Below are 72,089 nucleotides of genomic sequence, written 5' to 3'. Positions count from 1 at the left end.
AAATTCCTGATTGCTCTGTCAAGCAGTTTGCCATCTCCTGCACTCTGCCCTTTGTTCAGCACTGCATTAAAGTAGCAGCAGGGGCTAAGCTGAAGAATGTACAGCAGTTCTGTTAGGAAACTAAATGTAACTTTAACAGCAAAAAATAAAATGTGCACAAAATTTGTCACAGCACTTTTTGCCCAAAATATTATTAATCCACTTAGAAGATAAAATACTCACACATACACTTTTGATGATCTAAAACCTCTGTTAATCAATTCTAAGAGCATAGTGTGCTTGTTGTTACAGTACAGAGCTTATTATTTTGCTGTTTTAATGAATAACGCAGTGTCAAGATCTCATTAGCAAATTTCTCATTATTTTATCTGCACTTTTTCTGTCAGTATAAACAATGGGTTGAATACCAGTCACAGCGTTGCTAAGATTTTATCAGTGTTTTGGAAACAGAACATTGCTCTGTGTTACTATGACAGTGAAACAGGTTTTTATGTTTGATTTCTGTGTGATGCTCCTAATGATAGTTTATGCTTCACATCATGTGAAATGTGCATCCAAATGTGCATTGGAAACTGGAATGTAATTTTATTTTTTTATTAATAGGTAATATACAAATAACTTGTGACTCAGCCATGCCCACAGTTTGATTAATAACAGTGGGAGTATATGGAGTGAAGCAGAAGTGATGAAAATGCAGGCAAGATGTTGCTATGAAGTGTTTAGCTAGCAGGTTACCTTTGGTACTCCATCCCAGATGATCTGTAGGTTACTTTTGCTGATAGCAGCTGCTACAGTCACACAGCAACTGGACATGACAAGCTTATTTTTCTGTGTTCACGTTTACATTTTCTACAGCTACTAACTGTGGTTTTGTGGTAACAAAAGTTGCATCTACAAAAATAGCAGCACCGCTTTACTCAGAAGGTATCTATAAGGGGTGATCTTTCCACAGGAAGGAGGAAGGAACCAGATGTGCTGGCCACAAGGAAAACTGAAAGGCGAAGTGTTTTGTTCTGTGTTTTCTGAGCAGGCCCACAGACCGAAGGGATGCCTGACAAGGGCAGGTTGCCATGTTGTGAGCAGGAGAGAGAGGACAGTGGAGGTGTCAGGGCCTGCAGAGGACTGACCCTGCTCCCCTCCTCCTCCAAGCTCCTTGGTATAAAGGACCTGCAGAGAAATATCACCATCCTGATCCTGCTGGTTCCCAGGTCCCCAGGGATGGCTGCGGGGCCTGGCGAGAGAGGTGTTGCTGAGCACCAGCCACGTGCAGGCCCTTGCTGAGCTGGGTGGGAAAAAACAGTGTTTTGGTGGTAAGGACACTTCAAAAAATGTTGGGTTGCTTGAAAAAAAAAGAAAAGCACCAAAACCTTTGAAATTTTGAAAGCCACACCACATATGGAGATGACAAACGTTAGTCCTCCTACATACTGAGTGCAGGCACTATGTATATAAGCCTTTCTGCAGCTCCTTCCTGGTTTGTGTTGCTCCAGCATAAGACATATTAAGGTTCATATCCAGAAACAGGGAAAGGCCTAAAACAAATCCTTAATTACTTAATACTCTTTACCACCTATTCCAAAGTCCAAAGTCTTTTGATTTGTCTTCACTATGTTTTGAACTATGGTCTAGTGTCTAGGGTAGCCTTTGGCACTCAGGATTAAAAATTCAGCACCTGTTTCTAATGTTACCTGTTTTCCTGTGCAAGTCTTATACATTTGATAGTGAGGGGCACCTCCTGTGATGACAGCTTCATGGCAGATGGATCCCACCACCTGAGTCCACCTGTGGAAAGAAGCACATCTGATTGTGGTGCCAGGAGGGAACAGCAGCAGGAGAAAAAGCTGCCAGTCCCAGCCAAGCTGTCTTCTGCAGTCTCTGGTGTGAGGCTAAGAGCTGCTGCTGATCATGCTGCCTTCTCCAGGTCAGTTGCTCCAGGGAAGCAGCTTCAGACCCCCAGGCCAGCAGTGCCCACTCAGGAGTCCCACACTGTGGGAGTTTTCATCTGGTAGCACACAGTGGGGCCGGAAGGGCTGCAGATCCCGTGATAAGTCAATGAACAACAAAAATTGCTGCTGAAAAGCATTCAGAGCACAAAGACAATATACAAACTCGTTTGCACCTCTTCTTTGCTGCTTAGAGCTGCTGAGCACAAGCAGCAGGCCCTGAGCTTCAGGCTGGGGCAGCGAGCAGGCAGCAGCGCTGCCACCACCTCTGCACCCTCCCCTGCCACCAACGGGTGCTGCCAATATCTCCCCCGAGTGAGACACTTCAGTCTTCTGCCTTATCTGCTCAGACTCTGCCCTACAGAGCAGAAGGGGTGGTTTCTCAGCAGCTTGCAAAACCAAGAGATGCATGCAAGGACTTTGGCTGAAGCATCTGTTTTCCCATGAGGGGTAGCAGAGCAGCCGCAGGGCTCAGCAAGTGTGGGGTGACCCCTTCATACCACCCTCAGCGAGTGTGGGGTGACCATTCATACCACCCTCAAACTCAGGCAGCAGGTCCTTCCCCTCTGCCCCCCAGCTTCATTTGTGCGTGGTTTTGTTGGAGCAAGGATTCAGAAAGCCTTAAGGTGGTGGCAGCACCAGACAGCCCTGGCGTCTGGTGCCTGCAGAGGTGGTCGGCAGGGTCAGGAGGACCAAGAACTGGGTCGGTGGGTGAGCAGAGAGAGGAGAGGGCGGAGAGAGGCCGGGGCTGTCAGAAGGAAAGGTAAAGCCTTCACACCAAACACGCCAGGAGGAATTTTGCACCACACGTGCTTAGGTGAGGTGGGCTGGGACCTGTGGTTTCTATACAAGGCAGAGATGGTTCAGCAGCCTGAAGAGTGCCCATGGCAGGCAGGGGAAGGTGCTGCTGCCTGGCGTGCTCTGCAGTGTGTGTGGACTGGGGCTTCTGTCCCATTTCCCTCAAGACGGCTGGGCTTGACTGAAGTCAGGCTGAAAACCTTGGGTCTCTGGAGAGCATGAACACAAATGTCAGAAAGCAGTAAAAAGCAGCGAAAAAGCGAGGAGTTTCAATTAAAAGCTTCATTGGAAACTGCACGAGTTCAGATTTGTTATTATTCTTCACCAAAAGGGTTGTCAGGCACTGGAACCGGCTGCTGAGGGAAGTGGTGGAGTCACCATCCCGGGATGTATTTAAAAGCCATGTGGTGCTTAGGGACATGGTTTACTGGTGGAGTTGGCAGTGCTGGGTTAACAGTTGGACTTTATCATCTTAAGGGTCTTTTCCAACAAAATCAGTTCTATGATTCTGTAAGAAGTACAGCTTTGAAGATGGAGACTCTGATACCTCTTTTCCAGAGGTTTCACACAGGCAGTTGTCTGTTCCTCCTGGCTGCAGAGAGAGATCATGGCACAGTTCCCTGCAGGAATGGGGTCCAGAATAACCACCTGCTGCTGCAATTCTCTGAGCTGCTCTGTAAAGCCCTGCAGGTGTGCTGGATTTTGGATTAATACCACTGCTAAATATTTTCAGGGATCCGTGCACCCTGACTGCCCTCACCTGTCACACCACTGCAAACTGTTGCATGTACAAGCAGGATGGATTTAGACTCTTCCCTAACAGGGCAAGAAGCAACAGTCACAAGCTGCAGCAATGGGAATTGTGAGCAGATATAAAGAGGAATCACTGCTCCAGGTGAATAGCTCAGTGAAGGGGTCCAGAGGGGATGTGGAGTTTCCACCCTGATTGTGCAAGGTCCTGAGCAACATGGCCTAGTTCTGAGGTTGGTCTTCACTGAGCCATGAGATTGGACCAGGGATCCTGAGAGGTCTCTTCCAGTCTGTTCTTTAACAGGATTTCCAGATAGATTTAAAACGTGGATGTGGATGGCAGGTAAAATGTTCATGTATGTCCTTTTTATAATTGTCATGGTTGTTGACTGGGATTCCTGGTCACAGACACAATCTGAATTTTTCTTTAACTCTTGGTCTACAGCAGGTATGCCTTTGTGAAGCAATGGAGAAGATTCCCTCAGTTTGGGCAAAGAAAAAGCAAAACTGAAGAAGTCTGATTCTATTAACAAAAAAAACAAACAAACACAAAATCCCTACAACAGAATTTCAGGACATCTGACCTGCTCAGATGATGCAGACCTGTGATAGGCCAAAAACCCAACTGGAGAAGTTGCTGAAGGGTAACAGCACTGAAAAAACCCACTAGTTACCAGGGGAGTAACCTCTGAATGAGGGTGCTGTGGCTTCCCGTGCTGAGAAAGATGGACCAGCTACAGGTGGCCTTGGTTGCACCTCAGGGTGGGAGGGAGGGCTGGAAATGTGAGCTCCTGTAGCCCAAATCCTTTGGGCTACAACTCCAAAACACAACCCTTGAACAACTCAAAGATGAGCTAGGAATGAGCGCCTGCAAGCAACACAGATGTGCAAATACACAGACTACCTGAATGTAAAATAGGGAGCAAGGCAACTAGAGTCTTACAAAGACTCCCACGATCAATGGAAACGAGGATTAAAACGAGGATTAAAACATCTCAGTCGGTTAGCACCTGTTATAAACCCTTGGGTGCTTTTTGAATTATAGTGCCACAGGGTTTTTCAGAACAACTAGGGATACTTGTCTGCTCCAGCAATTACAACAGCCCAAGCTGCACAGGCTGCAGTAGAAACCAACCCCAAACACTCACTGTCAGTTGATGCAGAAGCAAAAATGAGGGGGAAATAGAGGAGTTGGTGGCTTGTCTGTCCTCTAATATGAGTTGCCCTGCTGTGTGGCTGTTAGAAGATTCTTTTGAGGACTGGTGCTTAGGAAGTTGTGGCCTGAAGTTACAGAGCTTGCTTAGCTTACTCTGAGGAAGGATTTTATGCTTTCAGGAAGGCTGCCTGTTGGCTTGTGCCCTGGGAGACTCCCCATGGGAGTCTTTGAGTCATGACATTCAAGTTGCTGGAGTGCCCCTTGAACTTAGGACAGACCTTAGCTGTGTGTTTTACCACTCCCACCCAACATCATGCAAGCTGGTCAATGAACACATTTTTTCTCAGCTATAGAACCCCTGTACTCATGCATTTCCAGACATCTGCATTTGCTCACAGATCAAAAGAGTAAGTACATGTATTCTTATAAAAACTCAATTGATATATCCTTAATGCACCTAGTGAAGAAAAAGGTAGGACTGAAGGCTGTTGGAATGGCCAGATGAAAAGGCTTTTCAGACAAGCTGCAGACTGCTCCTTTCCTTTGTCTTGCAAGGGACAAGAAAGACAAGTTCCACCAGGCCCTTCACTGAACCCTTGACTGCAGATCAGGAAAGGTTTAGGATTATGGTCAGGTACTCTCAAAGTCCAGGCAACTCCAATAAATGCTAAAAAATAAGGGGCAAATCTCTCCCTCAGCAGAAATGTTAAATACAGACTGCTGGTGTCTCCCCATCTCAAGCAGCTTTGAATTTGCTCAAATGTAACCCTAGAAAATTAACATCAGCATATGTGCTGCAGTTTCTGTGGGTTGCTGTTGTCTGGAGGTAGAAAACCAAGACAAAGTATGTGTGCTCTGAAAAGGGACCCACCAACCCAGGCGACCTGGCCTACAGTCCCTTTTTATGCATAACAGACCATCCTTTATTTTGATGGAAAAGGGTTGTCCTACATTGAAGAGGGCCTCTTGCTGTGTAGTCTAATAAATGGCACAGGATGAGCTTGGTGTGGTACCTACCTAGATGGTACTTGCAAAGCTCACAGATGTGCAGCTTCACAGAAAAGGTCAGCAGGAATAGCCACCACCATCAGAAAGGACCCCAGGCCTCCTGGTGGTCTCAAGTCTCCTCCTCTCATGTCTTAATACTCCCCAAAAGGAGCCCCAAGAACAAACTTTCCATGACTTCCTCTACTGACCTGTTTTCTATGGCTTTTTCACACAAAGCCACTTGCAAAAGGTTTTCTGACTTCTTATTTTTGAAAGGAACTTTGGTGCAATGCTCACCCTGAGCTCAGGGGTGATGCCATCAAAAGAGGGTGCTGGGCAGTGTTCAAGGCCAATGGGGCCACACTCCAAAGCAGAATTTATCCCACTTAATGGCAGCGCACAGTCTCTGCTGCCCATTATTAGGGATTTGGGTTAGTTCTAGTACTTTCTGCTTCTAATTTGTTAATCTTCTAGGCTACAATGATTCTGTGCAGTCCAAAAGACTCACCTTCTTTCTCTCTTCTTAGAATCATAATAGAATCTTAATATGGAATGGTTTGAGTTGGAAGGGACCTTAAAGTCCGTCTAGTTTCAACCCCCCTGCATGAACAGGGACACCTCCCACTAGGCCAGGTTGCTCTAAGCCCCATCCAACCTGGCCTGGAACACATCCAGGGAGGCGGCATCCACAACTTCCCTGGGCAACCTGTTCCAATGTCTCACCACCCTCACACTGAAGAATTTCTTCCAAAGCCCAACCTAAATTTCCCCTCTTCCAGTTTTAATCCATAACCCCTTGTCCTTTCATTACAAGCCCTTGTAAAAAGTTCCTCCCCAGCTTTTCTGTAGGTCCCAAAGTTGCTTCTTCTGAAGCAACAAACCACAAACTCCATGTTTGCAAAGTCCATCTTTCACAGTTGTCATAAGGAACGGTCACATTTCTGTTGTAATAGCATCTTTTCCAAGTCTTTTGTGTTTCTGTGGAAACATGCTGCTGTTGTTTTTCATAAAAAATGAGTCATGTGGCTGAAGCAGGCCATGATGACTGCAGCCATCAATGCCTTCTTTAAGGCTGCAAATGCCCAGTTCCATCTCATGGATCTGGAAACTGTTTCTTCTGCTTTTGGTTGCTGGGAATGTCTTCATCAGCAGTGTTGCACAAGCTTTGCTTATTTTCTTGCAGAGTGCAGCGCTCTGGTTTAATTTCCAAATGGTCACTTACAGTTACACTTTATCACCTGTACAGGTAGCAATTCCTCCTCAGATGTTTTATCCACAGCAGGACACTAGCTGAACAGGCAGACTGTAACCTCCTCATCTTGGTTTCCAAAGCAGCAATGATATTACAAAAGCTAGAAGTGTTTCATTAAATCACAGTATTTTTTCCTGCTTATATACATGGTCCTTTCTTGCCTCTTTGAGATCCATTTCTACCTGCCAATTCACAATTTCACCTTACAACACTGGAAAATAATTTGCCTGCTTTTCTGCATTTCTTCCAACCACAAATGGCAACATTGAGATCTGTATTACTCTTTAGATACTTTGATAACCAGCTGATTGAAAAGTGCATGAGAAGTAGTTATGCCCCGCAACCCAGGTTGAGTATTTATAAATGGTAATGCCAACAGTTCCCCAAATAATGTACAAATTATAAGAATCTAATTATTACGAGAGGGAAACACAATTCAGGTGCAGAAATGCAGATGGAAGCCCAATTAAGTTTTCCTAATACAAAGGCTATAAAACACACAGACATTTCCCTTTTTAGTAAATCCATTAGATGTGATGATGTTTCTTTGATACATTTACTTCAGCTTGCAGGACTCTCACTACACAATGCAGATTTATCTTTACTTATCCTTAGTGTAAATGCAGAGCGATTCCCAGCTCTTTCCCTGAAAGTTTCTCTGCTATTTTTTTTTGCTGGTCTCCACTAAAACACGTGGCACTGAAAAGATAATTTCAGTAAGACTCAGAGAACCATTGCCATGATGCACCTCCAAGCCAGGGAGCACTGGCCTCCAAACCCACTGCGACCTCCCAGTTTGCTCGTTAGCTGGTCTAGCTACAACCCAGAAGCCACTAATGTAATGCAGGTAGTATTTGCAGAGGACCTGGATATGTTCACGTTCATTAATTAGTAGGTGCATGCAGGTTTTACTGTGCAAATGACTACACAGTCAGCTTGAATCCTGATCCCCAGCTAGAGTGCAAGATTTCCTTCACAGGATGTTTGCTGTGAGCCGAGAGAGTATTTTTCTTCTTTCAAATTATGTGGATGGGAGGTAACTCTCTCTAGGGCTGCTAAAAAATATCACCACTTCTAAAGTTAGCCAGGTAAGGTCAAAAACCTGAAACCAGAGCATTTAAATAGAGTTAAGCAATAAATTACAAAAAACCTCTAGAGGATGAGGGGAAGGGGAAGCAATCGTGGCTCTCAGTATAGCTCCATGAAAGAAGCCAGCCAACAAGCAGTGCTTTTCCTCTAGCTCTGGCTTCCTTCTGTAGAGGTACTACTAGGATGTGGGTCCCGCTTAACAAATTAAATCCCACAAGAAGACTCTGTAAGCAGCACCCTTGTCACTTTCCAGCTGGGTGACAGGAGTTAACCTTTTGGATCCAACCAAAAGTACGTGAAGAACAAAAAATTAAACACTCATGTATAGAGATACCGACAGTGACTATTTCACTGATATTTATGCTGTGAGGAAACCTTTCTTCCTTCCTTTACATCTAGCTGAATAGCACAGGTTAGTTGGAGAGCTGATAAGGCAGGCTATCCATATGGAGGAGGTTCTTCAGTGATGTGCATGAGCCAAACTCCCTTCAGCAGGCAGCAATGCCATACAGAAAGTACAGGACTTAATGGCTTCCCACAATTTTCTGATCGTGACTTCTGCCTTCTACCTTTATTGAATACATTCTGACTATGTACTGCAGTAGCTCTGTCTCAAAAACAAACAAAACTGAACATGTTTGTTAGAAATGTTACACAGCCAAGCAAGAATCTCATCCTGTTTCACAACAGATTGCTAACCCAAAACTCAGACTGCGTCTACGCTTTTAGCTTTTCACAGGAAAGCCAGCAGAGCCACATTTGCCGCATCTTTGCATTTTCCACATCCGTAACTGAACCTAGATTACCTGTTCTTTTTCATACAACCTATAACCACTTAAAAAAACCATCCAGACCAACAATTCGTCCTCAACCATACAGATCCATCCTGCTCCACTTCCATAGATCTGATATTTAAAGTAATTTTTCTACACTTCTAGATATACAACTACTTCCTCCCGTCATTCTGATAAGCCTGGGACTAGGTCAGACAAACCAATTCTGTGTGCCTCTACCAAGTATTTCCACCACGTCCAGGACAGCCACTTCACTCAAGATGGCCTAACTTAATTCCTGCGGTAATAACACTATTATTAGACATTATAATTTAGAAAGGTTATATCCAATTCAGCCCCAAAGTGTTCTTCCTACAACTGTACCAGTTTAATTAAAGGTATTCTCTCCTTGCTACATTCCTATGTACATTACAGTTCACACTGCACATTAACCAGTCAAAATACCACAGCTGTTATTTAATTGCCCATATCTTGACAAACTACTTCTTTTTTTTTTTTTTTTTAAATGCATGTCCCACCAAAAATGTGTTTCTTTAGCTTGGCATTAGGTGGAATTCATGAACTAGATGTACAACATTCTTTGGCAGATGCTTTGCCCTGAACCCCTTCATGTTTTGTTTCTGTACTGTTTTATATCAACAGTTTGTCTTGTTCTAAGACTGATTCAAAAGGTTCAGGAACATCACAAACCCAGGTAAAATTCCCATCCATACCTATGTGATACACAGGTTAGGGAGGATGGCCACCACCTTCTGCAGTGGCAGCTGAGGCTGCTTTCTCCTGCACTGCACAGACTCTACAGTCCTCTGCTTGCCAAGGGTAGATCGCAGATGCAATAAAAATCCATGATGAAGAACTGTATCCATCAGCAGCTCCTGGTGTTAATATGCTTGCTGTATGTATCCCAGTTCCTGTGGGAAAAGTTCTCTTACCCTCATCTCCAGCTGAACACTGATCAGCTTGTACTGATAAGACATCCTTTGCATGTTGAGTCCATTGTGAAGCCTTTATGGAAAAATTTCATCTTTTTCTTTCACCTTGTTAAGCAGTTTTGACAGACCCGGGTTAGTTGCTGGAGCTTCCTTTTGACATGGCAACCACACACTTTGGAAATGCTGTTAAAGCATCATGTACATTTCCCAGGAAGCAGGGGTAAGTCTCTCTCCTTTCAGAGATACTGGATGGGAGTCAGCGTAGAGAAATACTTTGAAAATGAGCTGCCTTATCCAAACACTCATTAATTCATTCTTCATCCAAACAGGTAATTCCCAGTGGCCTGCAGGCCACTCATTTTCTTCTTGATATCTCTGTTTCTTATTGCACTGCTGTGGGTCAGTTCTGGTCCATGAATTCTGAATTAGCCAAGATTTAAGTAATTTATTTCTTTCAAGCTTGGGGTATCCATGATATCAAACTGTTAATTGCTTCTGCAAGATGTAACTGATAAGCATTTTGTACAACCACTTTCAGGTCATTTCATATTTTCTGAGCCAAAAGAAATTTTTATTTCCAACTGGATTTTATGAGTACTCTGGGTCATTTCTGAGTTTTCCCAAGAAGCCGTTACACATTATTTTAGATTCCTCCTGGCCTGGTTTTAGAGAATTATGGCAGCTCTGTTTTCTGTCAAGACTTGTCCTACAAAGACAACCAACTTGCAAGACCTCTCTCTACCAGAGAGGACATCCCTTACCTCCAACAATGCCAACAAGGGGCTACACAGCAGCTCACTTGAAGGGTTCCAAGCATTCTCCACTGAGAAACATTTCTCATGGAGTCAAGTGTGAAACTGTTTATTTGCTTTACGTAACTCCCACTACTTTCCAACCACTGTGCATGAGGAGCTCATGAACCTCTACAACAACTGCAGAGAACCCACAAGGAAAAGCTCCCAGACTCCCTCCCAGCTACCCAAAAACCTCCCTCCACTGTGTGACACCACCCTGAAAAGCCAAAAGTATCAAATCCAGCAGCTTCATCACACGGTCCTCTGCTGTTGTAGCACTAGAAAGATGAGTCTTCACCAACATAAATCAATGCAGTAACAGTCTTTTTTTTTTTTTTTTTTTTTTTTTCCAGAGGAGGTAGAATAGAACAGACACTAGGAAAAAAAAAAGACATTTTTTATTCAGTTGAAAAGAAGTCATTTACTCAATCACATTAACTATGCTAAAAATGATTTTTTTCTGACTACACCAGCAGTTAAATATTTTCAGCACCAATTCAGGACACATTAGTGACATTTATCACAACAGGTCTATTTCTTAATGTAGAAGGACATACTAACTTCAGTAGCTGCTACTGGGAAAGGAGTAAGCAGAAGACTGCCCTTTCTTTCCAAATACTTATCAGTGAGAGTAGCAACTTCTAGAAATAAATAACTGCCAAATTATCTCCCAAAACTTTAAATTGATCCTTTAAAAATAGAGTTAAAATAGATATCTTAATATGAGTTATCATAGATTTTCTTTTTTTATGTGCTGAATACTCTAAAATGCGAGTAGTTGAGCAAGCATCCAGTACATAACTTCTTAAAATAGTTCTTCCCTCCCCACAGTATCAACCCCACTTCTTTATCCAAGTCATGCTGGTTTGATCGCTATCTCTAGTGACTTCCCAGTAAACACCAGGCTGTTTGATATCGCTAGGAGATGCTACCATCCTGTGAGCCAAAGAAGTCAGTGACCTGGTGAAACATCACCAACTCACATAAACAGAAAAGTCATCCAGTCATTGGCTCCTTATCTCTGAACATCAAACAAATCCTAAGCTTTAATTTGTAAAAGCTTTTGTGGTCTTCCTCTTGCTGGGCCAGTTCAGAAGGTCACCACTGAAGGCAGAACTGATGAAGGCAAAGAAACCAAAAAGCAGCAGATAGTACTGTCTCTCTGTCCTTTTAAACAAATCAAGTTCGCACAAAACAAAAGGAGACAAGGTTAAAATGAAGTTTATTAGTTTTTTTTGGTTTTTTTAAGCTTTTTTTATATAAAACTGTTTGTGAAACAGCTATTTTATTCCCATGGCAGAGTGACCCCTGAAAGATGCACTAACCCCTTTCTTAAGGCCTTAATAAGAAAAAAAAAAAGAAAAAAAAGATATTTTTTGTTGTTGTTCCTTAAATCCAAATGTTTTAAAATTATATAGTTTACAAAAACCCCCACTCCAAATAACCATATAGTGTAGGCTGTTACACTGGCATTCCCTCTTCCTTCCTTAGGAAAAGCAAAGCATAAAATAAAAAACGGGCTAAGTGGATTATTCCTCATCAGTTTGAAGCTACATTGACTCCACCAACTTTTAGACTTCCTTTCCAGTTCCCAAATCTGGAAGGTAAACCATGTCTTCCTCCCACCTGCCTTCAAAACTAAAGGCAGCTTTCTTGGAATGGGGGGGGGAGGGGGGAAATGTTGTTGCCACAAAGGGCAGATACTCTTCTCCTCCCGTGCAGAACAGATGAACAAGGTGTATGGGACATATCAAGCAGCAGCTACCTCTTCATTAGTATCTCAAGTCATCAGATGTTTTTCAAGATTCCATTATTAATATATAGTGTTTCTCAAAAAAGGTAACTTCCCTACCTCACACATACACAAGTACTGACACCCCATCACCCGCAACCATCCAAGACTTCTTCCCACCCCCTACAATTCATTTTATTTGCCTTTTAAAATTGAACTCATTGTGAGAAAGAAAGCAAGAGAAAGGGAGTCAAGTCCTGTTTGGAGTACTCCACATTCTGCTATCTTTCCCACAAAACATTAGGCTCCATGAGCTTCACTTTCATTTTGGATTTAATATTTACTTTAGCTGCAGGTTGTTTTTTTTAAATTCATATGGGTTTTTGTTAATTTTAATCAAAAGCATCAAAAGGGATATAGCGCACCTTTCATTTAAAACAATGTCTTTCAAGACTAAAAAATAGATCTTTATATATATATATATTTATCCCTCCCTCTTTAATTCCCCCCACCTGTTTCCTTTTTCCCCCTCCCCTTCCCACTGTCACTATGGAGATTGTGTCCATGGAAACAGCTGGTTCAGACTCCTTGGTCAGATTCTGTGATGTCATCAGTCTTGAGTGTGATGTAAGAATTAATGAAGGAAGTGCTGGCATTGGCAGGCACGTTGAGAGGGGGCATGGCTGCACAGTGGGAGAGATTCCATTCAGTCACGAATGTCCACCGTTTTTTTATCTCAACAGCCTAACCTGAAAAACAAAGTGAAACATTAAGATTAGAAAAGTTTGTTCCATCCCTCCACCTGCCAACGCACCCCCAAGGCTTGGGAAAAACCCACTCAGCTGCCTACCTCAGCAGTAACACCAAGAGCTCTTTAGTTTTGTGGACTAAAAACAGATGGAAGCACAATGATGAGTAGTTCATAAAAGCAAATCCATGTGATAAAAAAGTATTAGCCTAACAACCTGCAGAAAATGAAATAAGACCAGCTAAGGAGGAGGTCCAGCATCACGGGACGATCCGTGCCACGACAGTGGCGCGTGGCACTTTCACAGAACACCGACCTCCAGCAGCCTGAAAGGAGCTCATTTGCCTCATGTTTGCTCCTCATCTTGGTACAAAAACAGGAAACGGAGGGGCCACGCATGTTCATGTGGGATGACAGCTCTGGAATGCCACGCTGCCCCTCAGGGACACCACACTGCCCCTCAGGGACTGGACTAGACATATTTTCATACACATCACCACGCTACCATCTGTCAGTAGTTTTCACTGAATATGTAGCAGATAGTGAAACTGGTATAAAAAAAATTACAGGAATCCAGCTGCAGGAATCTGGAAGTGGCTAGCTAGATGTCACAAGTTAAAGGTAGAGCTACAGTTAAACTAACTGGAAGACAGGTAATACTTTTTTCTGTTGCTTTTTTGTTCTAATTACTCAATTACAGTGGTGGTGACAGTTCATAGAAGGACTAAGCTTGTGATGTCTTTCAAGAGAAATGTGGAAACATCCAAGTGCTTGACACACTCTGTCTGTCCAGAAATTTTCTGAGGCAAGAAAATTCAAATGAGAAACTGTAGACAAAGTTGAAATACAATTTTTCTAAGTCACAGTTCTCATTCTTAATCTGCACAGCTGAGAAAGCAAAGCTTGAATTAATATAGTCCTTTCTTCCCTTCTCCGACACCACCAGTGAGCCCAGAAGCAATTTGTTTATTTAGTAAGGTTAACCCTTTGATATAACTTAGATATATCAACCCCTCCCCACCAGCTAGCAAGCTTAGGAAAAGGAAAAAAATCTCACAACAGAAGCACTGCACATGGAAAGCAGTTAACAGCATTAGAGGTGTGCCTGGGAACGAAGCAACACCCATGTTCATTCGCAGCTGGCAATTAAACTCCAGGAACCTTAACCAAGTGTGACAGAGAAGTCAATGCTGTTCTGATTATCAGCACACCAATTAGATTACATCCCAGCAAGCCTACCTCTTGGCTGCAAATATCCCCTCGTAGAGGGGTGCCACGTTAAGAGCAAAGAACAAGGCGAGTATGGATGAAAAACAGACGGGTAAGTGTCCTGGTTTGAGCCAGGATGAAGAGCAGAACACACTGTTGCTAGTTACAAGAAAGCTTACTGAAGGAAAAAAAAATCAGCAAAAAGAAAAATTGGCTTCATCCTGGCTCAAACCAGGACAGTAAGCCATGGAGCTACAGCTCAAGAGGAAAAGAGGGAGGTTCCTAGAGAGCTCAGGCAGCTGACCTTTGTGGTATTCATTACTGTGCAACTGTGAGCCCTTGCTGAAGGAGTGTCAAGGCTGTGTTGCTGTCTCTGGCTCCTGTACAACTGCAGCTTGCCCATGCCTGGAATCAGTCCAGAGCATTAGGCACTGCCTCAGGGAGGAAACAGGCTCACCGCACAGAGAGCATCCTTTCCCATTCCTGGACAAGATCCAGAGCACCAGACTCACTCACAGTCACTCTCCAGATCTGGATTTGATCCAAATGTTCTAGAGGCAACTGGCTCAGGGAGAGAGAAGCAACAGAGACAGAATACACTGACTTGCCTGGATGTGCTCCAACACGCAGGATTTTTCTTAACTTGCTGGGCCTAGGAGTGAACCAGGACTAAAACAGCCCAATAATGTAACAGCTGAGAGCCTATTCCACCTTACACTAAAGCCCAGCAGAAGGACAGCTCCTGTACTGCCAGCACTGCTACAGAATTCCTCTAAAGTTCTTTAATTTACATAGTAATGCAGCTATTGTTATTATTATTATTGTTATTATGTAATTGAATCTATTAGATTTGCATGATTTTTATTTTGAGATTCAAAGTCAGGCTGGAGAACATCTTCAAGACATCAGCTACAAGAAGGGAAAGCTAAATAGGACCTGCAAAATAACTACTTGTGGAAAAAGTGGATTTTGAAAGAAATTATACCATAGAGAGGTATCTAGAGCACACTAAACATGCTGTAGAGATACCACAGTCTGTAAGGTCTTACGCCAATACACTCCTGTGATATTTTAATAAAGAGTTAGGACTGGACAATAATGCAGGAAACAAACCTGTGTCAATGTCTCTGGAACATAGTAATGTTCACCACTGCCTTAAAGCAACGATCCCCACCCCTCCAAAAAAAAAACGCAACAAAAACCCACAAAAAAACCCCTGAGAAGACTTCTGTAGTGTTAAACAATTGTAACAGATGCCCTGTCTGTGGGACTATCATCCTGTTTTAACATTATGAATTACATTGCCTTTTACAGTTCAAGGAAAAAAGCTCAAAAGAATCCCAATGATCTTTAGCATGGAAGGAAAAAGTTACGCAAATAATCAACTTTAAATAAAATTGTTTGCATAGTAACTGTTTTGACAAGTCTCCAAAGCCAAGAGAGAATGCTGTTAAAAATGAAAATTCACAGAACACAGCAGAGCAACACAAGTTGGCAGTCAGTCTACAAAGAGTTTACATGAAACACTACCTGTTTTCTGCTACTGCACTAAAAGCCAGAATTCTATTATTAATCCCTCAACCTTCAGAGAAAATACTATTAAGAACCCTTTACAATTACTTAAATTGAGAAGATTTTAAGTTAAGGGAGGTGCCTGGGAAGAAAGGGACAGCAGTGAGGGAAGGGGATTTTTATAATCAGCTCAGAGTACAGACATGAAAGAGCAACTTCACTTGCATGACTGCAAGAAAAGGAGACACAACCACCTTGAGAAAGAACTGAGCAGTGAAATGAAGGCAAGAGACCTTCTTGGGCTGCAGCTTATGGGAAAGGGTGCCAATAAGCATTAATTTGAAACCAAACACTTATTTTATTTAGACCTCCCTGTTGCCACTTGGTGGAAATAAGAAATGCCAACCTCATCCTAACTCCCTTGGGTGCTAACTTCCACCTCTGTGCAACTTCCTCCTCCTTGTACAAGTCAGGATATTTGCCCAGCCACACAGTGAACCACATGAGGAAAATGACCCAATTAGGATGCTAACATGACAAAATGTAGTTTCATACAAATTTAATTCCCTGGTAAGTTCACACATGGCTGTACGAATGCTGGGACAAAGGAGGAGGCAGGAAGGAAGAGCAGCCAGGGGAGCTGTGGCTGCCTTCCACAGCACTGCAGACCTACACCAATTACAGCCCACCCTGGATCCAGGACAAGGGGAGGTATGGGAACAGGGCAAACATGACAAACTTCAAAAATTGTGGATATAGTTCCACCTTCTATCACCCATGTCTGTTTGCAAAATAGAAGAAAATGCTGGTGTGAAAGGAATGTCATGAGCTTCTCATAAAATTAATTTACTTATCCCTATATTTCCATTTCCAGAAAAAAAGAGAATCAAGATTACAATAATCTTGAACTCATCAGTATTATTAATTCTTCCTTACATGCAAAATTTAAGAGACTTTGATGAATTTATTTATTTATATGACAGCTTGCTATTAACTACTCTGAGACTTTTGAAAAAAATAAACCAACAACTTTCAGATCCTTATGGACATTACCATGGCAATATGAGAGATTTCTGCCACTGGTTTAGCTGGGAGACTCATCAGGCAGTTGTAACAGCTAACAAGCTTTGCTTCTCACTGCTGAGCAGGAGGAACTGCTGTGGACATACAAAAAAAGCAAAGTCCCTAACCTGAACAGAATGCTATCGGGGGGGGGGAATAAACAATTATTACAAATTTTCTTCATATATACCAGAGCACCTTGTTTTCTCATAGAAATGGAGAAGGCTCTGGAGGGTAAGGAGAGCCAGAAGGTGGCAGCTGGAAACTGGAAGCTCTCCCCAACTCACCTGTGCTTGCTTTTATTTCCATTCCCAGGAGTACACTTCCCCCCTCACCCCCGCTCCGACTGCTCTGTGCTGAGGCTGCCTTTCACCATCTTGTTCTGCAAGGAGGGAAGAGAGCAAGGAAGGAGGGGCTGACGAACCAGCAAGCCAAAAGGAGGAGGAAAAAGAAAAGGAGGGAGAAAAGGAAGACAGGGATAGGGAAAGTGAACATATAGAAAATGAGAGAGAGAAAGAGAAGTCAGTATTGGAACCAGATATAGATTTTTCAGACAGAGTTTTCCCTGTGACAAAAGCAGGCAATTCCGCAAAAGTAAAGAGTTTGGGATATGAAAGCCTTGTTAATTTTAAGAAACACAGAATTTAACACAAAAAGGTATAATGAGCTGAGAAACATCACTTAAAGTTGCCCCACAGGTGCTTAGGACAATCTAAGACTGCAGTGCCACCAAAAGGTGAGGTATCCCATCCCCTCTACATCCTCCTCAGTGCCTTGACATCCTTGTCAGTTCTGTTGCAGCAGCACTTGCTGCTTATGTAGACATACAGCTAGTTGGATTTATGAGAGCAAGCTAACCCTTCAAAAGATGATTAGTTTTCAGACAGTGTTTTCCCTGTGATAAAAGCTGCTATTTTGCAAAAGTAGCACATTCAGGACATGGATGGCTGAAGCATCAATGCTGACAGAAGGAAATGGGAAAGCTTACTGGGGAGCACAGGGAAAGGCAGGACCAGTCCCTCTGGACTTAGCTTGCTTGTGCCTTAAGTTGTCACACGCAGTTAATGAGGCAAAAAGCACCTTTGCTCTCCAGGAGCCACTTACGATGATGAGGTGTATTTACCGATGTGAGGCGTGGGCTGAAAAAAGATAAGGCTCTACACTGGGGGCCTTACTCTGTGTTAGCAGATTTATAAAGCTAGTTCTTCCACCCATTAACTACAGAACAGAAGAATGAGGTATGAGACAGCTACTAATTAGCTACTAATGTTAAATTGGTGTTACTGAAAAGCATAGTTTTGAATGGTCTAATCAGAAGTCTTTCTTCCTCTCAATTGCTCATGTTCATATAAAAAAATGGATGCAATTTGTTCTCTAGTCATTCTAGAGCAAAGGTTTTCAACCTTCCTGCTCCTGCCCTGCAACTGGCTGGAATTCCCTTTCCAGTCACTGCAATGGAAAGAGCAGGGTGAGCCTATATTCTGTCCTGACGAAGGATTTGGAACAAACCAGTAAAGAACAGTGAGCCACAGAGCAAGGGCAGAGTCACAGCCAAGCAAAGAAAATGCTGCTTGACTTCAAAACAAATTATTCATGTCTTTAATAAGCAAAAGCCAGCAGACTCAGTGTCAAAGAAAGGCCGCTAGTTGAGCTTCCATTTGCGACGCAACACAGAAAGTCATCTGCAGTGAGATAGTTTTGAATGAAATTCAAAATTTTATTGCCCCAGGAAATACCTTTATCAATTTAATTGGCAGTTTTCCCCCTCCCGCCCTTCAAGATTACTTTAGAAACCAATGTGCCTGCTGCTCAGTATCTTCTCCGGGAGGCTGGATTCTGTAAAATGGTTGTTTCCTTCAGCAGTGACCCAAGCCAGCTATGAAAAGCTTTAACATTATATTCCCCTGTAATACTTCAGGAGGTGAGCAGCAAAAATAAAACAGCCTTCAAAGATGTAACCTTCCTATTCTCTTTTGTCAAGTATCCAAAAGCTGGGCATAGGGTGGCACTTGGGGAGATGTATTCCACAGTAAAGGGAGCTCATCCTTCATATTTTTGTTTGGCAAGATCTGCAGGTTCATGTAGCATTAACACATCAATTTAAGCTTGCTGTACATTTTCAACATTATTCCACAATTGTGCAGAATAATTTATTTTCTTTTATATGATGAAAAGTAGGCCAGTTCTGGGTAAGAGCCTGAATAGCACCAGAATCTTCCAGCACATTTTGAACACGTGTGCATAAATACATCATATTGTGGTAGAATATCCAGAAAGGAAAATGAGACTAATTCTGCTATGTTTACAAAAGACAGATTAAGGATAATCTGTGAAGACAAAAAACCACCAGATGTCAGTCTAATTCTAGGCAGAGAAGAGATCTGCAGACAAGGACTAAACGGAGACTAATCCCTGCTAGAAAACAACACAATTCTTCCCTATTATAATGTACTTTCTAGCATATGCCATCCACACTCTTGTACAATTTCCTGTTGTATCCAACTGGCTACAAGAACAGCCATTTTTTCTGGGTACTTCTGAGCACTTAAAACTGGTGGACTAGTATCCACAACCTCCTGGGGATCTATCCTCCCTTATGAGCTGGGAGGAGTATTCCCAGTAGTGTATCATATTGCTTATATATACAAGAGAGTATGTCCTATCTGCCTTGTCTCCTTTTCCCATATGGACAAAGCAACAGCAGTCCAGCTCCAGTCCAGCTCTTGGCACCCTGTGTTTGCAGGCTCCAGGAACCTTCAGTTAAGGATGCCCAAGCAGTACACAGAAGCAGCATGCTGCATCCTTCACCAAAAACAATGAGGAATCTTCTGAAAAGTCAGGTATCTACAAAACAACTAAACAGAGAAATTGTAGGCTGAGAGGTACGACTCAGTCTGGTTACTACCACTAAACTAGTACAAGGTGTTCCAGGTTCTTCACTACATTGATTCATGATATAGTCCAAATGTTTCCAAAAACTGGTTGAAACTTTTCCATAGGCCTCTTTTCCTCCTCTGTGCATCCTCAAGTAAACCCAAGGAGAAAACGCACCAGTTTCAATGTAGCACTCAAGCAGAAATAATGAGCAAGTACTAATTCTATGACAGAAGACAGGAAAAAAAGCTGGGCTTTCATAGGAGTCATCAAGGTTCTAAAGAGCAACTGAACTGATAGGACAAAAACTTCATTTATTTTCTTAAAATCTCGGTATTTTTCTCAAGTCGATGGTTGGCCCCAGAACAGGCCACAAGCACACATCACCGAAGTTTTAATCTAAAAGCATCTCTGACTACAAATGTTATCCAGGTATAAAATTATTAACCCAAATTTAGACACCAGAAGAGGGCAGCAAAAAACAGGACTAATGCAGGAGATGATCCTTACCTTGTGCTTGGGGCACCTCACTGAGAAATTCTCTTCGTTTAGTAAACAATCTAGAGGAGCAGAAGACAGCAATGTATTACTTTTTTAATAAGAAACAACTTGAATAACACATCACGTGTGTTAATTTTGCGTCATAGGTATATATTTTTCATTCAAAGACCTCTTAGAGGAATACCACCTTATTACCAGATGAAACCTTTCCACCCTCAAAGTTTTAGCAAATAAAATTACTAAACACCCCCAGTGACAATGCTGCTTAGATTAGCAAGCCACGTCCAAGCATCCCCAGCCTCCCCAGTCCTCTGTATAGAGTTAAGAATCACATCAGCAAGCCTGTAAATCCTGTGTCCCAACCCCTTTCGGCTATTCCAGCCTTGCTTGCTATAGCACAAGAAAGATGGATGCCATTTGTCCAATTTGAACAGATGATCCCTCCTTTATACTTCATAGGACAATTGCTGCTTTTCATCCTTACCACAAGGCCCTGCCAAAATCAAGGGGAGGAGGGGTGTGTATCTCTAGGTATGGGTGTTTATGACAGTTTATTTGCAATCCCAAATCCTGGTGATCAGCTTACACTTTGACACTACATCTGGTAGTCAGACGTGATGCTGATCTTGAATCTGATTCCATGATTCTTATATATGAAGCTTCTGTGATCTAAGAAATAGTTCAATTAATGATTTAAACCTATTATGGAAAGTGGGGCACCTACATAGAACTGCTCATTTACGAACACATTAAGCAATACTGTAATTTGAAGAGCATTCCTTTAGTGCTACTGACAGCATAAGTGTTGCTTCCCCTCTTGCCCTCCCTCCCAGATGATGCCTCTAAGGGATGCCAAGTCAGCAGCTCCTGAACTTCAGCATTATGCTCAGACCAAAAGCATCACTCCAGGCTCTTTGCCTTCCAGATACCCCCTATTTCACCCTCACAGCCAAGTAAAAAATCAGAAGCAATCTCCCAAGAGAATTCAGCTGCTTTCCCTGGGTGCTCTGAACTGGAGGGCCACCTCTCAACCTGTCCAAACTGACATAATTCTTTCCAATTGCCTCATCCATTGAGGACAGGCTGACTGAGCACCATCACCACCTTGGTAGGTCAAAGCACCATCACCACCCTCACTTCAACCCACACTGGGAGAATTCAACAAGGTGCTTATGACCTCCTGTCTGCTCCAAACCTACCCAAACAGCTAGCAAGTAAAGAAGCACAATGGTAAATAAAATGTGCTAATTTAAAATGCTCTTAAGTATGTAGCATAACCAGGGCTACCTGCTGTTTCAATCTGCTGGAAGAGTTTAGCAGACAGCAGGAGACTGCAACTAAAGCTTGAGGGAAAAGCTTTCTAGACACCCAAGCTTTGGCAGAGCATCCCTCTGCCTTGAAACGCTTATGTTTCAACTTGAATGCCTCTGGCCTGCATCAAAAGGAAACAGCATGCAATAGGCTAAGTTACTTGAGTGATTTTAGCAAAGGGGAGTAAAACCCTTAATCCTGCCACAGAAAACAATTTCAAATGCAGCATTAACAAATAACAGGAAAGAAATAAGATTGTCTCATTAGAAGGGCAGAAACTGTACATTTAGACTTACAGCATGAATTATCACCGCATAATGCGGCAAACAAAAATTATGCAGAGCAATTATCAAAACATATGTGTGTATGTTAGAACAGGATGGAGTTTTCTTTTTTCTTGGAAATGCAACATTGGTAACGAATGCCCTTCTCTAGCTGGTACATCAGAAAGAAAGATCAGTAACAAGAATGAGGAGGAACTGTCAGGAACCTTGTACCTCATGCCTAATGTGCACATGGAGCTCGGTTTCTTACTGAAGTCAGTATTTTTGTTGCAAATTCTAATAGCAGATCAAATTAATAGCATTTTTTTTGTTTCTCTTAAGGGACGACTATGAAAAATCTCATCAGCTCACTGCAGAAAATCAGCTGAATACCAATAAGGTCAAATTTCTTCATCATTATAAAGCTGGCCTGGATTTCAGTTAGCAGTTTCAAGTATTTTATACCGCAGATTACAATTTATCAGAGTCACCAGACACATAGCTATGATCAATTCATCGTGGCAAGGGAAAGGGAAAAAGAACTGAGACTCGTCCTTGTTTGTACAGATTTTTCTCCATAAAGTAGTCAGGGAAAACCTAAAATATTTCTATATAGAGCAATTATTCTTCTATAAGCTTCACACTTCGTCTCACCCTCTGTGTTCTGCTTGTTACTCAACTCTAATGATGCTTGTGAAGACACAGGATTTCTGTTCTCTGAAAATTCTCTTCATTTTGCTGCTGGTCTTTTCCTAATATACAGTAAAAAAATTTCCTATGTGAAACTGCCTGTGATACTTGTTGTGGGGACAAATGTGCGGCAACAATCAGGATCTGGCTTCAGGTGGTGAGGAACAAGCAGGAGGAGAGGATACAAAATTTCAGAAAACAAAGATCCTGTTTCCATGGAGACCTCCCTAGGACTAAGTTATCTTGAGACATCAGAGGCTCTTCATAAATTTGGATAGACTAAAGCCAAACATAATGTTAACCACAGTCATTTCCATATAAAAATCACTTGAGTGGCACTAGTGATCTTGATTTTTATGCAAATAGCTAGGAGGAGTTCAGCTCTCTTGCACTCTATATTGCCAAAGATTACTTTGTACGATAGGAGATTAAAAGGAAGGCTGAATTAGGCTATATAAAAGCATCCATATATGCAAACTGGCAGCTTATGAAGCCACATGCCTTGTACAGCAGCCAGTTAGCTACAGCAGTGCAAAACCTGGCTCCTCACCAGGGTGGGGTTGGAAGCCGACCACCAGCACAAGCAGCCAGAGCCCAGGTCACACCACAGGGCCAGCCTTCAGGGCTGCAAGGAACTGAAGTAGCTTTCAGAATATTTTGCCCTCCAGACCTTTACGAAACACCACTGCCTTTCAAATGAGGCACAGTAACTGACAGGGCACTAACTTCTAATCCACACCAACGCAAAGGTAAAAACACACTCCCAGTGCAGCTGCCTAGGAGTACGGCATGCATGCTTAATCTCAGCTGTGGCATGGTCACTTCCAGGGATGTTCCAGTAACTCACTCAAAACACCAAGCATTATACCAAGTGTCTGTGACTAGACATACCCTAAAAACATTTCAGCAAGTGTTTTCTGGGGTTTTTTTTAGATACAAAACCAGTTATACACATTGCAAAAGCCTGAGAGCCCTTGTAAACGTCAGCACAAATGTTTGAGGATTCAGAATGGATGTGTCTCAGGTCCTCAATAAAGCAAGGTGGCACCATCCTTCAAAGTGGGATGGCTGACTTCAAATGGAAATACCACAGAGCTTGAGGAACTTGAGAAATATCTGTATCTGACTCACTATAGGAAAGACAGCAGCACTGCATAGCCAATAAAAAGGGCTTATAGGCAGACAGCAGGCTGAGGAAAGAGAAAAGAATGCTTATTTGCTTCTCAAGGAAGTCAACATTTTCTGCTTGGGTATAAATGAAAATCAAGTCCTATTCCATATAGCCTACTTATTTATTTTATATATATTTATTGGCAGAGTGGCTATAGATTCCGACAGCTTGATTGCACTGAGAGATAAAAGCAACTGCAAACAAGGTCTTTTATTGTCATACCACCAGGCTGAATTTTTGAATGTTAAGATTCTACTTCAAACTGAGCTCTTTTATTTGCTTTGGTTGAAAACTTCAGCCAAAGCAGCGTAACAATTTCCTTAGAACTTTTTATTGGAAAAAAGTTATTCTGCCCATGTTAAACACATCCCAGCAAGTTTTCTCTGAAAAGCTCTACCATACTCTGATTTTCCATAGAACCTGAATTTTAGCCAAGGCATGCCCTTGTAAGGTTACCACAAAATCAGCAAATACAACTCTTTGAAAGGAGGAATGGGGAATTTAATCTGCACATCCTCAAGAGAGGCTTCTCTAAATTTTATTTGCTAGGTCCTTTGAAAATTCCACAGAATATACTTCTTTTTGGGGGGTGAGCAGGTCGTTCCTGTAAATTAACCTCAGGCCAGACCCAGAACCAAAAGCACTAAAGCTGTCAGGGGACATATTTCTAAGGCCTAGGCAGCCTGAAAGAAGGTGACCATTTCAAAACTGCAAAAATGAGAAGCACTGGCCCAGAAGGCAGCAGAAGTGAAAAGGGTACTGAAAAAGGAAATCTGTAAGTGGAAAGAGAGAAGGCTAGCAAGACTATGAGAGTAGTGTTAGAAGTTAGAAGCAGGGAATGAAGGATGAGAGCCAGAAGAAGGAGGCTAAGACTAAATCAGGATTGATTTGGCCAGAAGACTGGAGACTAAGAGCTAGTGGGATAAGGCATGTAAAGGTGGAAACGATCAAGGGTAATATCAAGGAACAAATGGAGACTAGCAGGGTTAAGTGTGACAGGGAGCTAAATGAGCAGAACCAAACAAACTAAGGCCAGAGTTGAAAAACAGTTGGGAGCAAGAAAGGAGAAGAGGAGGTGATACAAAAGCAGAGGAGGAAGCCAGACTAACAGTTAGAAAACTGGGCAAAGGAAAAGCTGGAAAGGAGTAGAAAGAATTGGGTCTTACAAAGAGACTGGGGTAAGAAATCTGAGGAACCTGAGAACAACTAAAGGAAAATGTATAGAGAAATAAAGGTATTTGTTTTCACTAAATCATACTCTTCTGGGAGTGAAACCAGAGATTCACCCACTTACACCAACTCCTTTGCTACTATTTAAACTAATGTGTGCAAATCACAGTCCAAGTATCCCACCTCCGTGCAGCTCTTGCAATTTATTACTGCGATATTACTTAAAGGAGAGAAACGAGCTTGAAATGGTGCACTCTGACAGAAAGCCATATGACCAATTTGATGTCTCGTAACAAAATTACAAGAAATTTAAATAAGCATAGCCTTGGAACTTGAATACAAAGAGCTACTCTAAAAAAACCTGAAAGGTTGCAAAGTCAAGACAAATGAGAGGAGAAGCCCAATTTAGTGTAGCCCACTTCTACATATTATATGGTAAACATATATTACATTTAATATGGAATAAATAGTATGACTGTATACTAGATTTTGTACGTGACACTGTCTCTTCTGTACGTGACACAGAACTGCTCTTGGGAATCAGTCATGATTGTTCAGTAAATTTGTCATCTGGAGGATCCTACCATATTTGCTGAAGTGGAGTAGAGTTAATGAAGAAGGTATATCTGAAGAAAAAGGACAGTATCTTACATTTTGACACCTGTGTTTGGTACAACATAGAAAATACTATATACTGTACCTAGTAACACAAGAATTCAAATTAAGCACCCCAAGCTACTGGGAACATTCATCACATTTTGTTTTTACATGTTACTGAAAAGGGCAGGTCACAAAGCAAATTACTAAACACAGTATGAATTCAAATCTGATGATACTGTCTCCCAAATGTAAGTAAATAAAAAGTTTATTAATGTTCATGGAACTCTTAGGCATAAGAGAGATGAACATCACAGAAAATTCCACAGTTACACTTTCAGAACTGAGATGGAATCATATGCATTAAATAAAATACAAAACCAGTGAGAACTATGTATGTTCATGAATGAATAACCCTTCATCCTAGAGACTGACGTAGTGCCTTATTGAAAAACTTGCCAGTCTTTAATAAGGTAATTACTATAAGATACATTTGTAGCATACTAAAATTAAACTTACATGGACACCCTTATTTCTGGCAATTTTTTGAGTATTTTTTTTTACCTGAATAATATTCCTTTAACACCTTATTGAATGCAAAATCAAGGATGCTCCATCTGCATTACAATACTAGCAGTACTTCACTGCAATATTCACTTCATTACACAAATTTCTGTAGTGCCCAGGGTAGGATTTCAAAGTGAAAGTGCAATGCAGTAATTCAGAAATGAGCACACCTACATAAAATACGGTAATATTTGAAAAACAGCATAAAATAGGTGGGCTGCTGTGGAAGTGGGCTAACAAACAGGAAGCTTGCAATTATTTGCCAGTCAAGAGTTGCAATACTGAATCCTTACCTGCTTGTTATCAAGACTATATTTTGTATGATATAAGTGAATTAGAAAGGACTGGAATACTGGGACATTACTAATTCTTAGGTGGGTTTTTTTACCAAAGAGTCAAGTTTATCTGCATGAAAAGCCTTCCTTATTGTACACAAAATGCTAACTTAAAACCCCAGGCTCATAGTTTTTGTAATTTACTATAACACAGCTTAAGTAACATTCCCTTCTACTCTCCCCTTCATTCTCAAAAAGTGAGAACTTTTAGAGAACTGCACAATCTAGACCTTTTGCTCTGTTTTTATTTCCAGACTTAATGCTTTCCTCCTGCAACCAACTGCTGTCTTTTATAGAACCTGTGCTCATATTAGAGGGACAGTTTATATCTAAAGGCAAATGCACACACAGAACTCCCAACTCTGATCACTGAATAAAAGAAGCAAATTCTGTAATTATATAACATCCAAACCATTAGCTTGTCCAATGATGAAAACTGGATCTACTCAAGAGACTGGCGGAAATGGTTCTAAGGAAGGTTGTGCTGCAAGCAGTACTGATGATTCTACAACACTTTGCAACTGAAATCTTTGTTATGCCTATCCATAAGAGTGTAACCCTGACAGAGAAAATGCCTTTCTGGTTACTTGCAAGCTTTTAATAAAGAGTTTATATTTTTCACAAGAAAAGACTGCTTAGTTCTCATATTGCAGCCAAATTTCAGTCACTGTAGCTGCACCCCCCCAGAGCAGGCGTGCTCTGCATTTTCAGGTAGATCCTTTTCTCTTACAAGCTCCATCTTGTCCCAAATCATTACTGCACACTGCTTATCTGATACCATTTCTCAGCATTTATACTGTAAAGTACCTTGGAATTATTTAGTGCTATGTATCTTTTGAATAAATATGAAATAAGGGTTAGAATGCCATCTATTCTTACCTGCATCGATGGCACATGGGTAATGGTATCGGAAGGAGCAGCCTTTGTTGTAGCAGCCTAAGGTGGCTCCTGATTCCTGGCAATGGGAACATTTCTGAAAGGGAAAACATGAAACAGTAATGAAGGCTGCAATAAGCTTTAACAAATATCTGGATTTTCCTGGGAACTTCATCAACCACATTCCAGCACAAGTTTCTCAAGTACCGCAATGTCAAACTGGATCTTTCCACAGCATACCTTCTGAATAAACTCTTGCAAACAAACTTTTCAGCTGTGCTAACCAGGCAAGAGATACCCAGTGTTCAAACCAACCATTCAGGAAGAACACCACCTCTCAAATCTGTTCCTCTGGCCTATGTTTCAGTACCCAGCAATGACATCAGTGTTAAAAGCAGAAGAAAAGCTTTTTTTAATCTATAGCAGCCTTAAAATGAGATCTGGCATGACAAAGAATGATTTAGAAGACATCATTAGTGTAAAAGTAATTTGATTACATCATCTTCATTATCGCTAGCCCAAGAAGATGAAGGCCAAGTTAAACATTTTTTCACAGGTGATCAAAAAAGGTTTACTGGGAGCAGAAGATGCCATCAGGGGAAAATACGTCACCATCACAGAAATGGGACATCTCCGAAAGAAACACCTGCAGTGCTATAAAGATGCTCATACCTTTATTTTCAAAGTAGTAAGAACCATCTGATGACCATATTCAATTTCCATTACTTAGATCCTATTATCTCAGCTGGTAAATGATGTATTTAACCATACCACCAGACAGATGCGAATGCTACAGAACGGAAGCCACTCACCCATTTACTTCAACCTGAATGACTTAAGGAAGTAGGCCTACCATACATCTTATTCAAACAGCAACTTTATTCTTGAATGCATGCAGTAATTTATGTTCATTAACTAAATCTAACAATCTGATGAAAGCCGATTTCTGACGTTGTGACATTTTTCCCTTCTAAAATGAAAACACGACACATCTGGCAGAAACCACCGAAGGCTAAGAGACTGCTACTATTTAAAAATTAAAACACAAATAGACTACTGACAGCAAAAGAAAAGATGGCCTACGATACCTTTTTATTTATGTGTAAGAAACACAAGAATTTTGGTTTTGCCGATAAACACAACCAACACCACAATAAAGCCTTGTATAACTGGTACAACTCACCTCAAATTTAGGCTGTAAGAAGTTGTCTTTGGTTACTGACTACACAAAAAGATGATGACAGGATCTAGCAGCTCTTTTCTGTTGGAAAAGCTGGTGTCAAACTACATGTGCTCTACTAACACTATTAGCAAGCTACACCTGTACAGCTCACAGAACAGATGTGCTCAAACCAGCAATGCACCTGGCACTGGACAAAAGCTTGTTTTTTACCATACAGGGAGGCACATATGCCAATATGGCCACTTCTTCACATCCCTGAGTAACATACACGTGGCAGTGGAGGTCTGCAAATCAGATGTGGCCAAAGATAACAGCCACAGCAAAGTTCTGCATAGTAAACATGGTTTTGATTACGATATTTAAAAAACCACTGAGAATCTGACAGCCATTGCTCTTCCTACTTTGCTATGCAGACGTGACTGTATTTACACGATTAAGGATGAAAGCAAAACTAGCTCCAGCCATAAGCCAGGTGGCCCTCTTCAAATCAAAGCAGATGCATCTAACAGACAAGATTGTGAGAAGTCAGTTCTCATGACATCTACAACTGCAGTCTTGAATACTGCCTTCTCTCTTCAACTACACCGAGGCATCCTGAGCCTGATCTTAAGTGCTCCCTATTAAATCATGTCTATCTTCTAAGCAGTGACTGTGTATCATGACAAACTTTTCAGTATTTATGACGTAAGAAAAGTGTCCCCGAGGCCTAGAAAGAAGAGACCCAAGCAGCTTATTTTTTTTTGCCTGTCAGAACACGAATGCCAGTTTCCAAAGAGAAAAAAAAAAATAATCTAAACCAGTATTTAAGTGCACACCAAAATACATGGACCTCTAGACAATTCACTCACCAACAGGAGTAAAACCAAATTTCATGTACAGAAAATGTCTATTCCTGGCTATGATGTCAACCCTAGAAGAATACAATGTACTGGCAACAGTCCGGGATTCACCTATGCCAAGTATTTGCAAAGTGGAGCTTGAGGAGGTTTGAACCAAAACTCTTTACCTGTATGCTTTATTTTCACTTTTAGATGTGGCTGGCTGAGATTAATTATTCTAACAGGGTAGAATTCAAATTGACTATTCTTTTTGAAAACAGGTATGAATTTCTAGCTTTGTTCCTCAGAGACATTCTGTTCTCCCCAGTTTATCTTGTCTTTGAAGTACCATCACACTGTTGCAACAGAAGAGGTCATTCTTCCCTGGAACACCGTGTCCTGTACAGAGCAGTCAATAAGAGCATAAGAACTACAGCAGCACAGATTAAACTGCAGCTGCATAAAATATTTCTTAACAATAAAAAAGCATGTCTTACATGACAACTCAAAACAAGACCTCTAGCAAAAAAACTGATACTTTTACAAATGTTAATTTAGACTTCGAATATATTCTTTGTTGTGTCTAGCATGGTTCATCTTGTTATTCTGAAGCTCACAGCAGAAATAAGACAAGCCTTTTGACAAATAACGTGTGCCTGTAGCGCTGCTCAGCTGAGAACAGGTACAGAACACTTTCAAATAGGTTGTAGTTAGGACCGATTAGATAGGAAAAGTTAGTACTTAAGATGCCAGAGCATGAGCATCAAGCCTTAATTTCCCTTTTTTTCAGTCTGCCAGACCAACTAGATTATTACCAAGGTTACCTGCAGCTACGCCCACAACAGCAATTCCCCAGTGGACTACAATAGCATTGACTGCTCAAGGCAGAGATCATCTGCTGCTGCTGGCTCCCCTGCTGCTGAACAAGCCTCCATTCTGGCAGATGCTTCTGCTTTTCACAATCCACTGACAGTCTAATGGCCCCATTTCTTCTACCTCCTGGGACCCCCGACCATCTGCTTCTTTCAGGGGAAGCTGAGGGAACCACATACACAATAACTACTCGTTTCTTTCGAGTTCTTCCTTCTTGACACACCACAGAGTGACTGAACAAAGCAGACACCCTACAAAGCCGTATGGTTCTAAAACAACTAAAGTCTATCACTTAATCTTAGAAAGATTAATATAATGCCATGCAGTTTCCACATACTGGAAATCAAGGCTTTTCTAGAAAGAATAAAGTGATTAAAACACTTCTGGATGGCCACAGTCTTTTTTTGCAAGACATCACTGCTGTGCCTTAAAAGATAATAAGATGCATAGTTCCTGCTGGTACTTCTTGTGGCTTTGGTTAGAACCCTTATCTTTTGTATTTATCTTTCAAAACAAAAAGAAAATATGTACATTACAATTAGAAAACATTTTAAAAAGAAAATAAAAATAAAAATAAGGAAATTACCTATCTTCATACAGGAAATGCGTGACCTGGACTTTATGACCACTCTCATGGCCTCTTGGGTCCATGAGGAAATTTTCACCCAAACTCCACCATCCTGCAGCCATTCACCAGCAGATGGTAGCAGCCTGCTTGTCACTTGTAAAGGAATTATAGCATTCTTAGCCAGGGAAACAGCACTCAAGCTCTCATGGGAAGAGAAATTCCTTTTGCTCGGTAAGCAGCCTGCTTAACCTCCTCTGCTTGAAAGTGCTGAAGGCTGGTACTTGGAGTGTGCTCCCAATGGGAGGTGCCAATGGATAGTAATCATTGCCAGGCATCTAATCAACTCTTGGCTTAAATTAAAAAAAGAAAAAAAAAGGGAAAAAAAAAAAAAAGAAAAAAAAGAAAAAGGAGAACAAGGGGAAAAAAAAAGACCACACAGCAAAGATTGATTTGGAGGTCCTATCTCCACAATTCATCTCTGGCCACAAGGCACATATATCTCACTTAGAATAGGCTGGAGAGACTGAAAAGTGCCATTTAGAAGAGACACACCATCCCTTGAACTAAATTATCAATAGTATTAAAGCCAGATACATTGTCTCTGCCTCTCCACGCTATTAGCAGCCCATTTCTTCATCCAAACAGCTCATCATTCTCTGTCTACCAAAATGAAGTAACACCCAACCTGGAAGTGTGAACAGTTGGGGGATGGCTACCTCAGCAGCAGCAGAGCTGCTCTGATTCATTCAAAATACTAAAAAATCCACTAGCTGTATTTCTTATTTAAGCGAGTTTTTTTTCCCCCCTGCAATCTGCATTCCTTCATTACTATGAGAGTAAACTCTTCTGAGAACATCCTGCTCTAAATGTAATACAGTGGGGTGTAGTTTTTGGGTACCTTTTTTTGCCTCTCTCAGATTTGTACCCAGGTCCACATAAGTGTTAGAACATAAACATATCCTGAGCTACCTACCTTCCTCCTCTCAGGCTCATGAAAAGAAGTGTCCCAAGCTGCTTAAGTAAAACATGCACCTATTAACTTTTCTCTTTGGCTCTGCACTGACAGAGATGCCTTTGTCCAGGAGTACTGGCAACGCACTGAGGACAGGGTTTTGCAGGTGGGAGTATGGGAGCTGCTGGACTAGCCCTTCCAACATATTCTGGGCAGCAGCAGGAACAGTTGCTTAGAAGCAGAAATTAATTGCTTATGCCTAATACTAATTCTTCCTCTATTTTTCTTTTGGAACAATTACCAAAGGCAATTTAAGCAAAGACATTCACAACAGATGCAACTGTGTAAGATTTTCTACTGCCTAGAATCCAGTCTTTTCTTGCTGATCAGTTGCTTTTTTCAGTTTGCTGACCTGCACACACATTCTCCCCCCCACCTCCGGCCTCATTCTAACTTCCTCTCACCAGTTTTTCCTTTGCTCTCTATTTTCTTCCCTTTTCATTTGTTTTGCTTTCTAGGTATCTCCTTGGTTTTGCCCTTCCTGCATACCAGTGTCAAGAATTCTGCATAAACAGAATAAAATGGCAAGCAACAACTGAAGGTTACAAAAAAAATAAGCAAAACATGAAATAGATGTGGCATTAATTACACAGGTACAAGTCTTCACATGTATCCATTTTTCATACTCTCTCCATCTGTTTAAATTATAAGCTTTTAGGAAAGTAACTGCTGCTGTGTAATTGCACTGCACGAATGCAGATGTAAGATAATGAGGATTTCAGAGTCAGCTGCAATATTAGGAAGGAGGGCCTTCTGACTATTTCTGATTAAATAGTTTGCAGGCTGGGCTGAGGCTCAGAGTGAATATCCAGGCGAAAGGGCAACAAAAGCAGCAGGCAGCCACATTCTCCTTCCTGGAAAGTGGGATGCAGAGAGACAACTTACTCCATTAAGCTATAAGGAAAACTAAAAAGAAAAAAAAAGAAAGAAAAAAAATAAAAAAATTTCCTGTTTGCTGCAAGAGAAAGGAATGAGTGATTCTGTCAGACTGCTGCAAAAGGGGATTGAAATAAAGAAGAAAGGTTGAGCAGGCGGTTTTAGAAAACATGAGAGAAAAGCAGCACTACAAATTAAAAACTTTTCTTATGTGACTGGGGCTAGAGAAAACAACCAGTACTGCATTAGTAGTTTTAATTTCCGGACAAACAATTTAAGTTGTCCAAAAAGCAGGCACAGAATATCAGAAAAATGAACCCCACAATTAAGATGATAAAAAAATCCCCTAAACTTGCATTAATAAAATCCATCTCTTGCTGATGTTGATATACAGTGGTAACATCTTATATAAAGCAATAAAGCAAAACAGCCGCTGAAGTAATATTAGGCAGCTATCTTCAATTTAAAAAACTAAGGAGAAATTTAGATTTCTAGATTTCAACAAACAGACAAATCAACGATCTGGAAGACGCAAACAGAGCTGCATTAGGAAACAGTAAAAAGTCGGAACCGCAGTGCTGCACAGGCTGCTGAAGCACAAAGGGAAGCTGCAGCTCAAAATGGATGGCACAGAATAAAACTAGAAAAAAATAAAAGATCTGAAAAAATGTCTTAGAAAAGGGAAATCCTATTAAATACATACACAACTGATTAAAACACAAAGGAAACACTCGGAATTAAGAACAGAGCAGTCTATTTCCCTCAATTCAAAGGAGTAAGAGAAAAGAACAAGAACAGAAATAAATGGTTAGTTTTGACAAGGAATGATTTGCCATCAAAAACATCTAAGGTCCTGTTGCAGACATTTAAGCTATTCAACAGGGACTCTCAAAAAGGGGAGTGAACAAAAAGGTGTGAAAACTTGCAAAGTCAGCAAAATTATCTGAGGCAATCAGATCCCAATCTGATGGTAAAGAGCTGCAGAAAGATCTTACAATCTCTCATTTCAAAATGGAGATGAAAATGAATGTTGTTAAGCAGAAAAAGAAAGGCACGGGGAAGATATTTTCACCCATGTATGTACATGATGACAGACTCTAAATCAGCATTTACTACTCATGGGAAGGTATTAGTAGTTATCCTGGACAGAACATTGTACAGTCCCTGAAACTGCAAAAAAAGACAGGTAGAACATAAGGAAGTTATTAGTAAAGGAAAGAAATAAAGAAATCCTAATCTCCATTTATGCCTGTTGTATAACTCCTGTAGTATCATAACATCCTGAATATTGTGTGTGGTTCTGGTCACCCTATCAACAAAAGAAAAAAAATAGGACAGACCACAGTGAAAACTAGGAACATAAAGAGCTTTCATTTGAGAAAAGACTGTCTTTTGGAAAAGAAGTAACTGAAAGGAGGTTTATATTTAAAAAATATATATGGTGTGCATAAGGGAATGATTCTTAGCCATTTCCAAGAAGGAGAAGCAAATAACCTGTTTAAAATAAATCCTTTTTTTAAAAAAACAACAAATCATTAAACTATAAAAGTCATTGCCAAAGACTGCTGCAAAAAGATAAGCAAGTTCAAAACCAGACTAGACAAATTCCTCAAGGACAGGTATGCCACTGCCCAGCAAAAACAGTGATGTGAAAAACACTACTCTAAAGCTGTGACTACTGAAAGGAGGGAGAAAATATGCAAGGAGCTCTCTGTATGTGCCTGGTTTAGTACACATCTCCAAGATAACTGCTCCTGGCTGTTGCTGGAGACAAAACACCACAACAAAACATACTTTTGCACCAGCTTGGAATTGCTTGCAGACCAAGAGATTTGATTGTGAAACTTCACAATGAACAATTAAAAAAATAAAATCCTATGAATATTAAAAAGAATGTAGCACCTAGAAATTATACTGTCAAGTTACAAGTTTTTAAGACTTCAGTCTTACTTCTGTCACAGGAAGGCTGAGCTAAACTGTAACACTATATAAAAGGGTTGAAATTTGATCTAAGTGATAAATTCATGTTCACTTCTCCATACAAGCCTAAATGTTTCATTCAGTCAGTGGAGTGATCAAAGGCTTAAATGTGCATGAACATACTCTAGGAGAAGAGACTGGTGAAAAACTGAGAAAGGCATAGAAGAGGATGAACCCTCCCCATCTCTCAAAATAAACATAAACATACATAACTGAAACCTAACAGAGGTTAGATACTTCAAGAATAAAGTGATGATTCACTAGAAGAGATTTAACAAAATTAACAAATATAGTACATTTAAGTAGTAATGAAAAAGCATGTTTAAATTTCAAATACAGCAGGCTAAGAACACACCTTTGTAGCAACTTCATAATTTAAAAGTAGTATTGAAATAACACATAGACTGCCAGGTCCAAGAAGATAAGAAATGTGTAAATCCTCTTTCCTTTTAAGACAAAAGCCACCTTGAGCTAGAGGAACATTTCAGGCAACCACTTCTAAGCACAGGGATTTGAATTTGCTGAAGTATTCAAGTCCAGCAGAAAAAATTACACAGTTTATGTTATTTTGGCTATTAATTTGGAGAATTAAACATGCAACAATGGGCGCAATTTAGTTACAAAAGGGTCTGAAAGACAGAAGAGCAGATTTTAAAGAGGAAAAACAAATTCAAATTTTCAAGTAATGATTATATGATACGGACATGCAGAGTTGTGGGAACAGCACAGCTGGCAGAGCGCGTTTACTCCATTTGGATCTTCTGCCAGTATTATATTTCTTTCCTCACTATCCTGGGTACCGATTATAGGAAATACCCAAATACACAGTGAATTTCTATTTAGCATAAGGTCTACTGAGTGCAATATAAAACAGCAGAGAGATGCCTTAAAACAAAGCAACATCACCACCATAAGGGAAGAGTTTTTAGATAAATTAATTACCTAAAGCTCTCCCCTTTAAAGCAAAACCTTTGAATATCAATGACTGAAGTGACAAAAAGGGAAAAAAACTGAAGCATATCCAATTGTTCAGCAGAAATCTCAGTCAAGGAGGGCTCTGAAGAAATTAAATGCATGAAAAAAACAGAAGTAAATGTGCAGAGTTTTGGAAGTGAGGGACTTAATTCAGGAAATTATAAAATTGGCCAGGATGCACTGACTGGAAGTAGATCACAAGCTCCTGAAACCCAAAAGAAAAAAAAGAAGCAGGATGAAGGCAGATAAAATAATGACAAGTAACTTATGTTTGAGGTGTAAGAGAAAGCAGGTAGATCAATGTGGAAAAAGTAGGTATAGTGAAAATAATAGCTTAGAAAAAAAAAATAAATCATAGCAGTATTCCAAATGGGCATTTACTCATTAATAAGAATACCAATTCTTAAGGTCTAGTGAGCCACTCCTACTGTGTAGTCGAAATGTATTCCACTGCATGTAAGCATTGGTGAAAAAGGTACAATGCTAGTCTTACTGGAATATAAAGAACTTGTATCTTTAGAAAGGAGTAGCAAATAAAAATATACCCAATGCTGTTAAAGAGAGAACAATGAGAAGATAGCTCCTGCAGAAGGCTATTGAAGCAGTAGTTGGTGACAGAGCTATAATGACTAGCAAAGTGTACAGAATTATTCCTGAGGTCACTGGTGGCTATTGCCACCACCCAGGAAAAGCAGTCGAAGATAAGCAACAAGAGCAGGTGAAATGAATCCAAGAGAAGAGGTAAAGGTGCAACATTTGCAGAAGCAGAAATGTCTGAAAGTTAGTACCCCACACTTTAGTAATAAACTGTCAAGTAACACATCAGTACCACCAAAAAGAAAAATAATAAAAAATTAAAAGAAGGTACAAGCTCATGAACTACAGAAATAATTTGTCAATCACAGTTGAGGAAAACAAAATCAACTAGTAAAACACATTGATGAAACTACCTCAGACACAGAGGAGGTGCTCTATCTAAAATAATGTTTGCTGGCCAAATGACTGAATGGCTTTGAAGGGGAGTATGTTATTTCACTATTCAATAATTACCAGCGGAAAACCTACAAACTATCTATGTCCTGCTTAAACTGCCAATTACAATCAGAGCTACTTTTCATGAATTCCAAACTGAATGTATTAAAAAATATCGAGGGTCAGTAGGCCTGCCACAGCCACTCCACACAAAAACTCCACATTGTGCTAGCAGCAGTTCAGAAGCAGCAGCGAATATAAATAGCAGCAGAAGTCCCAAGGCCGGACGGCATTCCAGCTGGATATTACAAAGCAGCTGAGCTAGTGTTAGTAGTTTCCTTAAAGGACAGACCTAATGTTCTCTCCTGGGGGGAAGAACTTTCTCCATCTAAGGATTTAGGAGCTTTGTGGTTCTCCCCAGATCTGAAGGGGAAATAAAACTAATGAAGACATTTCATGCTCAGAGCACTGCTGAATCGTGGTAAAGGCAGTAACAGTCTCTAACTATTTGCAAGCCACATCTTCAGTGTTTATAAATCTTGATCAATCTATACTAAGATAAAAAGGGTTGGTATGAGCCAAAGACTACTACAAATAAGTAACTGTGAAAGATCAAAGTGAAATTTCAATCTTTTTTTCACTTGAGGTAGAAATTGAAGGATACAAGCAATTTTTGTTTTTCATTTATTTTACATAGGTACAGCCTCTTCTCACTTGTTATTCCTCCATGTTCTGAAGGCTCCAGCTCAACAGCAGAAGTTTAAGTCAGCAGTAAAGTCTTCTTTGTTGGATAGCCTCAGAGACTCAGAACAGAAAGTTCTTCTTTTGGCATTACCCTTGAAGCTGTTTGCCCAGAAAACTGAATTTATTGGTAAGTATTCAAAACTCCTATTCCCCAAGAACTGCCTCTGCAGATTTCTGTTTAGAGGGGTAGTACCATGTGGCACCACTAAAGAATCCTTATTCTCCCCAATGATAAGGTGTGATACTTCAAAGGAGGAATAATTAAATTTAAGTAAAGGAGTTAAGACTGCATTAAACCCTCCTAAAACAGTTGTATGTACCTATAATGCGGGTACTGGAATTTTTCTAATCTAACCTAAACAATTTCCTAAAATTAACAGCTAAAAAAATTGGTTGGTTTTCTGGAAAGCATTAATTATGCATTGTGTCAACCTTGACATTTTTGTGATATTTAACCTGAAGGGTTATTTCACCAGAAAGTACTTTAAAATTAAATAATGAATTTAACATCGTATCAGAACACTCAGGTTAGGATCTTCACCATTTTAGCTTTCTACAAGAGAAAGATAACATCAGATGAACACTCAACAAAACCTTTTTGTTTTTTGTGGACCTGACTCACAACAACACATGGACAAACTTTCAATTTGGCTTCCTCCTGTTACATCTATGCAACTAAACATGTGACCTTGCATCAGCTCCCTAAGCTTCCAAGTTAATTAAGAAATCTGATAATTTAAACACATTGTGTACTTTCAATTTTTAAAGCACCCCATAAATTTGTCCCAAGGGTCACAAAATAAGTGGTTTTAAATCCTACTTCACAGAAAAATTAACTGATTTGTCAAAGGCCACACAGGGAATTTTTGATAGCACAGCCACAAAGTCTTAAAAGATCACAGCTCTCAAACCTGAACTCAAGTACATGAAGTTATCTATCGCTCCCCCTCTCTTTTATTTTTAAGCTTCACATTGAGCAGCAGCGTCCTTTAGAGAAAGTTCGCAATTCAGAGTTCCATGCCAAAACACTGTTGTCCTTTGTCCCCTCCGTTAGTAGTAAGTTTTATGTGAAGCTGGATACTGTCTTGTAATTATCAATAATTTCTTAAACTTAGCAAGCCTTAGTTCTCAGGAAGAATAAAGGAGTCAGAGGTACAAAAAAGGCTGCAGTTAACAGCAGCATAGTGCAAAGTATCAAGAAAACCTGACTTTATGAAAACGTAAGGCATGAGAAAAACACAAATAAGTAGCTAGGACCCATATAAACACATAGGTCCACAAATATAAAAGGGTCCTAAGCACCAACCAAAAGAAAACATGCAAGGAGCAAGAAACAGGGGAGGAAATATCGGTAAGTGAAGACTGTGCAACTAGTTTTAACATCAACCTTTACTACTTTCTCAAGCAGAAGGAAAGCTTTGGACACAGACAACAATTAGCTGGGTTGAGGTAAGATGCAAGTGTATTTATGCAATGATCAGTTATGCAACCAGCCCTCAGGAAGACATACGCAAAGGATTTTTACCACTGGTAGCTCAGGTACTGACAAACAGTGCAGCTGCTCTGGGCAGGCTTTGCCACTCACCACAACCTTGTTTCTTGGGTAGGGATGCTGTTTCACGCTAAGTCCCACACTTGTTAAGTCTACTTTTGCCAACAGCTCAGCAAGTCTGAAGACAACTTAAGTAGATCTACATTATTAAAGTCACACCCTGAGCACTGCTAGAAGTTCTCAAAAGAAACTGCAGCTATTTTAGTCCTTTTAACTGAAGAGAAATGCCTGTTTTAGGTTAGTCCAGCTGGCAAATCAGGCCAGAGGAGGGGAGGGAACATTGAGTCCCTAGTGCTCCCAGATCAATATTAACAGTAAAAAAACAAAACCTCCCTACCTTTTCATATGTCTAGACAACTAAATGGTTGCACTTCACATAAGTAATGAACGCTGTAAAGCTATACACATTTGAGAGCCACCTTAAGACAAATTTTAAAATGTACCTTTCATTGAATTTACTAGTTTGTGTAATTAGTAGTATCATTCTGATAAAGTTTTCTACCTGAGGTCATGATCTTGGCCAGCCCACTCAGTTCCAGACGATTTAAAGACAACAGTTTACACTTGCACAACTTGCAGATCCCCTCCTATCCCTAGCTGTGGCATTTCCCTGTATCAGTACTGACACTAAGAGTCAAAAAAGCTGGTCCAGCCAAAAGATTAGTCTGATATTAGGGGGACAGGAGGAGAGGGCTGAGAATTTGCTGACAAGTTTAGCTACTGACTTGGTTCAGTCACAGAGCAGTGGTGCTGCAACAGGGGAAGCGAAGAGGAGAAGAATGGCTTCTAACAACCCTAACTTAGCCTAGATGACATTACCACTATTTTCATCTTCACAACAAACTCCTCAGTGGCACAGAAGTAGTTTACCCTCTTTTGTACCTTTTACAGCAAAGGAGTCTTGACATTTTGCTATATTCCTACCTCCCTCTGCCCTCATTCGACTTCCCGCCGCCCTTGCCCTGCACTTATCTTTCCTCTAATTTACCCCACTGTGGCACAAAGCAGTCAAGGACCATGATCACTGTAAAAATGGGAATTTCATTGATTTCAAGGGGGGATTCTGGAAAAAGGAGTTTTAATTGTGGCAAGGAGCAGGGCAAGTCTATGAAAACTAGTGTGACCATGACAGCAACTCAGAACTTCAAAGGGCCCTCTGAGGAAGACTATTATTTTTGATAGCTCCCTACACAAGGGCTAATCCACTGCCAGTCTCTGTGCCCTGTATCCAGGCTCTGCTGTTAATAGCCAATTGCTCCATTTCCTGCTCCAGTCTCCCCTCCTAGCTCAACACTGCAGTAGAAAGAAGGTGTTAAGGGCAACTAATACTAGAATGCCCATCTTCATATTCCCTGAACAACTCTGTGCCCGTATCTCCAGCTACATTCCTTCTCAACATGGCTCAAGCCACTTAAGCTCACACATAGCTTCAGCAAGACAAGACTGCTGTTAAATGCTAATTGCTAACTAATGAAAACTAATCGTCATGCAATTAAACTTTAATCACTAAGCAGCTGGCTGAGATTCAACCCATAACAATGAAGGTTCATTAATAACTTTTTTTCAAAGTGCTCTATCCATGAAGATTTCCCTGTACACAGAGTCCAGCTAAGTGTATGAAATTGTTTGAAAAATAATTTCCTCTGCCACGAAAGAGTAACCAACCCAGAGCACAACAGTGCAAGTAGCATAGTTTAGAATGAGCTGAAAAGGATGGTTTTAAGAGTCAGGGAACCCAAACTCTCTTCCTAGCTTCTGCCATAACCTCAGGCAAAGTGTACAGCACAGACAGAACCTCTTCTCAGATTCTTGTCTCTGGGAGTAACATTCTTCAAGGCAAAAACTAGTTTGAATTTTGCTGTAGTTTCTAAAATTATTACATGAATACTCATCATACTTCAGTTTTATTTTTACTCATCTTTCTAAATCTAGAGAAATTAATCTAGCCTCATCCAGAACATATTTCTCTAATAAAAAAAAGACACCCGAGTTATGTAACTAGGTTTATAATGGGTAGACAAAAACTTACTTTTCCAAAAAGTTAAAAAATTGCTTTCTATATCCTATCTTTAAAAAAGTCTCACACAACCATCAAGAAGTGTCTCAGTTTTGCCTGCACCATTCCTGCCTCAGCCTAGCTACTGCACAAAGCATTATGCTTACGCAGCTTTTTTATGAACTGTTTTGCATTGCAGTGTTTGAAGAGCTTTCCTTTACTATGAATGGTAGAACATTAGTATAGTTGAAGCTTGTTTTCCTTATGCAGTAATCAATGGATTCAGGATGATGTTTAGTTAAAAAACAAAAGGGAGAAACTGTAATTTTTATTTTTAAAGTCTTAAAAAAGATATAATGTAATTCTAACAATCCATACAACAGAAAGTCATTAATTCCTACCTCCAGAAATGAACCTCTTGTCAAACTCAACAAACAAAAAGATTAAGAAGAAATAATTTTCTCAAAATCAGGGAATATTTTTTTAAAGGTTTGCATTTTTGTCCAATTGTAAGAAAGTATAGGCCATTTTAAACTCAAGAGGCGTGGAGCAGAACACACTTCTGAAGTTCTTGAATGTCCTTCAACACTTATTTGTTAGCAGCATTCTTTTAATGAAGGGGACACAACTCAAATGACTACCATCTGGAATTAGTTTAAGTTAGAAAAAAGTTCAGTTTAAGTTAAAACTCGAACAGGGCAACCATCCTCCCTCCCAGTTTTGGGGAATCTTAAGAACCTTTCTGCCAACACAGCTTAAAAAGATTCAAGCTAAAATGACACATAAATGGATTGTATTCACTTGCTATTGAGAATTTAGCAAGAGTTTGGCATCTTTACAGTAACAGGCAACTTAAATCTTATAGAAAGGATTGTGTGAGCTTGTGGATAGCCACACAAAAAGCTCTAAAGCCTTGTTTACAAATGTCCTGCACAGAGAAAGCCCCATTTACTTCTGGAAGAGCTTCTTAAGACATTAAAGTTACTAAAATGTATTTTTAAACAAAAATTGTACATAGCTTTTGAGGATCCCTGATGCTTTATATAAAGGCCACAACTGTGGAATGTGCAAGATGCTTTTTACATACAAATTTCCAGTGCTGCTGGCTACAACTAATGTAAGTGGTTAAACATCCTATTCTTTCCCAACACTCTATTGTCAGTAAATCTATTTTCCGCTTTCCTCACTCTGCATGCTAGACAAACAATAAAATATAAAACCACATGCAAGCGCAGCCATAATGCCCATACTTTGGGATAAATTAATGGCAAACAAGTCTGCTAGTAAAGATGCACAGAAATTCCTTTCCTGCCTACCCTTCATCTTCTCTCTGCCCCCACACAATAGGTCAAAACCGAAGAAGTCTTTCTTCTTTTCCCAGTATAATCTTTATGAATGAGACCACAACTGAACTGTACTTCCTGCTGTCTACAATCCATGATCACCAGGTCTTACCTGACTTCTACTCACAATAAAGCCAGCTTCATTTCACAAACAGAATTAATGGCTTCTGATCACTGAGGATACTGAAATATGCAAGGTCCTGTACGTGGGTTGGCACAACCCCAGGCACAAACACAGGCTTGGGGGGAGAATGGCTAGAGAGCAGTCCCAAGGCAAAGGACTTGGAGGTGGTAGTAGATGAGAAGCTCGACATGAGCTGCCAATAGGTGCTGGAGCCCAGAGAGCCAACTGCATCCTGGGCTGCATCAAAAGAAGTGTGGTCAGCTGGGTGAGGGAGGGAATTCTGCCCCTCTGCTCTGGTGAGACCCCACCTGGAGTGCTGTGTACAGCTCTGGAGCCTTCAGCACATGAAAGACATGGAGCTGTTGGAGAGGGTCGAGAGAAGGGCCATGAAGATGATCAAAGAGCTGGAGCACCTCTGCTATGAAGACAGGCTGAGAGAGCTCAGTCTGGAGAAGAGAAGGCTCCAGGAGACCTTATAGCGGCCTTCCAGTACCTGAAGGGGCCTACAAGAAAGGTGTGGGAGGGACTTTCCAGAGGGTAACGACAGGACATGGGGTAATGGTTTTAAACTGAAAGAGGAGAGATTTGTGTTAGATATCAGGAAGAAATTCTTCATCATGAGGGCAGTAAGGCACTGGAATAGGTTGCTCAGGGAGGTTGTGGAAGACGCCTCCCTGGTGGTGTTCAAGGGCAGGTTGGATGAGGCTTTGTGCAGCCCTACTCATAGCAGGGAGGTTGGAAACTGACGATCTTTAAGATCCCTTCCAACGTTAACCATTCTATGATTCTATTTTATGTATCAGAAATGTAGGTGTGTATTCTGCCTGCTCACCTCTTTGATGTTTGATACCAACACAAAGAGCTGCTGTGAGCCACCAAGTGCTGTAGCACTTGTCATTCACACTTCTAGGTTGCTACCAGAGGAAGGCAATGAACTGAGATACAACAGGGGCTCCTACTAGGTTCTTGTCTCTGTAGCAGCACACTCCTACAGACCAGGACTCACGACAGCACAGAGTTTCTGTAGCGCAGCAGATGGCAATGCCTTTCTGAGAAAACTGAATCTCAAGTTCATTATTCAGCCTGTCTTTCAGAATTTGTTCTCCACCCAGAATTTCATGCTCTTATTTTTGCAACACTGTAAAAGAATATTCAAGATGCTGCTATTTCCTGAGGAATGAAAACAAATGTGTCCTGGTTTGAGCCAGGATGAAGCCAATTTTTCTTTTTACTGATTTTTTTTTCCTTCAGTAAGCTTTCTTGTAACTAGCAACAGTGTGTTCTGCTAGGCTGATAAGACAGTGGAATGTTTTTCTAACTACTGAGGCTTCAAGGCTGCACCTGCACTCTGCCGGCTCAGACACTATGGGGAGACTATTGGCGCCCAACGTGGGGCTTAAAATCTAGCCCCCCCATAAATTGTTGTCACAGTTTGACTCAGGTCCGACAACAATGCTCTCGATCCCCTCCCCCTCCCACCCAGGTAGGGAAGGAGAGAGAGAAAAAGAGAGAGACTTGGCTGGATTGAAAACTAAACTACACAGCTTTAATTAAAACACTAATGAATGATACAAGAAAATATACACAATTATATACAAATATATTGTATATAATTGTATATATTTTCTTGTATCATTCATTAGTGTTTTAATTAAAGCTGTGTAGTTTAGTTTTCAATCCAGCCAAGTCTCTCTCTTTTTCTCTCTCTCCTTCCCTACGTGGGTTGGGGGGAGGGGGGATCGAGAGCATTGTTGTCGGACCTGAGTCAAACTGTGACAAAATGTTAAACTGATCTTACTAGGGACTTTCTTGAGGAAAGAAAAGAGCACATTTCCAGCTCAGGCAACTAGGTGTTTGGACAGTCTGCCAGCGAAAGCCAAGAACTCAACTACTTCAAGGGTAATGGTAGAAGATGTCTCAAGATTATGTGGCACTCCTCACCTCAGAAGTTAAAGCATAATAAAAGCAGTTGCCAGAGATAAAAATAAGCAGACAATGTTTTCAATACACAACCCCACCCTTTTTTTTTTTCCCCAATCACTGCTAACAGGCTGTTTTTAAATTCATTACTGGCTTTCCTTTCCCCACCATGAAAAATTAACAAGCTCCAGAGTCACTTCTTCCTAACTCTGGAAATTTCTCTCTACTATTACAGGTCTGGGTGTAAGAAACACAGGTTTTTCCTTCCTGTGTTTGTCAGGCATGTGATCTTTGAAGCTGCAGATTATCATTTCAGCTGAACCTTGACCTGATGCAGAACTTCACTTGAGGGGCTTATTGGAGGGGAAAGGGGGTGAGAAAAAATGTCAGGTTTTGCATATTTTTCCTTCTCTAAAAAGAAGGATAATGAATAAAAGGTCAGCATTCATCTCCCAACACCTAAGAAACAGTAGCACTGTGGGCCTAAAACACTTTCAAGTGGTGACGTAACCTGGGCACAATTTTGTGTTATGGCTAACTTGATCTAACGGTGGTAATTACCAGTGGAAAGGGCCCTCCCCATCAAACACAGCAAACGTGGTTCAGAGAGTAAGCAGATTTAGATGGCTGACCTGGCACAAAGATCTCCCACTCCCAAGCTAGCCTTCTGATGGATTAGCTAGATAAAAATCAATCCCCTGTGCAAACGCACAGTTGGTTGATCTACCACAAGGGAAACAGTGAGAGCAAGCAGCTTGTAAAGTACAGTTCATCCCTCTTGACAACAACTGACTCCTAGCCTGGCTTCAGGAAAACAAGGCACACCTGTGCCAAATGAAACATTCAGAATAAACTGACACCTTCAGACTCCTGGTGCTATACCACTCAGGTTTCCAGGAATAGACAATGTTTTGCTTTATTCTGCCAGAGGTAGCTAACCTTCCACAATTTTCTCAGCTCACAATGATTCCCTAGCTTAGACGTTTCATTAGCCACACAGTTAGGAACCTTTTAAACACAATTACTTACAGCATGTAGGAGTATTTTTGTTAGGCTTTGATTTCCTAAATCTCAGAATATAAATAGCTTAATTCCTAATGATTCCCCTAGCCAACTTTATTCACCCAATATACAGCTAGGGTTCAGAATGGTAGAGATAAATGAAAGAAAATGGTTCTATGAAAGCAGAGTAATCAAAATATTATAGACAGGCAATCCTTTATTCTTCTATGGTAAATAATTCCAGAGATACAATTCTCTGGGAGATCACCAGGAGTCCTAAGTGACCAAGTACAACTTCTCTGTGTGAAAACAGAAGTTGTCTTCCATGAAATCTGAAGAGCAAATGTAAACCTACCTCCAAGCCCTACAAACAAACAAAGGCATGCTCAACCTGAGCCAGAAGGCCACCACTGCCCAACAGTAATGAAAAATTCAAATATATAAGTATCAGTATACAAAGATACATACATGCATTTAGGTTCTTAACTTCTGTGATCCCATATGTGGTTTTTAAGAATTTTCTCCAAAGTCAGTCTCATCTTTTGAATGAGCTTAACAATCCTAAAGAAGGCAGATTTCACCTCCTCAGGTGAGCAGCAGGCTTTGAAAGATATTTCATGGAGAATCAGAAAAAATTCCAGAATGGTGAGAGAAAGCTCAGAATCTCCTTCCATTATACTGTAGATGATGGGCAGATTTAACCCTTCGCTGTTTGTTACTCTGATGTTCTCATGACTGAAACTCAAGATAATCTTTTCAATAAGAAGCAACAAAGGGAACAGGTTCCAAGGATTTCCTTTCATGTATAAGGATTGAAAAATTTCTCAAACTGGGAATGAAGCAGAGATTGATGAGAAAAGTATTAAATTATTTAGACCTTTTAAAAGAGATCTCTAAAAGGAGGATAAACAAATTTTCCTTTCACAGAGCACTGCCAGCAGAAACAAGAGCTAGATTTACCTTCAGCAAGGTCAATTCTGACAAGGAAGCAGGGAAGAAACAAAAACCAAACAACAAAACCCCAAACAACCCCACTAAAATGAACAAACAACCAACCCACCACCAACTCAGAAGTAATACGTGTGCTAGACCAGAGCATGTCTTGGAAAAGTGTTTTATAAAATAATTTTGAAGGAACAGCACACCACCTCCCAGTGAACAGCCTTTTATAAAACAACAGTAGAACTATCTTCACAGATTCTGCAACTCAAGCGAACATAAGGAATGTTTTTAGCATTGTTTTTCACTTACAGTTTCTTAAATTTTATACTGAGAGTAAAGACCAGCAATTATTTTGAACATTAAATAAGTTAACTACCAAAGCAACTTCATAGTTTTGCCAGTTTCAAAAGTAACCAAGACTTCATCTTGCATGAAAATGAGTTTCTCATGAATAGCAAAACAGTGATAAGATAAACAAGGTAGGAAACTGTTCCCTTGAAGGCATTTATAGCCTTCAAGGCTATAACTACATGCAATAAGGCTAAGTACATGCAACTGTTAGTTTTCCAAATCCATACATGGAAATAAATGATTGACATGACTGTAAGAAAAGAAACTCAGACATTTTCAAAGGAAGAATATGGATATATTTTCAAACCTGTTGCAGGAGTACCTACTATAAGATTCCTGGTATCATAAGGTAAAGATCTTCTGCCAAATCACTTATAATCTGCTTTATCTAGTCCAAAACATGCCACCTTCAATATTTCAAAGCAAGCATTCTGTACGTGACAAGATCGTCCAGCACTAGGGATATGGTATTTTTTCAGTTCAGTATTTCATTAGCCTTCAAATCAAAAGTATCCAACTGCAGTAAGACCAGTTATCACCCTTCCTAGGGTTTAACTGGCAGTTAAGAGTGAAAGACAGACTACTTGACAGGTGGGTCCATCTGCTGGGGTATTTACTTTGAACCTCAAAACAAGAAGAATGATTACGCAATTCTGCATCTGAAGCAGCCCAAATCATACAGCTGATAAGCTATTCACATTCTCAGAACCAAGAAGCCCTCTAGAATGGCCAGAACAAGAGGAACACTTTTTTGCCTTTGAGAAAGGCAGAGTCTAGCACTCTGGAAAACAGCTAAATTGCCACTTAGAAAGTAACATATTCACACCATTTTCAGTCTAGTGTGACACCAGTCTTTTAGGAAAGCTCAAAGCTCAGGAGTGTCACTTCACAGTTTGATAATCTTTTTAAGGTAATACCTTTCCATCTCAAATTCTTCTAGAGCATCTGATACAAATTGACCTCTGAGCAACCTCGTAAATTCTAAGCCTTCCTTGAGACTGAGTATGGGGCTGTTCTTAAAAAAATGCAGTAAGCCGCAGACATTTATTCATATAAAGAACAGAACACTTAACAGAGCAAGAAAAATGCTTCCAATTCCTTCCTGAATCTGGAAGACAAACAAGAAACAGAGGTGTTTGGAAAAAAAAATAAATCTGTAATAAGCTTCCATATGAAAAAAACCAAACAAACAGCTGAGTTTGTGTAAGAAGAAATGCAGGGCAGGTTACTTATGCCACTACCTCTACATCATGGCTCAATGGTTTATGGCCTTTGACAAGAAGTTTCTTATTTCTATACCAGGATGCTGCATAAGCAACAACAACAGAGCCAGATCGCTACAGAAAATATTTCAATTCAATGGTATGGATGCAGTTTACATTGGGGTGCATTTGCCCTTTGTGAGTATTACAAACAGCTTACATAGATTTTGAATTCTGGCAGTATTTCATTTGCACAGAATGTGTTACACATACGAAATACTCACTTCCAGGCTTATGACCCTTTATATGCCAGAAACTAATGTCTTTCCTTACCCTAGACCAAATTTAAGACCTAGATTCCTGTATGCTTGTGCATACATCTGTCTGCTCTCTCCTGCCAGCAAGCAGCTACATGGCTTGCACATCTACTTTTCCAGGACACTAACACTGATGAACTGCATGTCAGGAAGGAACAAAAAGAAAATGCACTTGCAAAGCACGGAAGAAGTCAAGAAGCACAGGAAATCAGCTGTCTGAGCCAGAAGGCTATCCTCAGGCAGCAGAGCAAAAGAGCCTAGTACAACAGAGCCTTTCACTGCCTGGGGATGGCTTCTGGCAGGAACACCTCTGAATACTCTTGACTGCCATCTTCATGTTGCATGTAACCTTCTCCTAACTGAAACATGAAGCACATTTTGCTTCCAGAGAAAAGTACAGTGCTACAATTTGCTACAATAGGATAAAAACGTTAAGGAAAAAATAATGCTAGGAGAAAACTTATTCTGCTATTTGTGAGAGAGGTGAAAGAAAAATACTCCCACGGACATAATGAAGAATAGCCCAGCATTCAGCTAGGGCACCTGTTACTGTGCTTGTGTAAGACATAACAAAACAAAGCACAAAAGAAAACAGTCCCTGCCTCTGAAAGTTGAGATTCTTGTAACTTGATTAAAAATGGACCCAGACACAACAGTGAAGAAGGCTACATGTTACTTCTCATATACTGAAAGTAAGCAGTATTTCCTACAGCTTTAAATAGGAAGGATTAGGAAGAAATAATTTGAAAATCAAATAGGGAGATTGTGAATCCAAATGACAATAAAATTGGAACAAGATGGCTAATGATGGATTAAGAATGAGGTAGATTAAAAGCTATGTTTTGAAATGAGAGTCAAGAAGAAAGCTCGACAAGACTTTGGAAAAAAGTAACCAGGTTACCAAGCGCTACCCAAAGGCATGATATTCCAGGATCAAGAGAAGAAAATCACAAGCAGAACTTCAGTCAACCCCACACAAAAAGCCGGAAGTAATGAACAACAGCCTCTGCAAAAAATAGAAAGGAGGTAATCAAAGGAAGACAGAGATGGGAAACAAAGGTGGAACAGCACTTTCAGAGCAGCACAGCTGATAGTGACAAATGCAGCTGACAGGGAAAGGAAAATGAAGCACTGAATTTGAACCTTAGCTAGGAAGAGATCACCGTAAACATCCATTAGCATTGTAGTAAAGTACAATTGAAGCTGCAGTGGAGGACAAGAGCCACAGACAATGCAGTCACAGAATACTGAGATGAAAAAAGTAAAAGGAAATTAAGTGGTAGTTGCAAAGGCAAGAGAGGCCACAGGCATTCTGTACAGTTTTTTTTTTTTTTAAAAAAGTGAAACACTCATATATACAGGTACTATGAGGGAAAAGAAATGCTAGGAGTTAAGCAAGTGATTAAAGGAATGGGGTAGAGAGAAAGGACACAAGGTTCAAGGGAGACAAGGGAATGTTCTTGGCACAAAAGAAAACAGTCCCTGCCTCTGAAAGTTGAGATTCTTGTAACTTGATTAAAAATGGACCCAGACACAACAGTGAAGAAGGCTACATGTTACTTCTCATATACTGAAAGTAAGCAGTATTTCCTACAGCTTTAAATAGGAAGGATTAGGAAGAAATAATTTGAAAATCAAATAGGGAGATTGTGAATCCAAATGACAATAAAATTGGAACAAGATGGCTAATGATGGATTAAGAATGAGGTAGATTAAAAGCTATGTTTTGAAATGAGAGTCAAGAAGAAAGCTCGACAAGACTTTGGAAAAAAGTAACCAGGTTACCAAGCGCTACCCAAAGGCATGATATTCCAGGATCAAGAGAAGAAAATCACAAGCAGAACTTCAGTCAACCCCACACAAAAAGCCGGAAGTAATGAACAACAGCCTCTGCAAAAAATAGAAAGGAGGTAATCAAAGGAAGACAGAGATGGGAAACAAAGGTGGAACAGCACTTTCAGAGCAGCACAGCTGATAGTGACAAATGCAGCTGACAGGGAAAGGAAAATGAAGCACTGAATTTGAACCTTAGCTAGGAAGAGATCACCGTAAACATCCATTAGCATTGTAGTAAAGTACAATTGAAGCTGCAGTGGAGGACAAGAGCCACAGACAATGCAGTCACAGAATACTGAGATGAAAAAAGTAAAAGGAAATTAAGTGGTAGTTGCAAAGGCAAGAGAGGCCACAGGCATTTTGTACAGTTTTTTGTTTTTTTTTTAAAAAGGGAAACACTCATATATACAGGTACTATGAGGGAAAAGAAATGCTAGGAGTTAAGCAAGTGATTAAAGGAATGGGGTAGAGAGAAAGGACACAAGGTTCAAGGGAGACAAGGGAATGTTCTTGTATGGTGCTATAAGGACAGATGAAAGGGTTAAGAGGAGGAAAAAAAAACTGTTTGTGACAAGGAGATGATCATAACAGTTGGAAGAAAGTGATACAGGGTAGGCCAAAGAGTATTCAGTTAGAAAATCATCAAGATCCCATGCAGAGAAAGAACTAGAATGTCAAGCAACATACAAAACTCATAAAATTGTTGTGGATAATGGACTGCTATTTGTCAAGTTTGATTAGAGCCTAACAGTAGAACTTCCAGAAAAGGCATTTGCTACTGGAAGAACAAGGATCATAAATGAAAGACACACCCTGAAAACAGGAAAAATAAAAAATCAGGCTGGAGCGATCCAAATTCAAAATACTGGTGAACTACAAGACATGCAAAAGCACAACGACATTGTGAGTAGAATCCAAACAGTGGTGGAGATCCCAGAAGAAACCTTGCAATCACCAGAGGTAAGAAATTCAGCAGCTGCATCAGAACAAGCACGGCACAATGAAAACCAAATGAAATTAACTGACTTTGTGTAATGAGAGGCTAGAAAGAAGAATACAGGCCAAATCAACTTAGGGCAAAGAAGCATGTAATTACTGTCAAAGAACAGTGAGTGAAAATGCAAAACAAGCCAGGAATCAAACTTGAAGAAAAAAAGACTTCTAGAAAGGAAAACCATCACGCTGTATTTATCAACAGAGTGAAGAGAACTGGATCCCAACACTGTTTAGAAAAGAAAGAATCTGAAGGTAACATTAAAAAGTAGTCTAGTGCCTCTTCCATGGTCTGTCCCTAGACAGAAAACGTAATGCAAAAGGTAACCATAAATAAAGGGATGCATACAGATGATGGCAAAGAAAGCCACATAACTGTCAGCTTATACCTCAGAAAATCAATAACAGCAATTTTCTCCATCCACAACCAGGTGGTTGTGAATAAAGTTCACCCTTTGTTCCTGCTTTATTTTTACATATTTATACTCATTGTATACCGGCACTTTGGAGAAAGTCAATTATCAGTATTATTTGTGGTATAATTCATACTGAATTAATCAATACTACACCCATTCACATTTCACATAAAGCTTACGAACTTGTGTGCAATTCTACTCCATCAATCTTATTTTGCAAGGACTGCAAATTCTCCTGCAGTTGCATAATATGAATTATAGTCAAAAAATAACCTAGGTTGAAAGGGACTCCTGCTGGAAGCAGAGCCAACTTCATAGCTAGATCCAACTTCAGAGGTAAAGTGAGTTGCTTAGGGCCCGGGCAGTCACATTGCTGCATCTCTCAAGTGCAGATATTCCACAGCTTCTCTGTTGTTCCTCCTCCCTCAATCCAATGTTTCACCATCCTCACTGAATTTTTTTGCCCAATGCTGAACTGGAATTATCTTTGTTGCAATTCTTGTCAGCTGCCACTTGTCTTTTCATTGTATGACTCCAAAAAGAGCACTAGAGCTTATTAAGTATCTAATAGGTCAGAATATGGAGAAGAAAAATTACTGTTGTCATAAGGAAGCCTTTGGACATCCAGAACTTTTAGTAGGTCATAGGCATCCAGCATTTTGATACCTGAAAAATCTGTCTGATCAGGTGTGGCAGTGATCTAAACAAGGCCATCAAAAGGACATAATTACAGATTTACCTAAGATGAAAGATGATTGCTTGAGACATGAGAGAAGAACAAGGAAAAAATTGTATTCCAAATGGTGTGTATATATATATATAAATACAGCAAATGGAAACAAATTATTTGGTATATTAAGGTTAGGTACTTACCATCTCTTTTGCAATCTCCACAGCTTCCTGCAGCCCATAGAGCCTGCCACAGACCAGGTAGATCCCATTGGCCCAGAGAATACAACCCTCGTGGACCCAAAATTCATTGCTGTCAAGAGGTAGTTCAGGAATTTGTAACTCCAGCTCAGTGCCACCTTCTGAAGTGGGCATAGAGGGTTTTGAGTCCAAAGGAGTCTTTTCACCACCACTGCCACTGTCAGTGGTTGCTTTTTTACAAGAAGCTCCCCTTGAAAGTGACCGAGAGGCCCCGCTACAGTCCTCAGAGCGGTGCCGCCTCTTAAAGCGGGGATGAGCAGCTAGGCTTCTTTGTTCCTTCTGTTGTTGCTGTTCCTCCTCCTCTTCTGTATCTGTCTTGGAACCATTAGAAGCACTTTTGTGCCGTACCTTGACTTTGCTCTGCATTTCTGTGGCCCTCTTTGGAGGTGGGTTCTTGGGCAAGGTGGCTGCATAATCCTGGGGGTAGAACGGACCAAAGAGGTCACCCATGTTACGATAGCTGGCCCATTTGCCACAGAGACAGCAAACCAGGTGCCCTAAGACAGAAGACTCTGTTACTACAGGGCCCTGCAGCATGAAAGTTGAGGTGGGCAGCACTTTGCTTTCTGCATTACTAGGAGGGGGTGTTGAAGACCTCTGTCCTTTCCGACCCCTCACCAGTTTGTTCTGCTCCTCTTCCTCCGCATTAATGATTGTGCACACAGCGCCTAGTTCACACTTGTTTACCACATGAATATAAGGGAAAAAGGACTTATTCTTGGAGTCAGTTTTATCTACAGACTGAGTAGCATATTTAAGCTTGATCTCTGGTTCTTGAGGCTCCACAATCGGAGCAGCCCGTCTAGGCTTCCGCTTCCGTGGCTGCGCTGCAGGTTTTCGCCTCTCCCTCCTTTGCCTCTTCGGTTTTGGCTCACCACCACCTACCCCTTCTGAAGACTGGGAAGGTACTGGTGGAGGTGGTGGGGGTGGTGGCAGTTGCTGCTGTTGCTGCTGCTGTTGTTGCTGTTGCTTCTTCTGCTTGTTCACGCTCCCAATTGGCCTCCCCTTTTTCTTTCCAGAGGGAAAATATCCCTTTGGAGGGAAACCATCTGGCTTGGGTGAAATGTTTGTCACGTCTCCATCTTTTTCCTCAGACTTCGGATTTGGTTCAGAAGTAAACACACTGGAAGGGGAAATTGTTTTTGAGTCAGAAAAGGTCAGAGTTCCAGCTCCACTTACAGATCCATCAGACCTTCCCTGACCACCTGACTTCTGAGAAGGTGGTGGTGCTGCACTGGATACTGCTCCTTCTTTACCAACACTGGCAGTTTCAGGGACCTCTTTCTTTGTTTTATCATCCTCACTGCTTTGCCACTCTTCTGAAGATCTCGGAAGAGTTATCTCACCAGTTGTATCCTGGCTTGCTGGCCCCACTTGGTCTGACATATCTCCTTTTCTCTTCTCTGCCTCTGGTCCATGTGCAGTCACATTTCCTCCTTCAGGTCCACTCTTAAGGGACAGGATGTCATCGAGAGTGACAGTATCTGCACCAGTTTCAGCGCTGTTGGTAGAAACACTTCTCCTAATATTGGGAGATGTAATTTTTTGAACAATAGCTTCCAGTTTTAATCCTCGCCCTTTTCTTGGGGGCAGTATTTTGGTCTTAGCCGGGCTTGTGAGGGAAACAGCAGGGCAATTCCTATTTTCAGGACTTGGCAGGTCCTTGAAGGAATCTCCCTTTGAAATTGACTTGCCAACATCTTGGCTTTGAGATGAACGGGCATAGGAGTTGTATGTTTTATCAGCTCCTTCTTTTCCTGAAGTCATCAGTCGCCCCTTATCTTCACTGCCACTGTTCTTCAGATCCTGTGGCTGTCTTTTGGTGGGGATAGGAGAGATGAAAGAACGGACTCTCCTCCTCATAATTAATGGATTTTGAGGAGATTGGTCTTCCTGGCCAGGGAGCCTGAGCATGGCATTACTAGGCTTGGGCAAATCTGTAGAATCCTCTCGTCGATGCCCATCGCTTTCTTGAGGGCAAAATCTTTTTTGGTTGGCTGCTCCAAGGGGGCCACTGCTTTTGGCAGGAGAGGTTTGCCGAGAGAGGTCCCAACCAGATTCGTGATGCTGCAACTTCTGATTGCCATGTTTCAGTTCGGTGCATTTGCTCTGAGTACCGTCACTCCCCATAACACAGCGGCCAGCCTCCTGGCTTCCAGTATCATGGTAAGAGCTACCTTGAAGGTACATCATTCCATCCTTGTCATTTTTTAAGGGACTCCTTACTCTTTCCAGAAACTGCTGTTGTCTTGGGCTCTTCCTTGCTCCTTCCTGCCTGTGCTGAGCTGCAGCAATCACACCCTGAGCAGTGCTGCTTGCCCAATCTTTGTATTCGTCTTGCTGGTATATCTGCCTCTTGTAATGATACTGGGAATTTAAACTCTGGTTAGGGTCCCCAAAAGCATGAGGCCTAGCATTTGTGTGGTAGGCTGAAGCCAAAGATGGGCCTTCTGAATTCTGCGGATAAGCAGAATGCAAGGAACCCCTGTTAACTCTTTCAGATAGCGTCATGTGGGGGTTCATGTGATGCAGATCTGTCCCCGGGCCTCTGCTTCTGCCTGGTGACATTTTCAGTTTATCGGCAAGATCCTGAAATTGAGAAGGTGATTTACCCCTGCTGCTTCCAGCTCTGCCAGATGCTCGTCTCATCTGTGTCGATCTGCTGTCCTGCTGGGGAATGTAGTCTGAAGCAGCATCAGAGACTGCAGCTCCAGGGCTAGCATTGCCTCGGAAAGATTCATGCTTGATGCCAGCAGGATGACAGTGGTCTCCTGTTTTTTTGTTATTGAGACTAGCTGAGCTCTTTGATGGTTCAAAATCTTCTTCTTTTATTTGCCCACTGTGAGCTTTCATCTTTGTTTCCATGGATACTAAACCACCAGGGAGTATTACTGACTGGCTCAAGCCAGGGGCAAGACGTTCACTCCTTCCACTTCTGGCCTCAGGACCCATGTGCCCAATTGGGTGAGGGCCAGGATCTCTGACAAGTTGCCTTAATGGAGATATATCACAGATCACTGATCTCCTCTCTGAGAGTGCTCCCCCTTCATGGGCAGAAGACTGAGACTCCACATCAAACTTTCTAGCAAGAGGGTAATCAGCTAGATTTATCTGCTTCATGTCAGGAGCTGCACTGCTAGACTTTCTATCCCAGGGACCCCAGTGAGGGCCTTCCAGGAGAGATCCCATGCTTTTATTCAAGAGACCTCTATTGGTCAACTCATTGGTTTGGCTAATTAAGATATTGGGCCTCATAGCTCCCTCCAAACTCCCAGCCATCCCAGAATGTTCCTGTGCATTCCTAGAATACCTTCTGTCTGGATGATGATGGTACCCCTGTAAGACCTCCTGTAGGAGGCTAGGAAACTTCTCATTCCGGCCTTTGCGCTCACTGTGCCCTGGAAAATCCCCTTTTTCTTGACCAGAAGGATATTGTGGAAAGCCACCAATGTTTCTCTGTATACCAGCTGCTATATTATCCTTGTAACTGTATCTTAAACTGCCCGGAGATTTGGAAGGTTCTGTTCTTGCAGGAAAATTTGGCCCAACAACTGCATGACCAGGTTGGCTGTTCCCCTCTCCATTATGATTAGTGTTATCTCCACTTTTGCTCCCTTTACTTCCTCCTTGATTTTCTGGCTGGGTCCCTGCATGCCCAGCTTCTTTTGCTCCACTAGCACTAGCTGGTGCCTGACTAGTTGTGGAAGCATCGTCTTGGGCAGGTTTATCTTGCCCACCTGACTTTTCTACTCTTCCTGTCATGGCTTCCCTGGAGACAATCACCCCAACTGCCTTTTCATTCACTTTTGGTGCATTTTCCACAGCCACTACAGCTTCCTTCCCATCAGGGGAGGCTACATCTTCCCTAGCTGCAGGGCTGTTGCTCAGTTTTGATGGCTCATTCTGAGAGCCTTGTGCTGGTGACGAGTTGGATCTCTCTAAATTACCCCCTTTGTAAGTGGTGTCTGAGCTGGTACTCTGGCCACTGAGCTGTCTCACCCTTTCCCCATGATCCTCTGAACTACTGGAACAGCCACCATCAAGGGATTCTGCAAGGGGAGACTTGAGTTGCTCCTCTGCCTGGGAGGAGCCTTCTGAATTGGTACAGCTGTCAGCTTTCTTTGAAGAGGATGACCTTTTAGAACTTTTCTTCTGAGGTGCCAAGGCATCCGAGAGCAACATATGCTGGACTGTGTTGGGCAGATTTGCTACTTGAGAACTTAGAGCACTCAGGCTGCTTAGCCCTGGATCTGTGAGCCTTTTTTCCTGCAGTCCTTCCAGCCCAAACCCCTTGAATCCTCCTGCATGAGCATTGGGGCTTGACATCATAGATGGTGTAGGACTAAGCTGAGGCATCATCTGCAGGATTCTGTTTCTAGAACCCATGGACATGTTGCCTTGCCCACACTGGAGATTTTCTCCACCTGGCATGAGTGGAGAAGGGGTAGAGCTGCAGCTTGGAGATTGTACCACAGATGCAGCAGGAGAGGGATTAGAGATTGGACTGAAGTTTTGGTGAAACTGCATTGGTGACCTTACAGGAACTTCAGTCTGGCTGTACTGTCCCACTTGGCTTTGAAGAGAGAGCTTGGTGGCAGCATTTGAATACTGCATTACATGCTGAGGCTGATGCTGTTGCTGCTGCCCCTGCTGCCCACTTTGGGGTAGCTTAGACTGCTCAAAGCTTTTCATTGGTTGAGTCTGAAAGCTGTAGTTTGACTGGGTCCCATATGCTTGTGCATTGGAACCCACAGCATGGCCTTCATACTGTGACCCAGAATTCACACTGTAGCTTCCATCGTAATTCTGTCCTGACTGGCCAAAACGCTGTGGGGAGGGGAAAGAGGAGGAGGAGGATGACGAAGGTGGCTGATAGTGTTGGCTGAACTGACCCACTCGTAACTGGTACCCAGAAGCAGAGGAAGGCAGGGTGGATGAACGCTGCATTGGCTGCAAATGTGAGCTGCTAGAAGCAGACTGGCTGGAAGCCTGGGGTAAAGGCTGATGAGATTGATAGATCTGCTGTCTCAGCTGCTGCACCTGCTGCTGCTGGCTAGAAGCCTGCTGCTGATACTGGGCACTCCCTGGAGAAAAAGGACCAGCATAATCCTGTTGATAGTGGGATACACCCCCTAGGGTTGAGTGCTGTGTTTGAAACTGGCCCACATGTCCCTCACTCCCATACTGACTGCCAAAGCTACTCCCTTGAGGGGGCCCATAGCTCTGTACTGGTCCAGAAGGCCTGCGCTGAGGTGGCTGCTGCCCTCCTGACGCCACTGTATCTTTGTTGGCAGCCATATAGTAAAACTCTCCTGCTTCTTTTCTGAAACCTTGGTAGCTCTGATGGCCAGAGCTCTCACCAGGCATTGCTGTAGAGGCTCCTGTTGTTCCACGACGTCCACTGCCAGCACCTCCTCCAAAGCTCTGGAACATCTGGGCCTGCTGGCGGGGGCTGAACTCTTCTAGTCGGGATGAACCGTGCACTTCCTGCGGGTAGCTCTGCTGGTTTCCGTGGTAACTACTTTGCTCCCGAAAGGACTGCATGCTGCTCAGCAGCAGAGCGGCAGCTCAAAAGCCCTCCTAAATGGAAAGAAAAAAAAGAATAAAAAGCTATAGCATCCACATCTCCCAGTCACACCAATATCACTGCGCAATTTCACTGTTTTAATGGCAATTGAGTATTTGTCTTCTGCTTTCTGGTACTTTAGTGTGTATCCCCTCTCCTTGCAACTTTCCTACCTTCTAGGTAGTATAAGAGGAATCACTCGCCTTCAAGAAAATATAAGCCAGTAGCCTACTACCAGTTGGAGCACGTTTTCAGCATTACTACTTCCCTGCAGCCATTTACACTAACTGGGTCTGTTTACATGTCCCTGAAGAAACAGATTTCCAAAAACATTTTGCAAAGCAAAGGAGAAAAATCCTCAGCCTCCCACTATTCGCTATGGCTAATTCCAGGAGTAATTAGGTATTTTGCTACCATGTTTAAAGATGCAATAACAAGAACCCAGAAACACTCTCAAACCACACTTGGATCTACTGTAGAAATTATATCCAAGGTCCACGTTTCACTCTGGGAAAGATCTCTTTTAGAAAACACTCAACATATAATTGACGGAAGCGTGAACCAAGATATTCCAATTACAAAGATCTAAGAGAACCTGTGAAAAAACTGGCACCAGCATGCTCAAAGACATCTGCTCTATGCTTTCTTCCTGACTACCCCAGTGACACTTTTACATGAAAACCAACACAGTAAGACATGGTATTTTTTTCCCCCATGTGTCTGCTTTGTTTTAAAAGATGGAAAGTCAGGACAAGACCGCTCTATTTGAGCAAAAGGGTCTACAACTTCACCCCTTAGGACTCGTACATTACCTTGAACAAAACTTAACAGAAAACTTCTGTCAATCAGAATATATTATTTGGAATACCATGTGTGATCACCTACATTTACATAAACAACTCCTAAGTAAATGCACTTCAGGAAGGTGCTTCTTTATACTTCAATCTGTTATTTTGTGTTTGGAATCGTGACTCATCCTCAAGGACTGGACTACAGCTGCAAAACTGTTTGGGGACCCTAGTTAGTTCCTCTGTAAAACCCTGACACATCACTACATGTATTAAGAAAAGTATCATAATGAAGAAGCATATGCATATACACTGTCTTTTTAAATTTTAACTTAAATAAATAAATGTGATTTATCTTCCTGAAAAACTAGATAAAGCCATGTGGAGCTTTAAAAGCCATTTTTAAAACAAACGTTAAGACAATGCTCACTTTTCCAGGAAATAGAACTTTGACTCCTCATATTGGAGACTTCCTGGAAGACTTGCCTGCATGTTTTCTCACTTAGCCATGTTTTGTTCTTGCCACATTCAGCTGAAGCCACTTAGAATTAAAGTCTAGTTTTGCACTTTAAAAGTTTTGTTCAAATAGAAGATCACAAGAGTCCCAAGAAAACAGGCATACAAATGAGGAGATGGAGGCAATGTTTTTCATAATGGTATTTTCCCATCTGCCTCTCAAGATTTTCTTTCATTAAGTGGCATCTTATATACATACAGAAGGCTCAAACTCCACAATCAGGGCCTTTCAGAAAGGCACCCTGGTTATATTCAGGTTTCTGCTGTTTATTTGCACATGCAGGCTGTGGAACACACACAAAAGAAAGCCCACTACCATGCATGTCACTGCAATCCCTCTCTGCTAACTCAAAGGCATCTTTGCATCACAAACATGGTTCATGCAGTTTGATGTCCACAATAATATTACTAAAACATTTCCTAGCATCAGAAGGGAACTTCCAAATTGTTGATACTTCCAATTCTGTCTCTCCTGATCTAGCAAGCCAACTTTACTGCTGTTTTAATCTTCTACTCTAATATTTGAAGTGTCATACTATAAAAGGTCTGCTGTTCTGCTGAACTTCAATTATTTTTTTTAGCATTTGAAAGACTATGTATCTCTCACAAACAACAAATCTGTGAATGCCACACCATACCAATCTGCCCAGTTTGGACTTCTTATGAATAAAACCCTTCTTTTTTTTAATTATTCCCTTTGATGTTTCATCAGTTTCAAGCTCCTGCTCTCAAAACTGGGATACCTGACACAAGCTCCTTTCACCACTTTTGTATGACTTGCTGTTAAAGTGAAAAAATAAGGACAAAAAACAAAAGCAGGAAAGAAAACACACACAGAAGAAAGCTATCAAACTAAAGGTAAGAGAGGATCTACTGTAACTGGCAGACGTTAGGAAGCAGCTTCTCTAGATGAGCACTTTGGGGCTCTGCAATCAGCAACAAGCATATTGTGGAGATTGCACGTACACCCAGGTAGTCACATATTCTGTATATCCTCTCATAAAAGCAACATTCCCATCCTCATCATAGGCCCAGTCTCACTACAGAGTCTCAGACTAATTTTTAAACATGAGTTCAATAAAGCTTACTTTGCATAGTCTGAACAGGGACTCAGGAAGCCTATTTTGTATTGCATCATACAAAAACTTCAATCACTGATGATATTCACTCTTCTTTACTAATACTAACAAAGCCTTCAAAACTACTAGCATACATTAACAATGCTTGGAAACATTCTCAAGACTTCCTCACTATTAAAAAAAAAGATAATTTTAATTACATAATGGAACAGAAACAACACAAGATGCCATACAATACCTACGGGAACAGAGATCCAGTAAAGGTCAGTTTAAGGCACAAACTCCTCCATAATGTCATGCTTTATTTAGTCTAGAAGACATATACACTAACTCACAGAAGAATCACAGAATGTGTGGGGTTGGAAGAGACCTTCGAAGGTCATCTAGTCCAGCTCTGCTGCAGCGCATGGGAACCTTTTCAACCACATCAAGTTGCTCAGAGTCTTGTCAATCCTGACTTTGAATGTCTCCATGGTTGGGGCCTCTATCCTCTCTCTGGGAAATCTATTCCAGTGCTCCACCACCCTTATAATAAATAACTTCTTCCTAATATCCAATCATCTACCCTGCTCTAGTTTAAGATCATTGCCCCTTGTCCTATCATTACAACAAGCCCTTGTAAACAGTCCCTCTCCAGCTTTCCTGTAGCCTCTTCAGGTACTGGAAGGCCACTATGAGGTCTCCCCAGAGCGTTGTCCTCTCCAGGCTGAAACAACTCCAACTCTCTCAGCCTATCTTCACAGGGGAGGTGCTCCAGCCCTCTGACCATCTTCATGGCCCTGGATGCATTCCAACAGGTCCACGTCCCTCTTGTGTTGAGGGCTCCAGAACTGGACACAGTACTCCAGGTGGGGTCTCATGAAAGCAGAGGGGGAGAATTACCTCCCTCAACTTGCTGGCCACACTTCTTTTGAAGTGCTTCGAGTATCTCACAAGGAGGTTAACGTAACACAATCAGTAGAATAGCCACCAAAAAAAAGTTTTTTAAAATGGCATTTAGTTCCTAACATGAATAAGTGAAGACACTAGGTGCTTCAATCCATTACATCATTGGTAACTTCAGACATATACCACATTTCCTGTCATTAATGTGCTACAAATACAGAACTATCACAATGATGACTGTAATAATCTTTCTTAATAACAACAGCACTCTAAAGTGCCTGGATCTAAGTGCTATGTTCTCAGCAGAACCACCACAAAAAATTTAATGGACAAGTCTGATTAATAAAATAAGATGCAGCCTTCAAAGTCTACCTAGATCCACAAAAAAAAAAAAAAAAAAAAAAAAAAAACAGTTTTACTGGAAGCCTTTCAAGAAAACATTTTCAGCTGGTACATACTCCTCCACATGCAGGAATTCAAGAGAACAGTAGACCAGCTGCCAACTAGTCTAAACAATCATATAACTCCATAATGGTGGTACACATCTATAATCCCATCCCCAGCAGAAGGGCAAAGTCGCACCTCCAAAGAGGTCCTCCATTAACAGCCACAACTTACATTTACAGTATTTTCCAACTCATGCAACGAAAACTTCCAAAGATTTCCCCATTTATTCAAAGCGATAAGATTCTGGTACAGCTTTCACTACTCCAGCATCATATCTACATTTTCACTACACATGCATCCAGCTCTCTCAATAAAGTTTCATTTTTCTCAACTATTTATAGACAGTAGCTGTAGAGCATATCCACCTAGAGAAGACAGACTACATTCACTAGGCTAAGCAGTTTCACCCTGCTCCAACAGGTTTGTTCTTCTGCCATAACCCACTAACCAAAATTTGTCTTCAACTTGGTAGGAACAAAGGAAGCATATTACAGGCTCATGTGGCTGATAAAGAAACAGCCTCACTTACAAAACCACTGCATATAAGTCATGAATAGAGTGAAGCAGTAGGTTCTCTCACCCGTATCTCAGACTGATTTGTGAAACATCTGAAGTTACTTCAGGCAGTCTTTCAACCCAGCTTCTCCATGTGAACTTATTTTTAAGCACACCTACAATGTGTATTTTGCTCCTTGTTTAATCATCCAAAACAGCCTTGCAGAACTTTAACATAGGAGCTCCTCAAAACACAGATACTGCATTGTGATCTTACTGTGAGCAAAATTATCAAATGGCAGTCAACAGCATGTAAGCATCTTTAAACAGTTCCTGCATGTATATGAGACTGCCCGCACTATTGCTGATTAAGAGGGTTCATTGGTACTCCCACACCAAGATTACTGTGTGAAACAATCTTCTGTAACATACTGTGCTAGGTTTTTTGAGTCCTTAAAAATTTAAAATTCTTTTGTCCCAATTATCAAAGATTGGAAAAATACAGGACAGCTGTCCAGATTCGATGCCAGCATACTCATGCAGCACTACAGACAGAGAGACAGCTCAAATCAAGCGAGCTAAAAAACAGAATACTGTGGGGACGTGCTTAATTTTTCACAATAAGCCTCTAAAAGAGCAAACAAAACCAGTAGCACTTAATTCTATAGAATGTAAGTGAGGCCTTTCTGCTTCATTAAATTTTCTTTACATTTGGGTTGACTACTGTGACCCATCTGTGCAGAGAAGACTCAGGCAGCAGTCAAATGCAATATATTTTCAGTGATCTGTCAAAGACCTCTCCCTTCCTAGCTTATCAGGGAAGAAAATGTAGTTGCAGGCAGGTGACAAACAGTAAGAGAGCATTTTCCATAGTCAAAAAATGTTAATGAGCAAGTGGATGTTTTTTATAGTGTCCAGACTTGTGATTAAAATACTTTTTTGCTATTTTGCTGTGCAAGTAACAGATATACATACATCTCCACAGCCCTTTCCAGTCACAATGTATACAAAATGCAAAAATTACCATATTTGTCCTTCCTGACTGTATCTTCAAGTATCAGAACACACCCACAAAAAACCCACCATGACAGACCTTGAGTAACTCAGCAGCATAATTTGTAAGTAAACAATTCCCAGGACCTGAATTAAGCCTGAAATACAGGAAAAAAAAATATTTCCATGTACTAAGTATCATTTCCACTCCCAAGGTGAAGTTGCTAATCCTCATTTCTGCAGGTACAGAGTCATTACTTGCACACCTGAGCAATGGCTGAGAATAGACTAATCTTGTTTCAGTTTTGGAAGAATATTACCCTGTCTGCTGATTTTAAAAGAAGGCAAGCCAGCTATGCCCCAAGTAGATGAACTTAAGAATCAAACCTAAGACTGCAACTAACAAAGTAACAGATCTAACTTACTTCTTCTACACTTCATGCCTTTTTAAAAATAAAAGGAAAAAACAGTTTTGTTTTTCAACCTTAGGTGTGATATGGAAGTAAACCAAGACAGCTAGCACTTCAAAAGGTCACCAGTTTGTCCAAGCAATAGCTGCTCTCCAACACTTGTGGCTACCCTGCTATTTCAGATCTTGTTCCCTTAAAAGTTACTTTTACTTTTGCATACTGCAAACAAACAGAATGACCTAAGATATGGAAAACTCTGATACTGTCAGCATGACCACACACTTTTGCAGAAACCTGCAGTCAGATCTGGCTCTCACCAAGACAAAGCAATCTAAAATAAGCCTGGCTACACCAAAGTTTAAACAGTATACAGTTAATTTTCACTGAGAGTGCCAGAACCTTTTGAAGGTGATAAACTGAAGCAGATAAACTACCTTGGAAAGTATATAAAAACTGAAGTTAGTTTACTGAAAACTGATTTTTTCAATGTAAAATATATATTTATGTTAAATCACATCTTAAAACCACCCATATGTAGTTGTTACACATGTTGAAGTCTAATAACAAAATATATTAGCAACTTGTCTTGCAAATCATTGCTAACACTGAACTTGACAAAAGAAACTTGGTTTTTGTCCTGCCCAAAGAAAAAAATCATTAGAAGATTCCTTAAATGAGTTGAAGCTTGGCCAAGTGGATTATAACTAGTTTCCATCATCTCACAGAGACACTCTGCCTTCTTTATCAAAATCTCTGTACAGCTTTTTTAGAAAGACAGTTTGGATTTAAGCTCATACATACTATTAAGGAAATGTTTCTCACAGAATGGGTGAAGAACAGATGAGTATTGCAGTAGGAAAACAGTGAGCTTTGTCAGTTGAAAGGGGAATGCTCTGATGATTACTGTGATAGATAAAATCTACATTTACTTATTATTTCATATATTTCCTTAAGTAGCCACAGTAAATTTTACTAAGCCTGAGTCATTCCATCTTCCTATCTCACAGGGGAGATGAATACTCTGAATATCTCTGTTCACAACTGCCATAATAAAAGGCATCGTATAAACAAAAAGCAACAACAACAACCAAAAAATCAGAATTTTTCCTGTGGCTACTATTTGCCTGCTGTTTTCTTACCCTGCTGCTGAAGTTTTTCTCCCCTTTTTCTTTTTCCCCAAACACTAAATTAAAAATACCCAAACTTATTTTTTTGTGTCTGCAAGTCTTACTTATTCACTACATGAACAGAACTAAAATACATCTCCAGTTTAGCTCTGCTAAACTTCAAATGAAGTGTACTGGTTAAATTAATATTCTTAAACATTAAGAAATTAGTTTGACTAGAACATTTTGTTGTAAGCTGGTATTAAAATTGTGGTGCGATAAAAACATGAATTTCTAGAAATACAACTAATTATAAAACTTCAGCAGAATTTTATCTGATTCTATCATTACATCATTGGATTTCAGTCAACAGCACAGATGCACTTAAGTAGCTTTTAAAAATCCACCAACTGCTAAAAGTTATCCAATCTATTTTTTTTTAACAGATACCACTATTTTAATAGTAACCTATACAGATCAATCAAATTCCATTTTATATAAAAGACTAAAACAACAATTTTGGTTTCACATATAGGGTCAGTCCTCCATGCACTATCTTAAAAGGTCCAGCCTCCTGCATGGTGCTAACACTGCCATTAATGCAGCAAGACAGATCAGGGAACTGATATGGTCGAGGAGAAAAGCCATTTCTGAACTGACAGATCTGTATCGCTACACAAACATCTGTACCAGCAAAACGGACACAGCAGGAACTGCTCAAGTGGCATGGCTACTGAAGTGCACTTGAAATCAGAAGTTCATATTTAAAAGGCTCTTCATCTTTACACAATAGTCAAACAACCCTTCCTGCCTCAAAATTAAAATAATACTGAATGCTCAGCTCCTCATTTGTTTCCTCCAAGCTGCAGATCAACTGATTGCACATCCTAACTCAATTCACTAGTCCTCAAAAAATGTCCAAGAACTCATTATATGCCTCTTATTGTAAGTTCACCTGTGTCCATATCTCCAACATCTCCGAGCAGTCAAACATTGTGTCTGCTTTGGCAATACAACAAAAGCTGAGCAACCATTTCAAGGACAACTTCTAATCTGCTTTTCACCTCTTCAAATACATAAGATGGGAGGTTCAGCCCAGGCATCACAATTCTCACCGAACCTTCACTTTTCAGTCACAAAATTAAAGACTGTGAAAAGGAGAAGTCAATTATTAATTGCAAGAGGAAAGTAGAAAAAACTGAGCCAGATTGTCAGGTTCTATCTGTTCAAGCTCTCACTTTCATTGCAGAAATTAATCCAGTACCACAAACACTGAGAACTATGCAGCAGTGGGGGAAAAAAAATAATCTAACACATTATATTAATTTTGATAATTTGTTCATACTAAATACTAGCCCCTGCTTTTAAAGTCTTAAATGCATTACCTCTTCAAATTATGACAAGTTGCTAATATGAATACCTTGGTCATATTTAATATTACCTGTAACACACATCTTTCTTTTCTATTCAGTGTAGTCTATACAATTAAGTCTTTATTCTGTTTTACAATGCCTGATGCAATGAGCCTATGACTAAGACTCCTGGGACCTCCTCAAGGCAAATTAAGTAAATTAACACAATCTCTCAGTTATGTGGAAGTGTTACTACAACACAGGTTATGCATCGTATACAAAAAACAAAACCCATCGATCGGAAAAAAAAAACATTGCTGAGGGTAATACCACTTAGTTACATTATATGCAAGAACATTAAAATCAGTTAGAATATAACCTCAATCTAGTTTAACAAATTCAAGTTACCATCCAATTGTAAAATAGCTGTACTCCAAACTTTGTACAGATAATTTTTATTCCTTTAAGGTAACACCATAAATATAGCTATGCACTATACCACTTTCTAGTTTCACTAGCCAAGGTTATCATTATTCCTATCAATTTAGCACTTCATCTCTCTGAAGTGACACAGATTTAAGAGCAATTTGGGTGCAGAAGGACTGCAAATACTCTGTTATAAAAGACTAGGGGAAAAAAAAATAGTCAAGGCCGTATGATGCTTACCGAAATAGGGGGAAATAGGGTTTTTCTCTAACTTAAGGAATAAGTGCTTGAACTTGTTTAAAAAAAACAACAAAACAGCACTTTTAAGATTTTCACACTAAAAAACCCAATTATTTTCTTTCCTTGACATCTCTCCTTGTCTCCTAAAACCTGAATCCTTTAAATATCACTTTTCCTCATTCCTCCACCCTTTGGATTCCACAGAATCTGCCTCATGCTAAAGACAGGAGTTAAAGCAGACCCATTCCTACAATATAAGTGTTGTCTAACAAGGAGAGCCTACAGCTACAACCACAGTTACAGTGAGACAAAAGAAACCGTTCTGGTAAGTGTATACAGTTATTTTGTAGTAAAGTGTATCAACAAAAAGATTACTTCAGTGGCAGCACTATTTTAAGGAGCTCCTTCCCCATCTTACATTTCCCTTCCCAAGACTCTTATTTCCACCTACCCCAACACCACAGGCTGTTCTTGGGGTTTTTCATAACCAACAGACAGGTAACAGAAAGGAGGCAGCATACTGTAGTATTGGAGCAAACAGTTAAGAACTCAGTAAGAGGTTTTGTTGTGATTTTGTTTTGAGTTTTGTTGGTTTGTTTTTTTTAATTCCTGTATCACTAAAGCTTGGCCTAAAGCACTTAAATTGTTTGACTCTCATCAGCTCCCCCATGGAATCAGTAAAAGCCTTCCAGAAGATCTCTTTCCATGTTAACTCTATGTGTGTAAGATAATGAAACTTCGAATACACCACAGTTAAATGCCTAAAGCTATATGGTATAAACTCAGGCCACTATAACCAACAGATGCAATACCATACCATTTCACTTTACACTGTAGACACTTAACTCCACTCTAAGTTCTGCTGCCCCAGCCAAAGGCAAAACAGACTACAACAGTAGTCAGACCACAGGGCAGTTACAAAATTACTAAGCATAAGCAGTTCACAGAAATGAACAAGGTACAATTACAGATTTCTCACAACTGGGGTCGAAAGCTTTATCCTGCCCCAAGAGCTTTCAGCATCACCATGGTGATAGTGTCAGGAAGTCTTTAAGGCTGTTGATGGAGACACACTTGGAAGGTTGATGAAGCAAGCTTCCATGGCATGTATTCCATCTTGTATCCTAGGGCATATATCCTGAATTCAGCAGTTAAAAGCAAAGAAGAAGGAATAATTCAGCACTAGAGAAGGAAGAAAATCTTCAGATTAGTGGAGGATAAAGATGCTACGCTCTGCATATAATTCCTGGAAACACAAGAGTTAAGATTTCAAATTAAGACAGAGGAAGCTTTAGGTGGTCCACTACTTAGAATCAGCCCCACCATTCTGTTAAACTTAAGTTCCTGCAGTCATTTGTTCTGTACACTGGGGAGAGGAGAAAAAACAAAACCAGAAGACTCCACGCTGTTTCTTTCTCCATCCTGCCTCCCCTCAAGAGGAGGCTAAATAGAGACAATTAACATAAACCATACATGATGGATTATATATAATCATTCCATAATGCTAATGTATTCCTAGAGCTCTATTACAAGAACATGAAGATGAGATGCCATTTGCTCCCCTGCTCTAAAACATTCAAACATTCAATGAAAAATGCAAAGTTTGCTACCCTGTTTCAGCTAGAAAGATGACAACAAAGACAAGTCATTGACTTTTACCTTGGTAATTGCTCCTGGTTTAATTCTTTCTTAACCAATTGGGCAAAAGGATCTTACCCCTTAACTTATTTCAGAAGAGAAACATACACATGAAGCTAGTCTGGAAAAATTTCATGAGTAAACACAGCCCACCAAAACCTTTATAAACACTATGGTCCTGTGGATAAGCAGGAAGTTTACTCCTAATTATCCCTCCTGTCCACATTTAAGAGCTTCCTGACACTGTCTCTTGTTGAGCTGAGAGATGTGCTTTCCCTAATGAGCCGAATCCAGATTCACTCAAGTCAGTCCATCTTTCTCCACCAACTCCAACAGGCTTTTGACTGGACTGTAGATTATACATACAGTTAACCACTTCTTCTCCCCTTGCCACTTTCAGCAGTGGGCATGAGCAACTGGCCCTTCACAAGCTCTATTAAACATGCACTCCACCTTGATTTTCAACAAATTACACCTTTAAATCTTGGAACAAATTTTATTTTTGCAAGGCTAAAAACCTCCAAAAAAACAAAATTAACATACAAGTCAAATGTGTGTATTCTAATTGCAGGATACTACCGTAATTCAAACAAAACCATGTTTTTTGAACTGAACAGTCCTCAAGAAAGAAAACAATTTCGTTTCTGGTAAGTGGAATATAAGAAGCTACCAAATTGTAGAAAAAGCATTGAGATAACAACTTTAGAAAAGTACACCAGAGCAAAAGAGAAAAAAGATCCTAAGGCAAGAATCACCACCCTGCCCCCTAGACAGCAGTAAACACGATGCTGACTGAAAATATTACACTGGAGTGGACCTCCCGGGTCATCACTAAAGCCAACCCCAGACCACAGCAGTCAACTAAACAATTCTGCATTAGCAAAGCTCTCTTTAGGTATGCACTCTCACAGTAAATGGGAGACTAAGGCAAAAAAAAAAAAAAAAAAAAAAAAAAGGCTGTTTCTCCATTACAATGCAGTTGATTTGGAGGGAAGGGGAACAAGGATGGCACAGTTCTGTTTTTTTTTCATGCAAAACAAATAGCTTCACTTTGGAGCAATTCTCAGTTTCACTCCCCTACTTCCACTTACACTCCCAACAGCAGAGAAGAGAATCTGTCGCTCATTCGGTGCCCTGTGATACAAAGACAATCTGCTACCACCTTCTGTAACAATTTTGCCCAACTCATTTAATTCACTGCCTGCTAAGTAATCTATCATACTTTTCAAGACCTATCTAAAAGTCTCATTTTGGTACCAACGTGCACAAGGTATGATCAAGAACAAGAATATCAAAGGGTCTGAAGATCACAACATTTCACACAAATATGCTGGAAAGGGAGGAGTAAGAAAATCTTCCCACTTCCACATGCACGAAGAGGGGAAAACTCAAGAGCGGCAAATGCAAACGTACACCATATGACAGAATGCTGTTGACTCTCTTTTTTCCCCTTGAATGCAAAATGAGAAACAAAAGGAAAAGACATAATAATACAATGCTGATCATGCAGCATTCATTCATTTAACAGATAACCACTTATGTTAACTAAAAAAAATTAATAATATCATACCCTGTCCCCACTCTTCCAGAATTTATACACAGCTGGACAAATCAAATGTCATGGAAATTCAAGGTAACAGCAAACTGCAGATATTGAACTGGAAGCCAATTAACAGCTTTTCATTATGGTGTACAATAGCTTATTCCTTTAAGTTCTGGCAGGTGTGACAGGACATTTTTATTTCAGCTAATACATTTTAGGTATGTTTTTCATGGTCATTAGTCATGTTGTATAGGGCCACAAGCCATTTAGACAGTCAGCTCTTCCAGTACCTAGTCTCTAGCTCCATTAAAAGCTATTGCCAAGACAGAGTTTGTAGTGCATATTTTTACAGGAAAAGCTTTATGAACAATGCTCTCAATAAGCTTCTAGCATAGTAGCTCCCCATACAATTTCTAGCTAAGTACTGAGCTCTTATCAGAACTCATCGGAGGGTTCAATTTACGACTTGTAATTTACTAGCAATTAGATGACTGAGTTCATACTAGTAAAATACTCCAAAATAAATAATCATATTCCAGCACAGAATAAGCAATGATTTCATATGCAGTTATTGGTATGTACAGAGACATGCTGCATGCTTAAAAAGAAGGGGGGGAGAAACAACTAATTTTCCTAGATTTTTTGTTATTTGTTGTACCATTATGCAGGCAAGAAATACTGGGCTTCTCAAATGAAGAACAGATCCAATTTTAAAGAGACCCAAGCCAGGGCTCTCAGTCAACTTGGTAACACTTTTTTCACTCTTCCAATATTATCCCTAGTTACAAACATTGCTGTAAAAAGAAGAAACACAAAAGAGCACTGGGAAAAGCACACTCATATTCACTGTCACCACGTTGAGCCAAGAAGGGGATGTTTGTGCTTTCTTCTGCCACCTCTTAACTCTGTTCTTGAGGAGTAACTAGATAACAGGCAGGAAAAAAAACGTAGTTTTACTGCATCGCGAATACTTTGCTGTATCCAGGTCAAAGCTGGACGCTTAACTCCTTGTGCTGTTGTTCACAAATGCAACTCCAACAAGTTCAACAGCTGGTATTTTTTATATTTTTTTTGTCTTTAAAGACAAACAGGCAGCATATCAAGACTAGAACATCCTGAACTGATCTTATCCTCCAAGAGAGCTAAACAGAATCAGCTTTGGATTACTTTTGACCTGCAACTTTTGACTCTTCAGGTTTGGCTTTTTTCTCCCCCCCTCTTCCTCTTTAAAATGAAAGGAAACCCATGTACAGGCACAGGGAAGAAAATAATGTGCTTTTCTGAGTGTTCCAAAACAAATCAATACATAGAAACATTTAGGTTGAAAGGGGCCTTTACAGGTCATCTAGTTCAACCCCCCTGCAATGACCAGGATACCTTCAGGTAGATCAGGCTGTTCAAAGTCCACTCCAACCTGACCTTGAATGGTTCCAGGGATGGAGCATCTATCACTCTCTGGGCAAACTGTTCCAGTGTTTCACCACCCTCATCATAAAAATTTCTTCCTTACATCTATTCTGTATCTACCTTTTTTTAATTCAAAACTGTTACCTCTTGTCCTATTGCTACAGGCCCTACTAAAAAGTTTGTCCTCCGCTTTCTTACAGGCCCTCTTTAAGCACTGGAAGGCTGCTTCAAGGTCTCCCAGGAGATCTTCTCTTCTCCAGACTGAACAACCCGAACTCTCTCAGCCTGCCTTCATAGAAGTTCCCCAGCCCTCTAATTATCTTCAGGGCCCTCCTCTGGACTTTGCTCCATGTGCTTCTTGTGTTGGGGCCTCCAGAACGGGACACAACACTCCAAGTGGGGTCTCACAAGAACAGAGTAGAGGGGGAAAATCACCTCCCTTGACCTGCTGGCCACATTTCTTTTGATGCAGCCCAGGACACCTTAGTGGTAAGCAGTAGCAGAACGGCTCAGCTGAAGAAATGTAGGAGTGGTGTGGCTAAACACACGTGTGACACAGACGCACCAGTAGTGCTGTACATGGCTATAAGACAAAATCTGTTCTTCTAGTCAAAACTGAAGTCTAGCAAAAAAACTGTAAAGGATGGTACCCAGGGCAGAAGAATAATAGCACTAACATTTTTTTTTTTTTAATAAGAGTTCAATAGACGCAGAATCGCACAACAGGATCCCATCACCAATACAATAGCCTCTTCTGCACGATTTTAGAGAAGTGCAAACCTCAGCTTACATTGTTTGTGTCCTCTATCAAGAGTACTAAATGGGTTTCTACAAAAAATGTTTCTACAAAGCATAGCAACGCTATTAGAAGTGGTTAGAAATACTTAAGACTACCTTGATTTTTTGTTTTAGAAGTTCAAAAGCTAAACCACCAGAAATTATTTTTTGAGAGAGAGATCTCACCAGAAACAGCCAAGAAAAAACAACTTTTGCTATCAAACAGCAGTTTAATTACTTGAATGGGAAAAGTTGGTTGGTCTCAGTCCAGTCTCTACTACCAGATCAGCACATTACTTAGCTCTTCAGAAACTGCCGCACATAATCTTTCCTGTCTCAGAGGCCAATGGTAGGATTAAATGACACTAATTCTTAGCCAGCTA

The 72,089-nt window shown here is 40.7% G+C and overlaps 1 protein-coding gene across 1 annotated transcript; it reads right to left on the bottom strand.

Annotated features, from left to right (window-relative positions):
* Positions 1-17,089: 17,089 nt before the first annotated feature.
* On the bottom strand, positions 17,090-57,614 carry TCF20 (transcription factor 20 (AR1)). Its single transcript, XM_010007760.1, has 4 exons — positions 51,982-57,614; positions 27,117-27,210; positions 20,143-20,192; positions 17,090-17,173 (listed from the first exon to the last, which is right to left on the bottom strand). Exons 1-4 carry the CDS (start codon positions 57,580-57,582, stop codon positions 17,090-17,092), a joined length of 5,829 nt encoding a protein of 1,942 aa, XP_010006062.1. The 5' UTR covers positions 57,583-57,614.
* Between the last annotated feature and the right edge of the window lie 14,475 nt (positions 57,615-72,089).

Source organism: Chaetura pelagica, unplaced genomic scaffold (assembly GCF_000747805.2).
Source record: "Chaetura pelagica isolate M959 unplaced genomic scaffold, ChaPel_1.0 scaffold752, whole genome shotgun sequence".
Taxonomy (NCBI): Eukaryota; Metazoa; Chordata; class Aves; order Apodiformes; family Apodidae; genus Chaetura; species Chaetura pelagica.
Note: the sequence above shows the minus strand (reverse complement) of the source record. Positions and strands in the feature narration are given on the sequence as shown.

What these genes read in the sequence shown, in the direction of transcription:
- TCF20 (XM_010007760.1), bottom strand. Translation starts at nt 57,582, where the DNA reads ATGCAGTCCTTTCGGGAGCAAAGTAGTTACCACGGAAACCAGCAGAGC. An exon ending in TGGAGATTGCAAAAGAGATG is followed by an intron (nt 27,211 to 51,981) that starts GTAAGTACCTAA and finishes TTTCCCTTTCAG; the next exon opens with AAATGTTCCCATTGCCAGGA. An exon ending in CCCATGTGCCATCGATGCAG is followed by an intron (nt 20,193 to 27,116) that starts GTAAGAATAGAT and finishes CTGCTCCTCTAG; the next exon opens with ATTGTTTACTAAACGAAGAG.